We start from the raw sequence: 72,089 nt of genomic DNA, 5'->3' as shown, positions 1-72,089 counted from the left end.
GGAATGATGTTCTTGATGTTAGATGCATTTACCTTGTTTACTAACCCATTGATACTCTTCCGAAGGGCATCCCATGTCATGCGCTGGTATTCCACACTGCTCCTATCTTCCACATCTTTCATCATTTGAGCCAGCTTAAATGGGGGAATGTAAGCACCCCCACTTCTTCCAACACACTTCTCAGCTCCTCTTATAGCACCTTCACCATTCCCATTCTGAGATGGAGTAGACACAACACCAGAAGTTTTCACTTCCACTGCCTCTTTGTCCCTCTTGTTTCCAGAAGCCCCTTTACCACTTAATTTGTGCTTATTTCTGTACATAAACCCATCAAGAAGCATGAGTTTTTGCATATAAGCTCACCCAAAATATTTTACAGTTATTTTTCATCAAGATTCCCTCAGGAGCTAGCAGATCCTACTTCCATACTTTAATTCTATTTTCTCAAAGGACAATCCTAAAAATCCATGCATTGCAAACAACTTTTTACACCTTTGTTGGTTGTGGTGGCATCACAAAGAGTTTACATCAATAAATGAAGAACATGCCAATGCTTTTAATGCAACAGTAGAAGTCTATCTCTTATTCAACATCTCTAGTGAAACCCCCATGATCTTTTGTTGGAGTAGAATTTGTTATATTCTAGAAAGGGTCTTGTCCTTTGTTGATGGGATATTCATCTACCTCAAGAAATAAATGTTCTTTTCTCCAACAAGAAGTGGAACTAAATGAAGATCTAGCACCATGAAATGAATCCTCAAAAGGATTACTTTAGTTAGTTTTGGTAGATAATGATCTGAGTAAAATACTAATGTGGCTTTAGGAAAAATTATGTACTAGCTTAGCATACTCTAACAACTTTGGTGTGACATGCTACATCCAACTAAGTCTCCCTTGGTATCTCTATTGTGTTTATGGATTGGGATTCAATATACTCTTTTTATACACAGATTTTACTTTCAACTGAGGAGGTTTGTATGTACTTACTTGTCTTTCGATTGTATCCTTATTTCAAGAATTTCTTCTATCAACAAATCATTTCTTGTAAGTTGTACAAGTGGAAGCTTGAACATGCCTTCCATGCTAGCCTTGTTGATATGTTCAACACCATCTTGTGCAACAAATCTTTAGAACTCCACTATTTCATTGAAGAGTGAGTAGTAGGGACAATCTAGGACACTTACAGAGGTTTTGCAAGAGAGATAAATAGACCTAAATATTATGGCTTAATAATGATCAATAGGTAAATAGATAAGAAACTCTCAATATCAAAATGACTTTCTCACTTTACTATAAATGGATAGATCAGCTAATAATGGCTTTATGACTGTATGTCCATTGTCAACTTTAGACTCAATACAAGAAGAGCTAGAACTAATATGTGATATCTAGATTTATGATCTCCTAATAATATAACAATCCCATAATTATGTTTCCACGCATCTATACCACAACACAAACATCATGCTAGTGTTCAGCCATAGCAATTGATATCCTAATTATAGAATGTGAAATATGCACATAACTATGAATAAAGATTAAGAAAAACAAAGAAAGATGCTTATTGCAAACATAAATAACTAATGGACAAGAATTGAATTCATTGTAGATAGTTTTGAATATCAAATTCACTTATTTGTATGCCTCCAAGAAATGTGGTTTCCTGGACTGCAATGATTGTCGGATATGCACAAAATGGATTTGTTGAGAAGGCTTTAGAAACTTTCAAGCAAATGCAATCGGCAGGTGTAAAGACAAATTCCACGACCTTTGCTACTATCCTCCCTGCTTGTGCCAAAATGGGAGATTTGGAACAGGGTATGGACATTCATCGAAGCATAAAGGATAGAGAAATTTTGTCAGATGTTGTAGTTGCAACTGCCCTGGTAGACGTGTATGCAAAATGTGGAAGCATAGACAAGGCATGTGAACTATTTGATAGAATGCCTGAAAGAAATGTTGTCTCATGGACTGCAATGATTGCTAGATATGCACAAAATGGCTTTGTCAAAAAGGCTTTAGACACTTTCAAGCAAATGAAATTGGAACGCATAAAGACAAATTCCACAACCCTTGCTAGCATCCTCCCTGCGTGTGCAAAAATGGGAGCTTTGGAACAGGGTATGGACATCCATCAAAGCATAACAGATAGAGGAATTTTGTTAGGTGTTGTACTTGCAAATTCCCTGCTTGACATGAATGCAAAATGTGGAAACATGGACAAGGCTCGTGAATTGTTTGATACGATGTCGTAAAGAGATGTTATCTCATGTGAACAATCAACACGCACATATACGGGAGGAAGGGATTGCTGCTACAAAATTGAACACTCACTCCTCAATCACAGTTCTATGGTTTTATGAGATTAAACTAGGACAATTAACCACCACATCTATATTTTTTGCAACATGAAATTAAAAAATTGTGCAATTTGAATCTACCTCCTGCGTAGGATTGCAAGCAATGCCACAAATGCCTTCAACACGGGTTTGATGTTCTTGGGAGTTGAAGTCGCCACGGACACCTACGCGGGAAATTTGAAATACAAATGAATTCCCCTCTTCTTCTTTTTTAACTTATAATGGTCCTTGTCGTCGGAATTACGACGAACTCGGGCACTTGTTTGGAAAAAAGAAAATTCTCATTGCTAATGCCTTCTTCGTCGAAACCAAATGGGAAATTTTTGTCAAAATTATGACAAATACGGGCATTTTTTCAAAAAAAAATCAAATTTGGCCGCAATATACCTTCTCCGTCAAAAACCTTAGTCGGAAATCTAGTCCAAATGTATTAGTGTCTTAAAGGAAATTTTGAATTTGCACAAGATTAATTTAATTTTAAAAATTAGGGTTTGTTACATAGATCACTTAATTTTAAAAATTTCAATGTTGCAAGGAAGGATAATGAATTTTGAAATTGAAGCAAAGACCCAAATCTGAAAATTAATTCAAGATCTACACTATCCACCAGGTCAATTTTAAAATTAAAAATTAGGGTTTTGTGATTTAACCACTTAATTTTAAAAAATTTTGAAAATTCAAAGTGTAAATGAAATCTTGAATTGCGAAATTAAAATTTCTCAGACCTAAAACAATCAAATCCAATTTAGACAAATGACAAGTTTGATTTTGAATCCAAAAATTAGGGTTTTTGTCAATTCAACCTCTATTTTTAAAAAAATTGCAAGGAAATTAAACTTGTAAATGAAAATTTGAATTTTAAATTGCATACACTCAGATTTGAAAACAAAATCAAAATTAAGGGTGTAAGTGGTCCTATTCACCAAAATGTAAAGTGGAAAATCTAGGCTTAGTAAATTCTCCACTTGGAAATGAGAATTTCACAAAGCTCAATTTTCACTTGGGACAAACATTACTTTCAAAAGAGGGGTTGAATATACTAGATCCAATCCTAAAAGATGTGAGGACTGAATACCAAGTAGATTAGTTGAGATTGGGATGTGTTTGACACTCTTTTGTAAGTTGATTAATTGAATTAAGGAAAAGTGCTAAAAATGAAGATAAAGTATGCGAAAACAACGATCTATAGATTTGTGACTCAATCATGCACCTAGACCTGAGAAGTTTGGGATGATTTGGAGATGCTCTACAAAATCGGGAAAAAGTTGCAAGGACCGTGTGCCCGGACAAAGGCACCATTCACTTGGTCCTCCAAACTTTCTGTGCATCGAAAATGGTTTTTCCACCTCTGTGAATAAATCTTAATTTGAGAAGTACAACTGAACACCTATTTCTTGCACACAGAAAGAAAGGGAAATGTGTTGAAAATAGGGGTTTGCCTTCTGGTCAAACCCCGATTTTGGAATTAACCAAGTGGTTGAAATAATGTAAATGAAATGACTGAAAGTAGAAATCATCCTCTTAAAGGGGATGTTAAATTGCTTGAAAATGAAATGCTTATACCTCCTTGTGAAATTTTGCATTCCTCCATATGGAATTATAATTTCATGGAGTAGAATGATGATCTCCTCTTCATGCTTGAAAGGTTGACTTTATTGTTGCTCCAAAGCTTGAAGGAAGACTGAAAATGTTCAATTTCTCTTGAATGCTTGAATGCTCGATCTCTTGAATGCTTGATGTAATTTCATGATCTTGTGTGTTATCATGTATGTTCAAATGAGATGGGAGATCCCTCTTATATACTTGCTAGTAGGATTAGTATTTTTTGACTTGATCGAACATAGGAGGATTTTCCACTTCAAATTTGAGTTAGGTCTAAGGGAGGGGATCAAGATAGGCTGCAATTAGGGGGTCCAAGAGTGTCATGCCCTGGTCCTAGTGAGGACCAGGGCACCACACCCTGGTCCTACCCTATTTTGGGCCAAGATCAAGGTAGCTCTTGAGTATATTATTTAATTGTAAGTTCTTTTTGATGTGCATGAGAATATTCAAGTCTCCAATTAGGCAAAGGGGCGCAAACACTAAGGTGAAGACCCAAATGTAGGAAAAAATTGTGAGGGATGCAATTTTAGGATGTTACAAGTAGTTAGAGAGAGAAATATTATTGGGAGGGAGGGAGGGAGGGAGGGAGGGAGAGAAAGGGATGGAGAGGTGGGAAGAGAGAGAGTGGAGTGAGAAAAATATTAGTATGGAGGGAAGAAGATAGAGAGTTAGGGGAGATAAAAGTATATAGGAGTTGAAGGAGAGATAGGTAGATGGAGAGGGGAGATAAAAAATAGATAGGGAGGGATTGAGAGAGTGAGAGAGAGGGAGAGAATGAGTGATAATTGTGTAGATGAATAAAGTTACAAAGGGATTGAGGTAGAGGTATGTGGAGAGAGGGAGAATGAAGATAGAAATAATTAGAGGGAACACGTGAGAGAGAGAGAGAGAGAGATCGGGGTGGGGGATGTATGTAGGGAGGGGAGAAGAGATAGAGATAAGTAGAGAGAGGGAAGGAGAGAGAGGTGAGATAGAGAGGAGAGAATGTGTGTGAGATAGGTAGAGAAGAGAGGGGAGATTAAGAAAAGGTTGAGAGAGATAGGTTTAAAGTCTAGGGAGAGAGGAGAGAGTGAGATAGGGAGATGGGGGAGAGATGGGGAGGGGGGGAGTGATAGAAATAGAGATGGGTCTAGGGATTGAGGGAGACAAAGAGAGTGAAATGGAGATGTAGAGAGAATGATAATAGGAGCTTAGTGATAATTGAATTTGACTATCTGAGAAATTATAAGACCTAGAGCCTATGGAGAGGGGAGAGAGTGAGTTAGAGAGAGGTAGAGAGGGAGGATAATGAGAGAAATAGGAAAATAGATAAGTATAGATCTTTAGGGAGACAAATATTGTGAGATATAGAGATAGCAAGAGAATGATGATAGATGCCCATTGACTACTGAAATTTGACCAAGTCTTAAAAAAAATAAGATCTCCCAATATCTAGAATTCGCATTATGACTCCTAGAGATTTGAAACCATTCTCAAACATCTTGCTAATGTATACACAAAATATAATTTAATTTATAAGAAAAATAAAATACAAAGATAAAATATAACTTATACTTTATCAAAAATATAACTTATAATATATACATAAAATATAAGAAAGTATATTTTATGTATATATCTTGATGAAAAACAACTATGAGAAGAAAAAAGCAATTAGCATCGAAGACCATGTTCCTTTTCTAGCTTAATGTCGACAAAAAATGTCTGTATTTTTCTTGTTTACGATAACATGTATGTGTTATAATGTGTATATATTTTTTTCTCATAAAAGTGTGTCCATGTTTTGGCTTGGATTTCTAAGCCTTAACATGTAGGAGACACACATATTTCATCCATTTTGGCCATTGTTTTTGCTAGTGCCCACTTTCTTATTCACCACCTTGTGCACATACCCTTAGCATTATGAAATCCCCCAAGGTTTAGAGCAATAAATGATTCATTTTTAATCTCTTTAATATTTTTTGTTGGGTTCATAAAAATTTTCATATGTCATAAGAATATATAGAGACTAGACTAAGATAGAGACATCTATGATATTCACTAATCTAGTGTTATAAATGCACCTTGCTTGTGTCACTCTAACATGATTGAACACCCTCAAGATAGGAGATCTTTAATATTCGCATGCTCTTAATCAATATTCAACACTTCACTAAGTTTATATGTAAGTTTAGAAAGTGGTGTCACTTCTTTTAATTAATATTTCATCATTTTATTTAGGGAAAGTCATATGAGATTACTAAATGGAGGAGAAATGAAATATTAGCTCAATTATTTAAATAAATATCTTTTATATACCTAATTAGTTAGAAGATACAACCTTTTGCATGTGTTAGAATGGGAAAGAAATAAGGAAACAGAAGATTTGGATGGGTCGGAATCTATATTTGAAAAACTAGTAAGTTATAAGGACTTATGGTTAGTATAAAAATAGCTGTCTAGGATGAAACTTATAAAAAAATGTGTGAAGATGACTTCTATGGTATTAGTCATAACATTTGCATGTGTAACAACGAATTATATGCATTGGGGTTAATAATTTTCACAAATGTTAAATTTATCTAGGACAACTAGAAAACCCAAAATAAATTATATAAAAATTCAATGATGCAAGTGATTTACCACAAGTACAGATCTTTAATAACTTAGATCAAAGTAACGTCATGGTAAAAAACTTGGATTGTGAAATACAAACAAAAAAAATTAACAAAGTGTTCCAAATGACTTATAGATGAGTAAACATTAAGAAGTGGATCTTTAATAAGATTTATAAAGATCAAGTATTTATAAGATGAAGTTGGAAATTTTCAACAATCTAGTCACCAAATGTAGAGAAACTATTTTAACAGGGAGTTTAAAGTGCAGACTATTGTGTGGTTGCTTCTCTATTTCTATTCTATCTGGATTTGGGCCTTTTGGGTGCTACTGCTACTGTTGGCGTCTTCACGGTCTTCTCACCCTTTATGGGTTTTGTCAATTTCTTTGGTTGTGAGGGACGTTGCAGGGTTTTCTGCGGAGGCTCTATTCTATTCATCAACATTGGGATCCCTCACAATATATCTTTGTGGGTGTTGGTGTGTGGGTGGTTTGTGGTCTTTTCACCTAGGGCTATCCTCGATGATGGGGGTGGTTTCATCCTTTTCTGTCCCAATAGTTTCATATTATCTATTTGTGGGTTTTGAGGAAGGGAAGATGGATCAGTTTTGGGGTTTCTAAGTCTCCTCAAGCTTTGTACTTGTGCTTTCATGCCTATCTCGATTTCTTCTCTTTGGTGGTGAATGGGGATTCTAGACAACTGGTTTGTGCTTTTTCTAGTCCTATTGAGGTGGTCCTCTCTCCTATAGAGGTGGAGAGATGGCATTCTGGTGCCTCCCAGCTACTACAGTTGGCCTTGTTGGGTGAGGTTGCCTTTATTTTCCCCTATTTTTTGTTTTCAAGAGGTTCTAGGGTCCTAGTAAATACCTAGATTTCTGGTTTATGGTGGGTGTGCTTTTCTTTTTCAGCTATCATGTTTACACCCCTATTCTATTTTTTTGGCTCACCTTCTTACTTCTTTCCCATAATCCTCTTGTTTCTTTGGGTCTTCCTATTGAGGTGCATGGTGTTGGAGATAACCTTTCTCCTATTGAGGTGGAGTTGGGTGTTGTGGTTGTGGATGAGAGGTGTTGTGGGGACACTGATGATGCCCTATTTTATGGTTACTTGAGAACTGTGGATAATTTGATTATTGGCCTCTCCTCTTTCACTTATGGAGGTGGTGTTCTTGGAGGATCTTCTATGCACAGTCGTGCTCGTTCTAAAGATCAAGTTTATGAGAGCCTTTCAAAAACCCATTGTTTCAGGTTGTGGGAGCCTTGTAAAACCCACTCTCACGATTGAGGGAGCCTATAAAAACCCTACTTCCAGTTGTGGGAGCCATGTAAAACCTAGTTTCAAGGTTGGAGAAGCCTGGAAAAACCCTATGTCTATTGTTTTGGCTAGGGACAAACTAGATGTTGAAAGTTTTCAAGGGCCTAGTTTGGCCAGTTCTTATTTTTGGTTAGGTCCAAGATTTTTTTGTGGATTGGAGAAGTTGTTACAGGCTATGGGAGCTTGGGAAAACCCTTCTTGTTGGCTAAGGGTGCCCGATATAAACTTAATTTATATTTTCTGAGGTCTATTGTTTGTTGTTTTAGGCCATTTGTTCTGTCATCCTGGCTTGTAATTTTGCATTCCTAATGTTTGGTTGGTGCTTGGTGTGTGGTTGTTGTTGTGTTTGTATGTTTCCATCTTTTGTAGCCTTTGTTTTGGGATCTAGATGCCCATAATTCCATAAGGTTTTTCAGAACCTTTCTAAAACCTATGGTTTGCTACAAAGTAGTCCAGTCTATTCTTTGTTGGCAGCTCTTTGTTGTAAAGGGTTTCGAGACCCTTTTAAAACCCATTTTACGCTAATCAAAAACTATTTTAAGAGGGAAATAATTCATGCATAAATGTGGAGATGGAAAAAATATAATTTTTATAAAATATAAGCTCACATGTGGAGGAATTTAATGCTCTTAGATTTTGTAGGAAACCATGTTATGAAAGGATCTCGTGTCCGTGCTAATTGGGGAATTACACCAAAAAGTATGATGTCTTTATGGGGAAATGATGTGTAAATGGAGGAAACATTTAGTAGGTTGACATAATTATGTACAAGGTCTATAACCTTTTAAAGTCTTACAATGTAGAAATGTAGAGATGTAGAAATTCAAAGGAATCGTAGAAATGGGATTGTATATCTTCATGAGAAATCCACAAACCCACAAATTTTATGCATCTAAGCAAAACATGTGCGAATATGCCGAAGTCAAGGAAAGTGCCACATACTCGACAACATCATTATTGTATAAATTACAAAGGAATTGCAAAACTATATGAATGACAAGTTTGCAAGGAAATTATATATGTGGGGAAATTCCTTAATAAGAACTTCCACATGTTCATACATTACTATAGAAGCCATTTACATAAATACAAGGAGAAGGGATCACATCTAAAAGTTTCTCACTATTATGAGAAATCTCCATTTCTACAATATTTTCACAACATAACTTTCTCAACTCATCCCTTTCTCCAAATATCATTAAATGAATTTCTCAATGGTTTAAGGATCATTTTATCATGAGAAAAATATTTTTAATTAATGGATGGGTTGATCCATAGACCACAAGGAATAATATAGGATTGTAGAGTCTTTAGAGCCAACATATGGTTATGTAATAACAAGGATGTATTTATAGGAAATGACTAAAGGCATGAAAAAATCATGGATGAATCAATTATGGCTTTCTATATTTAAAACCTCTACAACTTGATTCAATAATTGTTTATAACTATGTTCATTGAATGGTTTGTATTGTTCACATCTTGTTGACTTGCACCAACATAATTATAATATTTCTAGGAAAGAATTAACTTTTTTCAACCTTTTTAAATTTTCAATCATAAATTATCAGCTTACATCAATGTAATATGACACAATTCTTAAGAATTGTAGGTAACAAAAACAAACTAAAAAAACTCTTAAAAATGTAAAACCACATCATTCTTAAGAATAGTTCTCTTTCTAATTAACTTGAGAATATAAAATCAAAAAGAAAGGGAGAAAGAAACTCTAAAAATAGTAGGTAAAAGAAACTATAAAAATCAACAAATGTACAAATAAAAAATAAAAAGAAGGAAAAAAAAACCAACATTAAAGCAAAAAGAAATAGGAATATAAAACTTGAAAATAAAAATAAGAATGATTGACTTATATTATGATATAAAAGGTCCATGTGATATAAAAATTAAATGAAGTTATATACCCAAAAGAACTCTCGATGTGGGAATGTTGTATGTTTTACTAAGTGTGTCTTTATTAACACGTGTATGTTAGAAGAATTAGTTGATGTTTGACACTTGTATATCAAAAGAAATGTCCATATCTCCATAAAAATCACAAAATATGTATGCAGAGAATAAAAATCACACAGTATATATGCGGAGAATAAAAGTCACACAATATGTATGCAGATGGTAGTGTTAAATGGATGAAGGCACTTTACCTCCTCTACCAACTACACTCGGATTCGACCTATAAATACTGGCTTGGGGTAATGTTTTTCAAGCCCCTGTAGTTGTTATAGAAAGTAGTTTAGTGCCAGAAAAGGAAAATTGGTTTATCTGATTTAGCTCTCTATGAGAAGGAATTCTCCTGATTGTGAATAGTTTAATATTCGGATGACCGAGTTTGTGGAATTCTATTGAATTAGAATCCCATGGCTGGCCATCCGAAGAATATGTGTTCTTGGACTGTATGTTCCTTGACTTATACATGCTGGTAGGCATCCAGTGTAGTTACTAACACCCATCGAGAATAAAATTTGTCAGGGGTCATTTTAGGTATCATTCTCTTAACCAAGCTTGAGCTCTGTAAGCTTCATAACCCTCTTCGCAACTTTATATTGTGAGTCATGACAGTCGATGCCTAGATCATATGGAACTGAGCATATTCATCTTTAGCTAGTTTGTTTTGTTTTGTTTTTTTGGCTACAGAACGACTTTATTGGTTCATTTCTTGATCAATCATCTTCTCCAATGCTTGACATATTGTAGTGAAGAAACGGGTAAGCATGTCGCGGTTAACAAGTGCCGATGTGTTTGTTGCAGTTCATGCAACTAAATTTTTCATTGTTAATGAGAGGCCTCAAGATATGATTGGGATGCTTGATGTGGGTAAGCGTGGAAGGTACCATCAGACAAACTCGGTGATATTTGATATTTGGTATTGTTTGATTTGATGCTAACAAAATTTCAAATTCACCCGCTTTGTATGATGTTTCCTTTCAGACTTCTTGTTAACTGAGAAAATTTTACTATGGAAGCTATTTTATAACTGATCGTCTCTGCAACATGAATGTGAGGAAAAGTATGTTATCCTTTCCACTTGTTCTCATGGGAATTACATTATTCTAGTTTAAGGCTGTATTCAGTTTATGTTTCAGATTGTTAGGAAATCAAATGAGGTTGTCATTTGCAATGATTTTGTGTTTTCTTGAAAGTGGAAAATATGCTACTAAATGAAAGTCAAAAGCAAGATTTAAATAAATAATTAACTTTCTTTGCAAATATTTCTCGTACTATCTTCAATTTACTACTTGGGATTGTGTTTGATCTCTTAAATTGGAAAATCTTGCTGAAAACTAAACAGGTCTTTGCTGAATGCTATTGTGTGGCTTGAAAGCAATCTGTAGGGAAAGCACAAAATTCATGGCATTTTCAGAAATAAATTGAATGGTAAGAAAAATGCTTATAAACAATAGGCTTCCAGTTTTAATATCAAGCCTCAAGGTGCATAAAGACAAGTAAAACAGGGAGATTTTTTAGTTGAAATCTTGAAGCTTGTCCCAAGGTATTTGTGGTCTCTTGGTTTTTAAGATGCAATTAATTTGTACATCCTATTTGATGTTGAGGTGCCTACAACTGTATGTTGACTGTATGTTAACCACTTGATTTAGAGGTTGGAATTTTATTTAAATAATAAAATAAATGCCGACTGTCGAAGATCTTCTACAAATTAGTATAGATTGTTACGCCTCAATAAAACAATGACCAACGTAGTTTATTTAGTTTTATTTTGATTTCAAAGCCCTAATAGGTAATGTGTAAATAACTATTTTAAAATAAAATTATGAACTTAAGACTGATATTTGGTAGTCTATTTCATTACCTTTACCTAAATTGAAAGGGTGTTTCATTTGCATTTAGTTGAATATGTTTAGTTTTATTATATTATTTTTTGTTTAACTAATTTATAGGAGTATATGCAAACAAAATGTCAAAAGAGCAATATTTTTATGAAATTGTGTCAATTTTGTTGTGTTTATGAGCACAACTATGTGTGCTCTCTTTTATGAAAAAAGTTGTAAGTTCAATTCATTGTTGATTATTCTCTAAGCCTAATAATGGTAGTACATTTGATTGAAGTTTCTTAATTTATATATCAATCCATGGTGTTAATAGGATTGTAAATGTTATTGTGAAAAGAGGGTTTAATTAATATTTAACATCTACTTGGTTGCGGGCCATTTAAACTAGTGCTTAAGCTCACATGGAGACTTCCCTTTTTTGTCTCACTTCATGAGTGCTCTACATGTGTCTTTACACTTTTCAAGAGTACACCCACATGCATCACCACTTTTGAATGTTTAATCAATCTTCTATTCCTATCTTTTTTTGTCCTCCTTGTCCTACATACACAAGGAGAATATTGTTTATTTTACACACATTTGTATATGTATTGATATTATTGCCTTTTTGCTTCATCTATTTGTAAAAGGTTAGTTTGATTTTGAAGAGATTCTATGAATCTGTGGGTCTCTTGTTGAATCCAATATATGGTATCATAGTTATAAATTTGCAAGCACCTTCTCTTATAGGGGGATTTTTAATGACCAATTTCATACACTGCATCCTAGAGAAAAACTAATATTACCATTGCATCCGGAAGGCCTAAAAATAAGGGATTGAAAGTCAAATCAAGAAGATTTTCTTACTATCACATACAATTTTTTTAGGAGGGTTTCATGAAAGGTTGTATATGTTGGTGCTTTCCTCCAATTGATTATCCAATTGGCTTTATAGTTATGCTACTTCTAATACTTAAGACTCTCAAGTCAATGCCCCAATTAATAGAGAATTTACTTCAAGTTCCCTCTACACCCTCAGCTCTATAAAACCAAGGTGGGTATCCCTTCACTAGACATTACTTTAAGATACTTAAAGATACAAATGATGTAGCAGTAGATAACAATTTTATATAACAAGATAAGAATTAATTAGATTCAGCTTAATTTCCTCAAAGCCCTCTAGAATCATTTTAGCTTTGGTGTGGAATGCAAAAGAAATAGACATAAAAATAAGATAAAATTTGGTCTTTAATTTTGTTTGATTCCTTCCAGAAATTAATAGAAAACCAAAGTCTTGAATTATGAACAACCTAAACACTAACTATCAATTAAACATCCACTACAACAAATTTTAAATGAATACCTCAATAATGCTTTGATGACTTGTTTGTTTTACTTTCATTGCAATGTCTCCTAATTAGCTGAAAAAAATTTCAACATAGCAGATCATTTGATTCAATATATGATCTTTGCCTATTTTGCCCATGAATATTGAGATCTATGGCTAATGTTTAAGCTTGACAATGACTCAATACAGGTTTGTATTTTAGGTTATGTCCAAGCCAATGTGAGGGTTTGTTGGATGAAACTTTAATATGTATCTTAGGTGACACTATACACATTACTATAAAGGATCTAAATGTCCCTGATTGACATCTCTATAGGATTAAAATGCATGGATCATTATATAAAGAAAATTATATTTTGAGCAGTTGTGTGTTATTGTGTGTATAGCATGCTTGGTATGTAACAAATTGTCCCAAGTCTTCGACGATACTTTCACTAACCTTTCGCGTCTAAACTGATTAAATAATTTTAATTATTTAATTAGTACTAATATTTTTATTCTAATTTCTTATGATTAAATAATTCTTAATTATTTAATTATTGATCTTCTAAACCAATAATTAAATAATCTTTATTATTTAATTAATATTCATCATTATCTCTTTTTTATTTATTTAATTACTATTGGTGGGTGAAATAAATAATTTTTATTTATTTATTTATTTATGACCCCAATTAACTCTTCCAATTTCCAATTTTTATTCCCATGTATCTCTTCAAACTTGCTAATTCACCACTAGTTTTTTCCTCTCTATTTCATTTTGGCATATTTTGTTGAAAATAGATGTTTCCAATATTTATTTTCACTTAGCTCTATTCATTTATATTTCTTCCTCAACATTGGAAATGCAATTTAATTTTTTATCCTCATTGAACAAGTCCTCTGATTTAATCTTGTCCATTCATTTCTTTTAATCTCAAATCAATCTTAGCCATCCAATCAATCTCAATTTCTCTATAAACTAAGCACTTTTCTCATCATTTTCATCCATATTTTGAGTAATTATATGTTGTCAAATTAACTTCAAATATTTGAATCGTCTCACCCTTGTTTTCAACACATTTGCAATTTGGATTTTGAGAGCTGCAAACCATTTGATTAGACAAGCAAGGACACTGGAGGGGATCATTTTGAGAATATGAAGGATCATTTGCATTTACTTATTTATTTGTTTATGCTTTATTTTTGTACCTTCATTGATGTGGGATTTAAGGATTTTATTAAATGCCTAACTTTTCCTCTCACAAATACCAGATGCTTGGAGATTTAATTCATGTGCCAACATAAGAGCTTCAACCTATCATATATGATCTCCATAGCCCTTTTCTCAATGGGGATTGGATCTCATTGGAAAGATTCATCTGACATTAGCAAATGAACATAAATTCATCATAACTGCCTCAAAATACTTCACCAAATGGATTGAGGCTATACCTATGACCTATATTACTGGCACTCAGATTTCCAAGTTCATCTTGAACTATATCATATGTTGGTACAGGGACCCCTTTTGCTATAGTCACAGGTAATGGTCGTCCATTTAAGAACAAAGATGTAAAAGAACTCTTTGAGAAATTTCATATTCAACATCGCTTTTCAACTCCTTATTATCCATAGAGTAATGGCCAAGATGAGACATCCATTAAAATAATCATCAAAATACTAAAAAAGGTTGTCAATCATGTTGGCCGAGATTGTCATGTGCAGTTAAATCTAGCTTTATGGGCCTATTACACTTTTATCCGCACCCTTAATGACACAACACCTTATTCCTTGGTGTATGGTGTGGAGGCTATTTTACCTTTGGAGGTTGAGATTCCATCATTAAGAATGTATTTGCATCATTTGATTGATGATGAAACATAGAGTGTCTAGGCTACATCAGCTTGAAATGTTAGATGAAAGGCATTAGACAACTTTGACTCATCTTTAGGCATATCAAACTACCTCCGTCGCACCTACAACAAGAAGGTCAAAGGGAATCATTTTGATGTTGGAGATTTGGTCCTAAAGGCAAATGCCAAGGATTCATAATCTATCTGAAAGATTATCAAAGGGAAATTTTAGACCAATTAGGTAGGGCCTTTTATCGTCACTACAGCATATGGCTCGGGGGTATATTAGCTAGCAACCTCGAAGGGAGAACGATTATCAAATCTTGTCAACAATATGCATCTCCAGAAGTATTATACATAAGTCTTTTTTTTACAGTTCTTCAATATGATCCTGAAAATATATTAAAAATTTGAAAAATACAAAAAAATTTGAAAAAAAAAATAAAAATATAAAAAAAAATTGATGACAAAAAAGTAAAGAAAAATCATTCACCCTCTAGTGAAAACCTGACAAACAGGCACTTTGGGCAAGTAACGTGGTGAAAAGTTGACAAACAAGTGCCATGTGTATCAATGGTTGTTGCTCTACTATCTATCTTGATTCTATTTTTACATAGCACAAAGCTTTATCATGCCTATCCATTCTGATTTGACCCTTTGTCTTTATCGAGGTCTATGGTTGGTTAGCATCGAATGTCATTTTCCAGCTAGTTGCCAATCTATATATATGTTTTTTTCCTAGTCGTTGTACATACTTGGACCTATAATTGAGGGAAAATCCCTTCTCATGATCAATTGACAGAGTTATCACTATGAATAGCTTGGAAGCGGTGACATGTATATAGCTTTAAAAATCCTAAAAAACAACTAAAAAACAAATAAAATCCTGAAAAAATAACTAAAAATCAAATACGATCCTGAAAAATTAATAAAAAATCCAAAATGTCATGAAATAATTCAAAAAAATTCATAAAACGTCCTGAAATGATCCAAAAACATTTGTAAAATGTCCTAAAAAAAGTACAAAAAAAATTCAAAAATTCAAAAACCCTAAAATTTGAAAACATCAAAATCAAAAAACAATCATTTTCATTTCATTTTGCTAATAAATTGTCCTCTTGTACATAGAAAGATATTTGTGTGGATAACAAACATAATACTTGCCAAACAATGTACTTAATGAATCATGCAACAACAGATGAACTATTCAACCAAACAAGCTTTCAAATTGATTCAAAATTATCATATCAATCACCATCAGCATCGACATTATCATGGGTCTTATACAGGATGTGGTATACTCGAAACCATATTGTGTTTTGTCTTAGACGGGGTATTACATTCCCTAAAACCAGACAACATGATCGTCCTATCAACCACAACGTCGTCCAATCATGAACATTATTCACTTTTGACAACGGAGATCAGAATGGTTGTTTGACTTGTTTAAATTTGCGTGTCTTGTCTTTTATTGATTTATCTTCGATCATTTTCCTATATTTCTCGATGATGTCACTGAGTGATTTAGAGTGGTCGAGATGGCTCATGATCTTTTATTTTTGTCTTATGATTGTGGAGTGTTTCGTAACATTCTAGGGCAAGTATGCTTTGGGTGTCTGTGTTGGCACGTCCACATCATGGTTGTCTCACATCCCTTGCCCTTAGACACACATAATGTCTTAGGATGGTTGAGCCATTCCTTGTCTCTAAACATGTTTGTTTTATGCAAAGGGATTGCATTATCGCCCTGACCTTCATTGTCATGGTGCTCCACATCCATTTTGCTATATCAAATAAAGGTTCTCACCTACTATTGTGAATTTGTGAAAGCAAGTTTTTCTTCATCACTAATTTTTCTTCATTTAATTTTCTCTTACTAGCATTTCGTCCATCAGTCCTTGCAATCCTCTTGGTCTAGTCTTGTCATCGTTGTTGATCAATTTCTTTTTTAGATTTTTCCGGCCAATTCCTTGAGGGGGCACCCACATACCGTGTTGTCATCTGGGGAATATTTTGTTATTGTTCTTTGAAACAACACTCACAATCGCATTGTCTCGTAGAGGGGCAAAATGTAGGCATCTAAAAATGGTCAGCGCTTGTGACATCATACTTTAACATATCCATGTGACCTTATATTGGGGTTTTCACATCTCACTAACATTCTCACTATGTTACACATTTGATATTTTTCATTTGTTGACATCTTGTCATTCTTGTATTTCTTCCCTATTTGATTCTAATTCTCTCGCATTTCAATTAGGTCTTGTCAATATCATTTTTGAATTGCAATCTATGATCATGATCAACTCATCATGTCAATTGGACATCATCAATCCTAATCAGTGTTAAATTAGGGTTTTATCCTAGATCTTTATCATTTTCAATCAGTTATCAATTATCCTTGATCAATTGTCAATCACTTTGGATCATTTTGGATATCTTTCAATTTTCAATTATCGTCATCATCATCGTCAATCCTTAATAAATTTGTGATCGTTTCATCATTGGTCCTTGTCAATCTTTATCAAGTCAACCTTCATCAAATCAACCTTTTGTCAATATTTGATTGATTTGTCATCAATCTCAATCAATCATCAATTCTTGTCAACTTTGGGTCGATTAGTCATTGATCCTTGCCAGTTGTCGTCTATCAAATCAATCTTTTTATCATGCTTGACCAATTTTTTATTGGTCTTTGTTAATCAATATCGGTTCCATGGCATTATCAAATTTTCATCAAATTATCCTCTATCAATGCGATCTCTTTGTCAATCAATGGTATATCATTATCAAACCCTTGTCAGTTATCCTTTTGATCACAATTGCCATCATGTATTTATTGCTTTGATCATATCATGACCTAATCACATGTCTAAGACATGTTCCTTAGGGTTTTATGATTAATGTATTTAATCCTCACTAACACTCCCCCTTAGGTTAAATGCATTTATTCATTTATCCTAAGTGTTCTTTTTTGAGTCACAATTAGATCAATTATTTAACTGGCTAATTTGTTTCCTCTTTTGTGAGCTAATTAATAAATAAAATTTATTATTTAGTGTCACCTAATTTTCTTCAATTTTTCAAATTTATTTTTCCACTAACTATTCCCCCCCTAATTTCTCCTATTTTTAAGGTCAATTAGTCATAAATTGGAAGCATGATTTTTTCAATTTGTCATAAATAAATGACATAGCATTTTGTCATAAGTCTTGCATAGAAATATGTCATATTTATTGACATAGTGAGTTGTCATGCTCTTTGCATAGCAATGTGTCATAATTTTGGCATAGAAGTTTGTCATATTATGTCATAATCCTTCCCTTTTCGAATGAAATTGCTTCTTCCAATTTCTCATTCCATTTTGAGTCTCTTCATCATTTTGCCTATAAATTGAGCTCATTTCTTCATCATTTTACAACCACGCTTCTAGTATCCTTACACTACAAATTTCATATTGCAATCTTTCTTTCACTTGCATTTTCCTTGAAGGTGAGATCCACACATCCAATTTGAAGGAGAAAGAAGGACAATGGAGGCCAATGAAGGGAGACATTTGTGATGGTTTGCTTTTTTATTTTGAATGTCTTGTCTTTCATTCCTTTATTGATTGAATTAGGAGTATTTTCATAGCTTGTTAGTTTTCATGGTTAACTAATTGTATGCTTTTGATGCTTATTCCCAATTTCCTAGTTACAATCTAAAGTTGAAATATTTCGCAAAAGAATAAGAAACCCAGACTCTATTTTAATAATTAATAATCAATGGACCCAAAAAACCCTCAGCCTCTTAGTGGGTAAAATATGTGCATACAAATTCTTAACATTAGACAACATGGGGCCCTAAAGAGATCAAAATTTGATATGAAGATCACATAGAGATTTTTAATGAGCATTTAGCAACATTATCATACACTCCTTTCATACTGTCATGCCCAATTAAGCTGGTGCAAGAAAGCCGATACAAAACACTTCATTCTTGGAAAGCCAAAAAACATAATCTTGAGAGAGAGCATTAACAATCATACTTGGGGTACAATTCAACACCTGAAATCTTAAGTAAAATATTCCATAGAAAATATAAGCACATCTAGAAAGTTGCAAGAGAAAACACATAAATGAAAAAAAATGTGAAGCATTTCCCAAACTGGTCCTGACATAAAACCAAACTATCTGCATACTACAATTACCAGAAATATCTATGGTAGCATTTGTGCCTCACAAAGAGAAAGATACATTGTTCACAATACATACAAGCTAAAGTCCAAACTGCAAGTTCATATCTTCGAATGTAGAGAATTCTCCTTGGCAATCTCTAATACAACTTCCCGCATTCTCATTCCTTCAACAATATACGAAGACTGTAACTTCTTTGTAACATCAGTTCCCTACTTAGGAGAAACAATAGAGAGAAAAAAAAATATTTAACAACATTCTCATGACCATCAACATCATATCCATTTCATTATCATACTTCTAATACTTATCTTAAAATCTCATCATGATAGCCATGATTTTGACCTTTACTAACAATAATCTAACCAAAATATTACCTTTGTTGACATAAATGACCAACATACTATCATATGTTGACATAAATGACAACCATATGCAACAAGGCTAATGAAAGTCATAGATTGGGCTAGTGATATTAATGATTTGAAGTCTACTTTTCACTTTTTGTTTGTCTTGGTTCTAGTTTTATTGTATGGTATTGTAAGAAGAAATCTACTATTGCATCATCATCTACTAAGGCTAAGTATCGAGCAACTATTATTGCTAGCCACAAGGTTTTATAGCTTCATCAATTGTTGACAGGGTTGGGTTTTCCTCTTGATGGTCCCACTATTATTCTTCGATGTGATGATCAAAGTGTTATTCACATTTCTCACAACTGGTGGACTATTAGTGGACTAAGCATATTGAGATCCACATGCACATTCAATAATTGATTCAAGATGGTCTTCTCACTTTGGGTTATATACCTATAGAAGAGCAAGTTGCAGACGTCTTCAAGAAACCTTTGGCATCGCCAACTTACCTTTAGTTACATTTGATGCTTGTGGTGAATATTTTTTTCATAGGAGAGTCTTCTTGAGGCCTTCCTTGTAATAACCTAGTCTACTCAACCCAAAAAATTTGACAGTATTTTTTTTTTTTATTTACTCTTAATTGTGCTTGGTTCATTTGCATATTTTGGGCATCTATCAAACGGAATAGGCATTCATCCATCTGCGATGAGAATCTAGCCATACGGGTTAGGAATTTGTCCATACGGGACAGGATGTTTCATCTATCCAATTCGGGATAGACATCTACCCAAACGGGTAGGCATCTATCCAATTCAGGATAGGAAGTGGTCTGGCCAGAGACTTAGAATCATCAGGACCATCTGGGTCCTGAGTCACTCTCTAAGAACTACACTCCTCTAATAGGAGTGCACTGAGGTCATCATCCTTAGGAGTAAATAAAATAACATAATACAAGCTTGAATTCTGCCTCGGAATTTGGCCTAAAGCCTCGAGAAGTCAAGCGAATCCATACAGGATTCCTTCCGAGTATGAATTGATTTTTTTTTTTAATCTTCCAATTAGTATCGACACCATTGGATTAAAATACCAAGGAGCTTTGAGAACAAACTACTCACCCAAAAATAAATCCTAATCCCCATCCCCGAACGCCTAAGTACAAGGGACAACTCCACCCCTAGACTGCCTACATACCTGTTTCGACATGGGATCAAGGTGTAAAGTATGTAGTCCTGGTTTCTAACTATGGTTTAATGTAAACTATTTAGTGGGTATGCAACCCTTTCTAGGTTCAATGTCCCAGATAGTTTCTCTGCAGTTGCTACCCATGATGGTAGCTCTATAGCAAAAAGGCTCAAGGTGGCCTCATGCTTGTGGCCTAAAACAACTAGATCCTATTTCCTATTAAATACGTTAGCCTTAACCCATTATCATCTGCCAAAATCCATCAAGATAAATAAATTCCAAAACATCACACACAACCAACCCTAATGGGGTTTTCTAAGGTTTAACTGAACGGATGTAAATTCCTTTAAAATTTATCTTTTCAGATTATCGATCCAAGGGGGATTACCTGCCCCTTGGATTTTAACTTCCATATGACCCTTATTTCTCCCTGGCGGTTTATAGGGACAATGCCATAGATGTCGTTGTTGTTGTTTTATTAAGCGTTAAGTGCAGTAGTTCAACACGATGACATTACCCGTAAGCGTGACCCAAAGGCACCATAGATACCGAATGCTGCTAGTTTTTGGTTTCAACTCCACTTATTTAGTTATCTAACTAGGAATGAACCATAAGTTCACGAAAGCTTGAATACACATTACACTAACAATTACGGAACTATTACATAAAAAAAAAAAAAAAAATTATTGCTTGAAATTGAAACTAAGATATAATTAAAAGGAACATTTGACAAGAACGAAAAAAATAAACGAATCAACTACTTTGGGGTAACGTTCTCGTGAAAGAAACCATGATTAAAAAAAAAATTAAAAAATTCTAATCTTGAACTAAATACATGAAAGTTCCAATTTCTTGAAAGCTAGGATTCTCGTAGGAAATAACTTACAAAATTATTTGAATTACTAACTATTACACTTTAAATAAGAACTTAATACATAAAAGATATTGAATTTCTTAGAAGAAGGCTAACGACCAATTTAGTGCTTACTTGCTTGAAGGAAGAATGATCTTGGTAGCCACATTACTCATGTTTGAAAAAAAATGGTTAGGAGAGAGACGAATTTCATGCTAATTAACCAATATGAATATGACTCTCAAATAATCCCAATCAAACTAATTTTAATTAACCAATATGAATGGTTCCTAAATAATTCCAATTAACCAATATACAAAAAGTTCCTAAATAATTCCAATTAACCAATATACCAAAAGTTCCTAAATAATTTCAATTAATCAATATACAAAAAAGTTCCTGAATAATTTCAATTAACCAATATTCAAAAAGTTCCTAAATAATTCCAATTAACCAATATACAAAAAGTTCCTAAATAATTCCAATTAACCAATATACAAAAGTTCCTAAATAATTGTAATCTTTTTTTTTTTCTAGTTGTTCTTGAACCAATGTCAAATCTTTTGTAGATTATAAGGAGATAACTAACTAGCCCTTCCACTTGAAGAAATTTAACCCTTGCAATTTTTTTACAAATAATAACTTTATCAATCTCAAATTCTTAGATGGGAGCTAACGTTTGCTCCTAGATCTTCCTCAATTAAAATTGTTGTTTAATCTTCTAAGTGGTCATGGAATAGGTTTCTCAAAACCCACATTAAGGCAAGAATCCAACAATAACAATTTATAACTCATTCCATCTTAGAAGCTAATTTTCATTAGACATTTACAACAAAAGACGAATACTTGATTTGAGGTTCACGAGCTAAGTCAAGTCTCATGGTAAAATGATTTCAGATTTGATAACTCTCTTTGGTTTCATATAAAGTTTTTGCACTTCCCAGTTAATTTCAATGTTCTAGATTATACCATGTAGATTATATGAAGCTTTACTAGGAGATTCACCCCTACATTTAAATGTAACTTCTCCCTTTTACTATTCTTATGTTTCCTTAAAGTTAGAAGATAAATTTGACTATTATTAGGTTTGACTATACTAATTGCCTTGTTTATTTTGCATCTTGGAATCCAATAAAGAACAATCCAATATCCAACCTACTACTACTACTAAGAGATTTATATTCAAAATGAGAAGGATTATTTTTTCTAGCTTCTTGCAACTTGCATGATAACATCAATTGTGTAGCTTGCATGATAATCATAAATATGTACCTAGTATGATGACAATAATGTGTAACTTGCATGGAAACAACAATTAAGTAACTTACATGATGTAACTTGCATGATAACAATAATAATGTAACTCATATGAAGATTTAAAATGTTCATTTTCTTAAATGAGGACTAGTTAGATTAAATTTGAATCATTTCCTTGAAATAAACAATTGACTAAGGTGGCTATGATTTCTTAGAGAGGAGAACCCTTTACAATCTTAATCAATATAATTTAATAATAATTTAAAATAGGATAAAAATGCCAACCAAATAACCCAATTAAATCTAAAACTATTTAGATGAGTATAAACTATACATATAGTTACAAGTCCATCTACGAATTTAATTCCCTTGATTTAGCAAGATTGAAGAGCCCCAATCCTTTGACAAAAATAACTCTCCAGGTTTATCCCCTTTAATGGTTAAAAAAATTACAAATTTTTATATTAATAAAATTTTATTCATGAACTAGCCAACTCAATTTGCAATTAGTTTTTATTTATAAATCACCCCATACAAATCAAGTTTTTGTATTAAAAAACAAAATTTTATATTAATAATTCTTATTTTCACTAATAAATATGAAGTAGGATTAATGCATTTTTATCTTTTAAAGCAATAATAAATAAATAAAAATGAATTTATATATATAATGCAGTCTTTAATTCTTTCTTTTGAATAAAGGAAAAGTAGGGGAGTGGGGGCACGCAGGCCCCACCACCCCTGCAGCCTCAAAGCATTAAAAACACTAACATAATTAAAATGTCAGAACATAATAAAAATGTTCGAACAACATTGATTTCAATTTTCATTTAAAACAAGGATTGAAGAGATGTTTATAAATTTATTATTATTATATTTTTTTTTTTGTATATATGATTATTTATATATTTTTATCTGAGTTTTATTAAATTTCATAGAGAGGCTAAATAGACATAGAAAGAAAATAAATAAATAACACAGATAAACAAATATATATTCACAAAGAGATAAAACTTATTTGCTAATGTATTTTGGAAGATAAAATTATTGGCAGGGAGAGATTATTTGTTTTCTAAAGATGGTTTTCTTTTTTTTTTTCACAGCGAATAAATTTACAATACATTTGAGGTAGATATGAATCTATAGCAATTTTTCTGAGAGATTATTAAAATTTCTCAATGCATTCTTGGATTAAGTTTCCAAAATAAATTGCTTCACAGAGAAGAATTCCAGAGAAAAATTAACCTATATTTACATGCATGTTTTGAGGAGAGAATAGTCTCAAAGGAAATCAACCACAGAGAAAAGAAAGGGTTTCAAGGAGAGGTAATTTGGAATAAATAAATATTTTGTGGTAGTGTTTTGAATTAAGTAAGAAAAATACATAAACAATTTCCCAGAGGTAGATTTCAAGAGAGATGAAAATGAACATTCACAGATTTCACAAAGAGATGAAGTTGGATTTCCACAGATTTCATAGAGAGATGAACTTGAATTTCCACATATTTCACAGACAGGTGAATGGTTCTACATCATATTGAAAATAATAACAACCAAGTTTGAATTAACACAAAAAAAGGATTTATCAACAACACACACAATAAAAAAAGTTGTTCAATATATATTTTTTTGTTCTATGCACATTTTGAGGAAAAGGAGAAGAAAACTACTCACAGCGAAAATCAAATACAAAGATTTCTCACAGATCTTTTTCCTATATTTTTTTTTTTTTTAAATTGAGAAAAGCAAAAAGTAAAAAGAAATATGATTTTCTTTCTTTTCTCTAAAACAGATTAAATAGATAAAAAGGAATCTGCATATGCATATTTGGAACGAATTTTTATCAATGCAAAAAAATAGATTTTTCCTTTTGATTAATCTTTTTAAATAATTAAGAGATAATTTCTTGAAGCAAAATTTTCATAAAATAAAATAAAAATAAATTAAAAGAAAAATCTAAGAGAGAGAAAATATATTTCTTTTTGAAAATAAAAATTTCACACATGCAAATAAGTGAATGCAAAGAAGGGAACCTGGATTGACGAAGCTTTTGATGTTGAATCCTCTCCAGCCTTCATAGATCCTTCCTTGTAGCTTGGTGAGAATTCTTCAAGAGCAAACTTAATAATTCTACAATGAAATGTGACTACAAACAAAATACTACTACTATTAACAAGAACTTGAGAAATTATTTCACACCAAAAACCATGAACTCCCCTATCAAAATTTTGGCATACAATATATAGAAAGAGTGCACCATATTCCACTTTAGAACGAATTAATTGAAGTGGAGATTCTTTTCTAAAATTGTTTTTCATGCAACATTGATTGTTGACATAGTGAGAGTTACATGCAAGAATAGAAATTTGAAAAGACTCTTGTAGAAACTACCCTTTTTCTCCTACGACGTGTGCTAGAATAGATAATTTATAAATAAATCTTATGACCTCATATGTGTCTTCACTTATTAATTTTTTTTATTTAAAATTCCAATCATATTCAATTTATCTTATCTATCTAACATTAAAATTCCAATCATATTCAATTTATCTTATCTATCTAATATTACTCATAGAATCAATAGTAGTAGTAGTAGTAGTAGTACTAGTAGTTCTTTCCTTCAACATTTCATGTTTTCATGCATTTTTACAGAGGGGTTTTTTCCCACGTGGTTTTTCCCTTTTCTCCAATTATTAGAGATTTTATTTTTTGTATATGGGAACCTAATTATGCCTTTTTATGGGACCAATTCTTGCATGCATTTTAGCTTTTTAGATACTCCCCGAGTTAAAGTTAAGAGGGTTTTGGAGTTAGTAGTAGTAGTAGTAGTAGTAGTACTTTTTGTTGGCAATATAACAAGGATATTGCGAAGCTTGTTGATGATTATGGACATAACTGATTAAAGATGTTTTATTGTCTTGATATTATTATTTTGTCATTGATGTCAAGAAATTGATTTTCTAATTCAATATTATGTTGCCATATCTTAAGAAATATGATATGAAGATTATAAAGAAGTCGGTAAAGACATGGAAAAGAATATGATGAATAAAGGGATAAGTTATTCAATGGGAAACTCTACCGAGTCAGACAATGATGAGATCTTGATGTTTTAGATTGTTTTAACATCATACATATGTTGTAAAATGTAAAGGTTAATACTACACTATGTTATTAGGCAAAGAACCTAGTCGGTAAACCCTAAGGAACCTAGTCAGTAAACCCTAAGGTTATCGCAGTCGGTTAATAAAGACAGATTGTCAACCGAGTAAAGTTTAGTATTCACCAAGTTGTAACCGAGCTATAACAGAATGCATTAAATGTTTACATGTGATATTTAATGCAAGAAGCTAATGAGCTGGAGCGGATCAATGATTGGCAAGCCATGGAAGAAGTTTGTTAACAAATCTAAGGCAATGGAAAGTTGGCAAGAAGATCTACAACTCAGATTGAACCACATTACCCTAACACAAGTTCCAAGATGATTGTGCAAGTTTCGAGGAAGGATAAAATGTTTTTCAGATCGTAAGATACAATGAACCTGGACAAGATTGAAGATCTGATGGCTATGATTGGTCATGGGAAATGTGATCAAGGAGATTAAGTGGTTAGATGATTGTTTATAAATAAGGAACTGTTGATAAACAGTGGATGCGGGCAAGTGTATGCACAGGGATGCTACATAGTGATCACCGAGCACAGAAGCTTGAAGACCTGTTGGAATAATAGAGTATTGATGCCCAGCAGATAGACAAGAATAGTTCTATGTCTAGATTGTGTTGAACAAATAAGAATCTGCTTTAGCATTTTAGATGTAAAGTTGCAGATAGATTGTATTACTGTTAGCTTGTGAAAGTAACAGAAAATCTCTTAACCAAGTGGACTTAACAGTCTTATAAGTAAATCCTCTAACAAGGTGACATTCTAAATGAGTGTTTGAAATCCTTTGACAAGGTCACTTCTAACAAAGTGAAGATCCTAACAGATCTGAGGGAAATCCCTTAACCGAGTCACATCTAGCAATGTGTTTTGTAATCTTTAACAGGATTGGCTTTTAACCGAGCATACTCTAGAAGAGTATATTTCTTAGTGGGTCCGAAATCCCACAGTGGTTTTTCCCTATTTGGGTTTCCACGTTAAATCTGGTGTTATGAGGTTTATATTGTTCATATGCTTTTGAGTTTACATGTTTGACAGTTTTTATTCTATGACTGATATATGTTACCGAGGTTGAATCTGATGTTTTCATTAATGATTAAGTTTGTATGATTCACCCCCCCCGCCCCCCTCCCTCTCATCTTATTAGCTATCGGATCTGTACTTATATTAAGTATCAGAACTATCACTTTCCTTCAACAATTCATGTTTTCATGCATTGCATCTCTTTTTTAGAGAGGGGTTTTTTCCCACATGGTTTTTCCCTTTTCTCCAATTATAAGAGATTTTATTTTTTGCATATGGGAACCTAATTAGGCCTTTTTATGGGACCAATTCTTGCATGCATTTTAGCTTTTTAGCTACTCCCCGAGTTAAAGTTAAGAGGGTTTTGGAGTAATTAGGACATTATCTAATTAATTGTAATTAGGTCCTTATTAATTTATTCACTTAAGCTAAGTTTAGGTGCTTTTTCTTTTTTATTAGATCAAGCCAATAATAGCCTAAGTTGTCTTACTCTTACTCATTAAGACTGACACTTAGCACTAGATGATTTAATTTCTTTAGGATTTTCATCTAGGGTTTAATTTTTATTCTTTTATAAGCATTCTTTCATTAATTTGTATTCATTCTATAATATTTTTCTTGTGAGAAAAATAACATTTATTTCTTGTTTCTATTGTTTAGGGAAGGTGTTCTTTTTTTGTTGCTTAATCTTGCAAGTGCTTGTGTTGTAAACTTCAACAATAGTGATGTTCAAATTGAAGATTTATTTTGATAAGTAATGTGTTTCAAATCACATAATAGAGTGCACATAGTTGTGTTCATAAACACAACAAAATCAATACAATTTCATATAAGTATTGCTCTCCTAGACATATTGTTTTTCATATACTAATTTACAAATTAGTGAAACAAAAAATAATATATTACAAAATGGACATATGTAAATGAAAATGAAACAACCTTTCAATTTGGGTGAAGGATAATGAAATAGACTACCAAATTTCACTCTAAATTCATAATGTATTTCAAAAATAGTTAATTGTCCATTACCTATTAGGGATTTGAAAAAAAAAAAAACTAAATAAACAAGGTGGGTCATTGTCTTAGTGAGGCTTAATGATCTCAATTTCTATCTTTGACCACACATAGGAGTGGAAAGAAAAAATCTATAGGAGTTGAGAAAATACAACACCACAGGAGCCCAAATGATCTCTGCAAGCTAAAAAACATGTTACAAGGAGAAGCAAGGAAGCAAATCACAGAAGGAACAAAAACACAGGAAAAATATGCTCCAAAAGATGAGAGCTCAATAATTTCAAAAATGTATTGTCAATAATAATCCTTCTTCATACAATGAAAAGAAAGAACTCAACCTTTAATAGGTCAAGAAACCCTAAAAGGGAAAACCTAGGTTTGCACATAATAATTAATTATATGCACCTAAAGTTAGCTTAAGTGTAAAAGAGATAAAGGGAACTTAAATAATTAAACAAATAATGTTTAATTAATCAAGTAAATACCCGAATACTCTAACACCCCCCCTTAAGCTATACTTAGGGAGAAGCTAAAACCTAGAACGGCTACTGAAAGCAATAAAGATGGGTCCCGGCAACAAGGCCTGATCAGGTACCCAAATACAATGAAATCTCTATGAACTGGAGAAATAGAGAAAACCACGTGGGAACAAAACTCTACTCCAAACAGAGATGAAAAAAAAACACCACTGAAGCATGAAGAACCTGCAAACTTTGTTGAAGAATAACTGCTGATCTAAAAAACCTCCACTGAAATAGAACATGACCAAGTAGAGAAGACTATAATCTGTATGAGTGCCCCCAAATAACACTACTTGAATTAGAAGGAAAACAAGGCAAACAACTGAAATCAAAGATACAGATGGCATGAAAACACCAAAGCCTAAAGAGCTAATCAATCGAACCATGAAAGCATTAGAACCAACACGATAAACCTCCCCATAATGCAAAAGTGGAAGAGGGACAGGAACACTAAAAAGGACAGCTAAGAAGAACTGCATGACAAAGAACCAGGAACATCAAAGGTGCAGAGACAAGTACATGGTGTCGTGGAAGGAACACTCACTTGACACACATCATGAGGTGAATTTCATGGAAGGAACACTCACTGGACAAAGGCAGATGGCAAACAAGGCAAACATCAACCCCCTCATGGCACTTTATCAATAGTGCATGTACAACAAGGCACAAGATGTGCATGATCCCAAGTAAACAATGCATGATGGCACTTTATCTCAGTGAATTTCCATAAATACAATGCTACAATGATAAGAAGACTTGAAATAGAAACGAGAACCAAAATAGAGACATACTACTCAGAGAAGAGATCCCAGGACCTAAAACAACCACGATATCCACTAGAGTGCTGAGAAGGAAAAAACTGAATAAAATATGCATGGAGTATAATCTAGAAATGAAACACATATGGCTAGAAAGTACACAGCACACGCTTTCTGAAAATATAAATTTTTCAAAAAACGGAGGTCTGATGCTCATTCTATGGATCTCGAAGTGCAAAAACTAGACCTCACTTTGACTGGAAAAAAAAATAGTCAAGCATAAAAATTGAAAAAAATTACCAACATGAAGAGGTCCGTCTTGGAACCAGCTTTTCGACGCCTATTCATTTTTGAAAAAATGACTCCGTATGCCCAAGATATGGCCAAATAACCAAAACCTCCCTGAAAGAGGCAAAAAAGGGAGTCTGGTGGCTGGGCGGTGCTCTGGTGGCCAGTGGATGGCACTCCGGTGGCGGTGGGTGGTGGTCTGGAGGCCGGGAGGAGCTCCGATGGTGGGCTACTGTTTCGGGTGGCCGGGGTGGCGGTCCGGTGGCTGGGAGGAGCTCCAGTGGCAAAGCTAGCCGGAGGTGTTGCAGGCAGTGGTCGGGGTGCTAAGCGCAGGGGTCGGGAGCTGCAGTGGCGGCGGGGTCAAGAGGCGCTGCAGGAAGCGGCGGTGGGGAGGCGGGTCTGGGGCTGAGCGCAGAGGCCGAGAGCTATAGCAGCGACAGCGCCGAGAAGCAGCGGCTGCAGGGAGGCAAGCGTGGGCGCAAGTTGGGCAGGGGCCCAGAGGAAAAAACTGCCGACAGGGGCCGGTGAGCCAGGGTCGGAGGTTGGGGCCAGTGGGGGCCGAGGACCGGTAGGAGGCCGAAGGCCGGTGCCGGAAAGGGGCCAGGAGCCGGAATGACATGTCCAGTCGCCGTACGGCAGCCAGACTGTCAACCCGGTACCCTGCGAAAAAATACAAACCCCCAAAAAAAAAAAAAATTTGCAAAAAAAACAACAATCGCCTTTTTTGAAATTTTTTTTTTTAAAATACCAAAAATCCGGCCTGCATGCCATAAAAAGGCAAACTATTTTTTTTTTTTGAAAATTTTTTTCTCAATCTGCGTGCTAGGGTCGTACGGCCTGGATTTGAGAAAAAAAATACTCCCAAAGGCTCAAGAACCAAAATAGGTCAAATTTTATATGACCATAGGGGTTTTTGGGCCTTCTGAGCATGATGGTGAGGTTCATTTAGGCCCAAAGTTCCCATAAAAAAAGGTCAAACCCTAGGTACATAAAAAAATTCCTGAAACCCCCGATCTGCTTCCAAAGCAAAAATTCTCAAAACAAGAACAAGTAGCTGTAGATCTGAAGCTCTAATACCATATAGGAGTTGAGAAAATACAACACAACAGGAGCCCAAATGATCTCTGCAAGCTGAAAAACCTATTACAAGGAGAAGTAAGGAAGCAAATCACAGAAGGAACAAAAACACAGGAAAAATATGCTCCAAAAGATGAGAGCTCAATAATCTCCAAAATGTATTGTCAATAATAATCCTTCTTCATACAATGAAAAGAAAGAAATCAACCTTTAATAGGTCAAGAAACCCTAAAAGGGAAAACCTAGGTTTGCACATAATAATTAATTATATGCACCTAAAGTTAGCTTAAGTGTAAAAGAGATAAAGCGAACTTAAATAATTAAACAAATAATGTTTAATTAATCAAGTAAATACCCAAATACTCTAACAAAATCTTCTTAAACACTAAACAACAAATAAACAATTAGCAAAATAATACACAACAAATAAAAAATGAAGTATTGTAGCACATAGAATGTCATGCGAACCTTGAAAGTTAGAGTATGTGACCACTATCGAGTCCTCTAAACCCTAAACCACTAAATGAGAAATACACAATATAGAAGAAAGGAGAAAAAGAACAAAGTCCCAATGGGTTATAACCTTGGTGAGATATGACAAACACATCTTCTATTTAGAGTCAAATAGTGGAGTAAAATGAAGAACTTCCTTCTCTTGAACACTAAACAACAAATAAATGGTGGCTAGAATAATATAAGACAATAAAAGATTAATAAATAAATAAAATCTAGGTAGGCCAGTACCTTAGTTACGTATAACAAACTCACCTTCCATTTATAGCCAAATCAAGGAGTGAAATGAAGGAATTCCTTCTGAAATAGTTAACAACAATTAAACAATGATCTAAATAAAATAGGGCGGAGAAGGAAAAAACAAGAAAAACAAAAAGATTAGGTGAATCATTGACTTAGTGAGGTATGCCAACCTTAGCTTCCATTCACAATGAGAGAGGATTGAAATGAATAAATGTCTTCTAAAATAGTAAACAACAAATATAAATTGTCATAAATAATAGACAATAGAAAATAAATAACTAAAATGAAATAACCACTTGTCTTATTGCCTAAGTGAGGTATCACCTCCTATTTCAAGCTAGTTTGATGAGAGCATCAAACACAACCACCAAATAGACCTCTACATGCTTTAGACAATATGTTCATAGATGTCCAAATTCTCTTCATTGGATCCCTTTGAAGCCATGGGAAAATGATGGCAAAAGTGGATAGCTATGGGTAGAAAATACAAGAAATTTTGTGGAAGAAGACAATTGGTAGTAAGGTATCATGGATTTTTCTAATGTTGTGGATTGTACCATTGAAGGTGGCATCTTCCTATCTTTGCATGCCATCCCATCCACACATTCACAAAAGCAAGGTTGCTAAATGCATGTGTGGGAGCCTGAGTATGGAGTAATGAAAGATAAACATGTTGGTGTCTGGTTGAACATGAATTCTACATGGCATGAATGCATTAGTGGGAACATATCATTAATTGATAATCTACTATTGGCAATCCCCATGCACCACATTTGGTAAACTATAATTTTGATGGAAAAAATAAAGGTGTCTATTTGTTAACCTCTTCTACTATGATGAGTCAAAGACCCTTCAAAGTATATATATTTTTAAGTTTCCACCTTAATTAACAAATGATCGATAATTTTTTTCCTTCATAGCACAAATAAGTCCATAACAACCTCAAAAGTTATTAGATGATAGCTACTCAACTTTTATGTGATATAAAAATTGTGTGAAGTTATAAAAATAATTCTCAACATGATAATAATCTGGTTCTGACTTGATATAAGCATGCATGGAAAAGGATATGCACTCGTGAATTCGCAGTTCTTCAGCTTGTGCTCAATTTCATTGAATTTGAAAGAGGTTTTGAGTGTTCAATCTATTTTTGAATAGCAGTCATCCTCATTTTTATGGAAAACTGAGTTTGGAAATGGCCATTCAGATCATCATGCAATAACAGCATTAATGCATTTTAACTGAAGGACTCCAACTCTACAACTTACTTTCTCAGAAGAACTTCAAAGTCCATAACAAAGCATTTCAGGAAGGGCGGATCTAATCTGCAGAAGAACATTAAATTCTTTAATCATTTCAAGGTTTAATCTTCTTTCAATGTTGCCAAGTCTCTAACAAATTCTCTTCTAGCAAGCTTCAAATGTATGTGCTTAAAAATAAAAATTCCACACCAATTAAAATGCTAAATAAAAACTTATGAACACAGAAAGCACGTGTTTACAGAAAAAGGTGCAAGAAGTAAGACGCATTGAGTAGCAAACCAGGCACAATATATGTGTATGCTTGATATTTTCCAAGAAAATATTCATCTGGCTATCTTCTAGAAGCATCTGAAATGTTTTGGAATTTATGAAATTATAATTTTGTTTCAATAGATGGACAATATTACCCATTTCGAACTAAATATTTTCATAACTACGTTAAAATTGAAGAAAAAGTTGTTTTTCTTAATTAATTACTTACCATGACGGAAATGTTGGCATGGCATTCCAAAAAGACTTGAATTTATTTATTTTTACATAGATAGATATAGCTTATTTCAGCAGACCATGACAGCCAAGAAACTTTTTACATATGGAGGGCATAATTTTACCCGTGAGAATCATGATAGAATGTATGGTGATGGAGTTAACATTCTCTTTATTAACCCAACGATCTAGTACTTGTGAAAATCTTTCAGTTCTTCATACATTCTATGGTCTTTTATCCATTTCTGTAAAAACTCATTGTCATAGTTACAATGAGGGTCTAGCAACATTACAATCAACTGGAAAACCTCACTCGTGGCATTGATTTCCTAACCCCATTCTGTATCTCATCAGCCTCTGTTATGCAGTGTGAAATGCCTATATTGTTTATGTTATGTCTTTGATGAGCTTTGGGAGCAAAACCTATTTATCTTATCTTGAGCATTGTGTAGTCCAATTTTTTTCAAAAGCCTCAAAATTCAAATAAGCATTCCCCAGATGTCCATGTCTTATTCACTCCAAAAGATAACATATAAGGATCCTACATTTTCCTACAATCTCATACCATAATATGAACTCTAATTGGTGAAAGAGTGACAGACAATATGATCATTAATTCTATTCGGATCCTATCAATACGAGACCATTCTGTTCGTTAAACAGTAGGAGTGAACTGATGATTTTTGAGCCTCGCACGAGTATGATTTTGTCTTAAAAAGTCACAAGACCCGAGTGTCGCTAAACCAAGGCTAATTGCAGTCCTTTACTCCCTCTCTGCAACATGAAAAGGAGCAATGGCAGACATGTTAAGGCACTGTTTCTTTTGTTTAAAAATCATTTATGACACATGTTTTGAAAAAGGGTGGATACTGTTGCTCACACTCACATGATGAATATGTTTGAAATCGGGAATGAAAGTGCAGAGGATATTCACCCACACGCCCATTTTCTTGCATCATCGTACAAAAGAATGTCAAATGGAGCAGTTTAGCCACTGTAAGGATTCAGGGGGAGGACGAGATAAAATCATGAAAGGGAAATCGTTTAGAAGACTCTGTCTACCCCACGATCAAACTGTTGAAAGCAATAGTATTCATAGAAATTTCTTCTTAATCAACAACACAATAAAAAGAGAGCTGAAATTATTCTGATTTTCAATTACAGTAGCATCACGTGATAAAAATGAAATCTGAAATACATAATTGTTTGTTGAAAACATTGGATTGTTGGAAAATACTGTGACATGAGAATGTCACATCACAAAAGGTTTATCAATCCGGCGATCAGCAGCTTCTTATCAGCCCTCTAACCCTCTCGCTAACCCCTCACAAAAGTTTCCCACAAGAAATATAAGAAACTTACCAACAGTCGAAACCACATGTTTGCTCTGGCTTGCGGGTTGGGATAGGATAGGCTGTGACAGTGCATTATGGCACAATTTATGTCTATATAACTTTCGCAACCTATCTCACATTCATATTTCAATGCCCCTGTTTGTTCGGAGCACCTCAAGCAACGGCAATTTTTCTCGTTAGCATGTAGTCTGAAGCTATGACCAGGATGGTGACTGTGGGTAAGTGTCAGACGCAGCACCATACAGAGAGGGTGTATTTGCAATTCTTTGCAATTCTCCAAAGCCTGAACACAAAACCTAATATTTTGTCTCCGCAGATGTCGCACCGTTGTCCTCGCTTAGGCTTCTTGTGAAATCTGAGCGTGTATCTAGGATACCGGGGATGCACACAATCATCTGGTAGCTCAATACATGATCTGTGGAACGTGACATTCCCACATAAACGATATTTATACCCTGTATTAGCTCCATATGCTTTACACCCCTTGCATCTGTAACGTATCAAACCGTCCGACAAATAGAGCCGGTGTTTATGACGCCCTGAATACAAAACTTCCACATCTGCTGGAGGTGCGGGGATGGAGTGGATTAAAATCATTCAATTTGCATGGTTTTACAGATAAAACTGTCTCTGAAATGAAAAGCCCAATTAACATTTTGGTAAGATATGAAGACCTCTTTCTTCTACACTAAGAGCTCTGAAAGAAGAAATTCCTAGCATTAATTGCTTATGCCATGTGAATACCATCTTGGTTGTAATATGACATATCTATGCTATCAGCTATGCAGATATTTATTTGACTAGTCCCTCCAAATGGGCTCTACTGATGTTGAACTGATTTTAAAATACTTAGATGACCAAAGTTAAGAAAACTTCCTTGGAAACAGGGTGTTTTGATGTTGAACTGATAAAATTCTTAGATGACCACAGAACTCAGGAAACTTCTTTGGAAACGGGGTATTTTCAAAAGCACTACATATAACATGACATCACACATAAGTTAAAATTTTAATAAATCTGCGGCCTTCCATAGAAATGGAGGATTCATTCAAACAAGTAGGTTTGTATTCTAAGGTCTTTATCGAAAAAAAAAGGCTTGTATTCTATATGCATAATATTAATGTTTCTCTGTGCAGGACTCATTTGAATACAAAGCTTGATAACTATACCTCAGAACAGCACAAGAAAGAGAAAACAAACATTCTGTTTTACAATGCAGTGCTTACCTTTTGCCACAGTTAACAAGATACTCAGAAGAAGCTCCGTAACGATTGATATAGCTATAGAGATCTTTGTAAGTATTCCTTGTGTGCTGAATATCTGATGTATATGTAAGCTCCACAATCCCTGCTGACTGGTTAGTATACAAGACCCGAGTGTGCTAACCCAAGACAGTCCTTTACTCCCTCTCTGCAACATGAAGAGGAGCAATGGCAGACATGATAAGGCAATGTGTGTGCATCCCCGGAATCCTAGATACCCGCTTAGATTTCACAAGAAGACTTAGTAGCGAGGGCAACGGTACGACATCTGCCTTACCATTTATTGATAAGGCTCAGTTCAACATACAACATTTAGCGCAAACAATATCCAGTGAGTATGTACAAATTATTCAGTCATATCTCCATGAAGGTATATTTTGCTTGCACAGACTGCATTTAAGTCTTATTTTCTTCTCTCTGATAAGTTTCAGGGAATGGTCGGCAAAAGTGTGTTTGTTAGAGTTAATTTATGGTACGTCAAGACATGACGGGTGAAATTTCAGACCAGGTTTGAAAAAAAATGTCCAAAGAGCTTCGTGTGAGAAGCCTTTAAAGAGATTCTTGCAAGCTTTGCACTTTTGGTGCAAAAACGACGACAACGAGCAGAAATTTAATTTGGCTTAGCAAATATGTCTAAAAGTTTGGCACAAGAAAGATGCAGCACCAAGTCGAAGTTGAAGCGGTCTGGATTTCTGCATTAATAACCAGCATCTGCTCCCATTTCTCCGGAACCGCTGCAATAGAAACATTTTATTCTAGGCATCAGAAAAAGCTTATGCTCGTGGCGGGAGAAAACAAGATCAAGAGGATTGGCAGCCATAATGATGAGTAAATTTGAATTAGAAACACGGGTTGGCTCAGTGTGTTTCAAGGAACAGGGAATGTGAGAGATTGGAACCTGGGCTCCCTAATGGGATATACACAATAACAAAGCAATTAATTACACAAGGCGTTATCTATTTGAAGTTAATCAATATTAATTGATTAACTTCAAATAGGGAACGCCTTGCATAATTGCTTTGTTATTAAGTATATCTCATTAGAGGGTCCGGGGGTCCGGGTTCCAATTTCTCGCGTTCCCTATTCCTTGCAAACAGTGTCCTGGACTCGCACTAACCCAGCCCGCATTTCTAATTCAAATTTACTCAACGTTATGACTGTCAATCCTCTTGATTTTGTTTCCTCCCGCCAGAAGCATTCACTTTTTCTGATGCGTAGAAGAGAGCGTTTCTATTGCAGTGGTTGTGGAGAAGTGGGAGCAGATGCGGTTATCAATGCAGAAATCCAGACCGCATCGACTTTGACTTCGTGCTGCATCGTTCTTGTCCCAAGCTTTCAAACATTTTTGCTAAGCCAAATCTTGCTAATCAAGAGTTAAACTTCTTTTTGCGCGCACTGCAAGAATCTCATCAAAGGCTTCTCATACGAAGCTTCTCGAACAATTTTTGTCAAACCTGGGGGAAATTTCACTCGTCGTGTCTTGACATACCACGAGAATTTAACTGTAACAAACACACACTTGCCGACCATTCCCTGAAACTTATCAGAAAGAAGAAAAGAGAACTTAAATGCAGTCCGTGCAAGCAAAATATACCTTCATGGAGATATGACTGTATAATTTGTATATACTCAATGGATATCATATGCGCTAAACATTGTATGCTGAACTTAGCCTTATCAATACATGATAAGGGAGATGTCCAACCGTTGTCCTCGCTTAGCAGTCTTCTTGGGAAATCTAAACCAGTATCTAGGATACTGGGGATGCACACAATCATCTGGTTAGTCAATACATGATATGTGGAACGTGACATTCCCACATAAATGACATTTATACCCTGTATTAGCTCCATATGCTTTACACCCGTTGCATCTGTAACGTATCAAACCTTCCGACAAATAGAGCCGGTGTTTATGACGCCCTGCATACAAAACTTCCATATTTGCTGGAGGTGCTGAGGGTAGAGTGGAATCAAATCGTTCCATTTGCATGGTTTTACAGATCAAACTGTCTCTGAAATGAAAAGCCCAATTAACTTTTTAGTAAGATATGAAGACCTCTCTCTTCTACACTGAGAGCTCTGAAAGAAGAAACTCCTAGCATTAATTGCTTAAGCCATGTGAATACATCTTGGCTGTAATATGACATATCTATGCTATCAGCTATTCAGATATTTATTTGACTAATCCCTCCAAATGGGCTCTACTGATGTTGAACTGATTTTAAAATACTTAGATGACCAAAGTTAAGAAAACATCCTTGGAAACAGGGTATTTTGATGTAGAACTGATAAAATTCTTAGATGACCACAGAGGTCAGGAAACTTCTTTGGAAACGGGGTATTTTCAAAAGCACTATATGTAACATGACATCACATATAAGTCAAAATCTTAATAAATCCACGGCCTTCCATAAAAAATAAAGGATTCATTCAAACAAGTAGGCAAAACTTGTATTCTACATGCATAATATTAATGTTTCTCTGTGCAGAGCTTGTTTGAATACAAAGCTTGAAAACTATAGCTCAAAGCAACACAAGAAAGATAAAAACAAACATTCTATTTTAAAATGCAGTGCTTACCTTTTGCCACAGTTAACAAGATAATCAGAAGAAGCTCCGTAACGATTGATATAGCTACAGAGATCTCTGTAAGTATTTCTTGTGTGCTGAATATCTGATGTATATGTAAGCTCCACAATCCCTGCTGACTGGTTAGTACTCTGACATACTAAAGATATCTGCAATTGCAGCTTGGTCAGGCACTCTGCAGTAAAATCTTCACCTGAATGATCTTTCTTCAGGTTTTGTTTCCTCGTTGGGTTATTCAGTGTAAAGGAGTAAGAATGGAACAGAAGAACATCTCTGTCGATTTCCCAAAACATATCAGTAGTCGAAGGGATGTTAGGATAAATAAAACCTTTGTATGGTAACTACCTGTTTACTAGTGACACGCTACATTCCTTATTTCATTAGCCCACCAGAATAGCATGATGTCTGTTTTCAGGGCAGTCTCACCTCAAATTCTTTTCCGGCCAGTCTCACACCGAACTTGTGTTGTTGAGGTTGGCATTAACAAATGTACGAATAAATGACAGATGCTATATGACTACAAAAACAAACTCATGCATAAAAAACTCACTGCAACGATAGCGCATTAAAATGATGAACAGATATTTTCATCGTTGCACCGAAATTTTTGTTGAGGCCTCCACCTCTTATAGGCACCACATGCCATGGTGTGTTATAAATGTCGAAGCTGAAAGAGCAGCTTATTTGGCAAGTTTCTTGCTTATAACTAAGGTCTTAGGGTCACATCATCAAATACGGTGCCACATCAACATGTTTTTTGTCAATATGTCCAAACTAACCCCAAAAAAAGGTGAAACCAATAGTCGTGCAAAAGGGTCCCAATATTTGTGCTTCTGATGTGGCATCACATGATTGGTTGCTTTTTACAACTAACAGTATATTTCATTTAGTTATTGGTAGTCATCATCAGCAATAACAACTTTGAAGTCACAACTACTGGTACAATGTTGTCAAAAAAAACTGAATATTAAACAAACAAGTATGAATATCAAATCAACAAGTATGAGTATTAAATAAACAACTATCACAACAATTGAAACATGTTTAACTATTGAGTCCTCTCCCTTAAATAAAAGAAAGCATAGATTAAAATTTATAGTGGATATATAACTGGATTAGAATAAAAATAGCCTTTTGATAGTGATAGCAAAATAAGTAAATCTTTGAATTTGTACATATTTTCTTAAATTCAGCGTGGTGAGTTGAAATTGTGGTGTGATTTGATAAAGAATTTTAGGGTGAATTTTTTTTTATCAAGGATTGGTTTTGAGTCATTGCCTCTTCTGGACGTTCTCGCATATTTGGATAGAGACTTCCTTAAAGAATTTAGCTGTATTCCTTTAAAATTAATGAGTTTTTAAAATCTTATTTTTCCATGACCTAAATTTTATTATGTACATGTTAAGTGACATGTTAAGTTTGAAAATGAGTTTTGTTGTAAAATTATTATAAATTTTGAATACAAATAGTAAAAGATTTCCAAACGAGATTTTTTTGTACGTTTTTTATTCAATTTTATTTTCAATATACTCTTTCTTTTACTATAATTTAATTTTGTTTATTTTTTGTCTTAAATGCATTGTATTTGGGAAAAAAATCTATTAAATATTACAATAAAAAAAATTACTAACAATTCTATTTAATGTAATAATTCAATTATTTCATTAGTTATCTATAATATAAAATATAAATTAAAAATAGACCATTACATTTTATTTTTGTTCAAATTTAGTCTTACATTTTGAATATGATAACAACAACAAAATTAAGGCTATTTAAGCACAATAAAATGAACAAATTAATAGTAAATTATAACAATTTAATTTCAAACAAAAAATTAACCTAGATGTTAATTTTTTTATTACAGTAAAAACAGGTTTGTAAGGGACCCTAAACCCTTTAACAACAAGTCTTATATCAAAATAAGCATTAAACAGTACAATCACATATCAAAAAGTTGATCTAAAGATAACCATGAAAGTGGTAGCCAAAAGACAACAAAAAACCAGAAGACAGCAAAAAACCTAGAAAATAGTAGAGGAGACTAAGCCAAATTCTTCAGAATATCTGCGACCTCCACTTCAAGTTGATTCATATTTAGCACAACCTTCTTAAGGTCCTAAAGGTCTTGAGGAGGCCTTTTAGCCTTTCTCTTCAGATTTGCTCCCATTCTCTTGCTTGGGCCAGATGAATCATCTTGTCCTTTATCTTTTTCCTCCTCTAGCTCCACAACTCGATTGCCTTGAATCTCCTTCTCCAAGTTGAGAACCACAGTGCTCATGCTTTCAGCAATTACTTTCATAACTTTGTGGCTAATCTTCATAATGGTTTGGAGAGAAGCCTTAATATTGTTCAGCTTTTCCTCAAAACCAGAAACTTTCCTTTCATAGTCCTTCAAATTTTCAATTGCCTCAAATTTTCAATTGCCTCAACAATCTTCTTCAATCAATCAACCATCGAGTTTTCCTCTTCTTCTGTCCATCTTGTTGTCACACTAGGATCCTTACTAATGTCTAAGCCAAAATCCTCCATCACCTCTAATTTGCTTCTAGTAGCCCTTTGTTTAACCTGTAAGTCTTTGATTTCATGGAAGACCCATTTGAACAGACTAAAAAAAATCAATATATAGCACTATTTTTCTCCATACCCATAACATCAAATAACTACTCACGATTAATTTTCAAGTGTTGGGAATCAACATTCAACTCTTAACGCAATGAGGATCTACCTTGACCATGAGATGTCAAGTGAGGTAGAATAGAGCCACTCGAAACAGGGGAACCAACATTAATCTTATCCAACTCACAGAGAGGGTCACCCAACTCCTCATCTTTTCCTTTACCTACCCCGGAACTATTATTCCTTCACATAGCTTTTCTTCTGACCTCATCAGGGGAAGGGTCAAAGGAACTCCTAGTTTTCTTCATTTTTCTGGTCTAAACCTTGGGTGGAGCAGTCACCTTCCCCTTCCCCTTACCTTACCCCACAAACATAGATTGTTTTCTTTGGGATTATTTTTTGTCTTCTTAGGGGGCACACAATCATCCTCCTCCAGCTCAATATCCCAGTATTCCTCCTCAAAATCACTAGAATTTGTCTCATCCTCGTCTAAAACAGAAATAACATTGGAGGGAGCAGGTAGAGCCTTAACATGGTCATGAATTAAAAGAAGAAGACCTTCATGAAGAACCATATTTTTTATAGGGTTCTTCCTATGATCCTTAATGCTGGAACTTAGGGATGACAACAAGAAGAACGAGATGGAAGCCCTTACCTAATGCCTGAAATGATTGAGCAGCACAAAATGATGGTCGAAGGCGTTAGTAAACCACCTATCTAAAGTGATGTATTCCTTGAGAACTTTCAAAAGGTCCCTCTAGATTGGCCTAATCTATGACGTATCATAGCTTCCCTAGGGAGACCTAACTAGTTTCTCCCTTTCCTAATCAGATTTAGGAAATTTGTTCACATCTAAATTAGAGTATTTTTTATTTCTTTATAATTTCATGCCCTCCATAGACAAATATGTAACTTTCAATATAAGCTTCTATCAGCCACCACATTTCTACCATATAGAGAAATGTTACTATTTTTCCAACCCTTGGAAAAGAGCACGGTGATACTTGGATCCCACCCATTAAGCTTCTCGACGTATGGAGTGATCCCTCCCCTCTCTGAATGCTGCCACAAAGTTGGATTCTTCCTCAAATTATCACAGTCAACTGGCTCTTCATGGCACTTATCGCCCCCCATTCCGATAGTTACAGTGCAGAATTGCTTGAAACTATAGAAAAGAAAGAAAACCAACCAATCCACCAAAATAACTAGAAAGCGTGTGGGTAAAAAAGACATAATACAACAATAACTCCACCCACATGAACAAAATCATTCGGAATAATGTCATACCACATTAAGGAAATCATGACACAATATAAGAGAGGTGTAATTAAATTATTGGAAAAGGTGCGATTTATTTTCTCTTCCATGAATCCCATCATAGTTAAGCAATGCAAGAACATCCTCTTCTAGCTTGTCATTAAAGTTCCACATCATCCTTTCTCTAGAAACAACCCCTTTATTGGCAAAAAAATCCACCACCATAATAGTTTCCTAGTAGGCATGGCAAATCACACATTTCTCAAAATTTCCAATGATTTCCTTGGATAAATTAATCCATCCCTCTATAGTCCAAGAAGGCTTATAGATACCTTTGAGGCATTGGATGATATTATTGGAGTCTCCTTCAAGCCAAACACATTTGTACTGGAGTTGACAAGACAAATTTAAAACTTGGTAGGCTCCAATGGCTTCAGCGAGGTGGTTGGTCTAGCATCCCAAGGGGAGTGGCATTGCTATAATAAACATGTCGTTCTCATCTCTTAACCTAGATGTTAATGTTATTATATGCAATATATCAAAATTGTTCTAGCCTTATGAAGGTGTTTCATTAGGAAATGCCTAAGCTAATACTGAAACTTCTTTCAAAAATGTGACAAAGATTTATCCTGAATCCTTACAACTCAAACCATTTTTTTTTTAGCTAAACATCTAGGAGCAAACATCAATGAGCTTTCTAGGAAACAAATACAAAGCTCGAGAGGGAAAAGTCAAAGTTTCAGAGGAAGAGGATCACAAAGTGGTAGAGGTCAGTGGTAAGATCAAATAGAAGAAGCCAGTAGTTCACATCACCAGGAACAATCTTCCCAAGGTAATAATTATTTTAGAGGAAAAAGGCCTTATTCAAGAGGTAGAGGTGGAGGCTTTTTTGGAAAATGTTTTAAATGTAATAAATATGATCATAGATCTTATGAGTGTCAAGAGAATTCTACCACAAGCTAGAGGAGTGCACATATTGCTCAAGCTAAGCAGGAGAGTGTGGAATCACCTATTCATGAAGATCATATACCTGAGATTGGAGAAACATTTCTCATGAAGCGAGTCTTTCTAAAACTAAATAAAGAAATCCAAGAGCTAGCACAAAGGAAATCATTATTTAGAACTACTTGCAAGACTAAAGGTAAATGTTGTAAAGTTATTATTGAAAGTGGAGGTACTAACAACCTTGTATCCACAAAGATGGTTGACAAGATAGGCCTGAAGAAAACCAGACACCCAACTCCCTATAAGGTGTTCTGGCTACAAAAAGGACAATAGGTGTTAGTGAATGAACAATGCCTAGTGGAGTTTGTTGGCATGATTGGCATAACTGATGCGGATGAGTTAATGATTGTACCAGTAGAGGAATGATGATGGCATGATCAGTTATTTGTGTTGTCATTGATGGCAACCTATGTCAATTACTGTTTTCAATAATGATTTCGTATTAACTTTGATGTCTGACTTGATGGATAAGTGATTTGGTCTACCGAAGTTAGAATTTGCAAGTATGACAGGGTTTACCGGTAGGACTGAGAATTAGGACCTCAACCAGTAAAAGCAAAGATTTTGATGGAATTGGTAAATTGGTGATGGTTGGAGACTTGTGGTTTGAGACATAAGCTTTTGTGATAGATTTGTGTATGTGACCGAAACCACATCTTGTGATGATTACCGGAAGGCATGTTTTGAATTTCTAGTGGAGTTGTGCCAAGGTTTTAGGACCAGTGATGAATTCACTCAACTAGTAATGATTTTTGACTTGATAGTGATTGGTGGCGAATCTACATGAAGGAAATAACACGAAACAACCCGCGTGAATAATTTAAATTGTGTTTTAGCATAGAAGATGGCAAATTTTCTTGGGAATGTTCTAAGGGTTTGACTTTTGTACAGATCGGATCTTTATGATGGGGTTATGAATAATCAACGGTTGATATTGCATTGTAAATTGTTGTAATGATCTGGATATTGATCCAATATAATTTGTATTGTAAATTCAAGATGTAATTAGGTTTTGTGGCTGACCTAGTTGAGATGGCTATTTATGTTAACACGTGATTGTTGTTTCAGTTGTCAGTGATCTTAAACAATATATTGAGTCATCCAAGTGGAGTGATAAATCTGTCTGAGAGTTGCAGAGTGTTGTGTATAAATGGATCTGATAAAGCAAGAAGAAATGTGCAAAAAAGTGCTAAGTCACATATTATTTTCTTATTGTTGTTCCCTAACAGTTGCAGCGGGTTAAATCCCTTAACTGGATAGGTCCTAATAGGCATGATTCATTTAAGTCCCCTAACAGGGCAGCTCTAAAATAGAGTGGTAAATCCTCTTATGAGGTTGATCCTAACAGGTCACCAAGCTCTTAACCGAGCTACTAGGCAAATCCTTTAACCGGGTGACTTCTAACAGGGTCTGCTCCTAATCGGCATAAGCTCTTAACAGGGCGTACTTCAAAAGAGTACAAATTATTGTGGGTACCAATTCCCACCATGGTTTTTCCCATTTGGGTTTCTGCGTCAAAAATTTTGGTGTTCATGTGTGGAATGTTTCATGCGATGTTCTTATCTTATTTCATATATTATTTTTGATTTCCGATTATGATAAGTTTACTGTTGTTTATCAGAGATCTGAAAGTGGTTACTAGTAATGTTAATGAGTTGATAGGTGAGGCATTTTGATCTGATAATAAGTCAGTATGAGTATGTGTTGATCAGATATTAAGTTGGTAAATATTCTGATTGATAAGAGACCAGAAGTGGATTACAAATGTATGAGATATGTTTCATGTGTTAAATGATTTTTAGATCTGTTGTAAATGGTATTTTGTTTTGAAGTTACATTTTCTTGTTAATACTTATTCACCCCCCCCCCCCCCCTCAGTATTAACCATATCCTCATAAGATTAACAATTGGTATCAAAATTTTGGTCCTCTGTATGCGGAAAGCTTAACCGCTTGAGAAAAATATTTTGAGGCAGTTAAGATGATGATGATGAAGAAAGAAGGTCCTAATTTCAACAAGGACAACTATAAGATTTGGAAGGACATGATGAAGATCTACATTAAAGGCCTTGGTGGACAATATTGGAAACTTGTGGAACATAGATATGTTTCTCCTAATACTACTCCCTTGGCACCAAATGAACTCAAAGAGCAGCAAGAGAACATGAAAGCCGTAGATGATATTGTAAGTACCTTATCTAATTCTGAATACTTTGATGTTCAATGAATAGAGATAGAACATGAGGTTTGGGAAAAGCTAGAGACAATATATGGAGGAGATGAGCATGTACAAAGATCCAAAGAGGAAAGCTTGAGAGGAAAGTTATACGACATGAGAATGCAAGAAGGAGAAAACATTGCACAGTATGGTTAGAGAATCAAAGAAGTTGTTGGTGGCATAAAGAGTGTTGGTGGCAAAATAGAAGATGATGCAATACTGAGTAAGATTCTTAGAACTCTTCAACCTCGGTATGCTACTAGAGTATCTGCAATCCAAGAACTTAGATCTATTTCAAAAGATAAGGTAATTGTTGATTCATTGATTGGTAAGCTTATAGATTTTGAGTTAAATAGTTTTGACAATAGCGTGGCAAAATCAACTAAATCTGCTTTTAAAGCCTTTGTTACCAATTCATCTACTAGAAAAGGAAAGAATGTATGTTTAAATCATGAGTGTAGATCTATTCATGGAACTAACTAGGAAAGTGAAGACACTGAAGATAAAGTGATGGAACTTGAAGCACTGCTAGCTAAAATATTCCCAAGAGGCACTGGTAAGTATAAAGGAAAGCTACCTTTAAAGTGTTTCTCTTGTAGCAAGATTGGTCATATTGCTGCTAACAACCCTAACACCAATAAAAATGATAAATTCAATAAATTCAAAGGGAAAGGTAGAAAACACTGTTATGTTGCAGTGGATGAGGGTGTGACTGATGAAGAATCTGAAGATGAAGATGACAATGAAGAGATTGTGTTTGTAGTTGTAAAGGAGGAATTGTCTGATGAGAAGGCATTGGTTTCTCATGTAGAAAACAGTAATCAATTGATTATAGACAGTTGTTGTTCACATCATATGATTGGAGATAAGAGTAAGTTTTTAACTCTTAAATAATTTGATGGAGGTGTTGTTAGATTTGGGAATGACTCTCCTTGCATGGTTAAAGGTAAAGGTTCTATCTCACTAAATGGGAAGAGTAATGTTGATGATGTATTCTGGGTTGATGGTTTAAAGCATAATCTTTTAAGTGTTGGTCAACTCAATAACAAAGGATATTTGCTTGAGTTTAAAAATGGAATCTGCAAAATTGTTGGAGGAAATGGTGAATTAATTGCTACCGGGAAGCAAACTGGAGGTAACTTATTTCATTTGAATAGTAATATCAATAATTGGTTGCTATAATGGAAGATAGTTGGTTGTGGCACAAAAGATGTTATGTCAATTTTGATAATTTAGTTAAAATAAGTAAGTCAATTATTGTAAGAGGATTGCCATAAATTGTCAAACCGGACAATGTAATATGCAAAGACTGTCAAATGGGTAAAATGACCTCTATTTCTTTCAAGAACAAGAGTTATTCATTTGAGAATGTTTTGGAATTAGTACATACTGATCTTTGTGGTCCTATGAGAACAAAGAGTTATTTTGGAGATAGGTATTTTATGCTTTTCATTGATGATTATTCTAAAATGATGTGGGTGGCATTTCTAAAGGAGAAATCAGAAGCATTCAGTAAATTCAAAATATTCAAATCTCTAGTTGAGAACGAAACTAGTAAAAATTTGAAATTTTTAAGATCAAACCGGGGAGGAGAATTCACATCTGATGAATTTGTTAAGTATTGTGATGAACGGGGTATAAAGAGACAGATGTCTGCTCCAAAGACATCACAACAGAATGGCATACCAAAAAGGATGAACAGAACAATAGTAGAAGCTTCTAGAACCATGTTATTTTAGGGTGATGTATCCAAAATGTTTTGGAGAGAAGCGGTCAGTAGTTGATGTATATAATTTAAACCGAGTGATGGTAAAGAAAGGAAACAACAAGGCACCCTATGAGCTACGGTATGGTAAAACACTTTGTGTAAGTTATTTCAAAAAATTTGGTAGTCAATGTTTTATTAAGAAAGATAACTACACTAAGAAATTCGATGCTAAATCTGATGAAGGAATATTTCTTGGTTACTCTACTAAGAGTAAGGCATATAAATGCTATAATAAGAGAACTAAGAAAATAATTGAAAGTTTTAATGTGAAGGTAGATGATTTATCTGGTAAGTTTGAAATCACAAGCAGTTTTGAACCTGAGAAGAATGATGAGAAACTTGTGATCATTGAACTGGAAGCACAGGACAATGGAGAATCGGCAAATGCAGAATTAGGTGCTCAACCAGTAAGAAATGATAGTGATGAAGAAGATGAAGAAACTAATGCAGAAGATGCAGAACCAACACCTGTATTACCTAGATATGTTAGATTGAATCATTCTCAAGAACATATAATTGGTGATAAGAATGTAGGTGTGCAAACCAGTAGAAAAATCCGAGAAAAGTCATGTTTGATATCTACAATTGAACCCAAGATGGTAAAGGAAGTGTTGAAATATGATGATTGGGTCAAAGCAATGAATGAAGAATTAGATCAAATAGAGAAGAATTAGACATGGTCACTTGTTCCTAGATCGGAGGAAAATAATGTGAATGGATCTAAATGGGTCTTAAGGAATAAGTTAAATGAAGATGGACAAGTTGTGAGAAACAAAGCGAGATTAGTCTACAAAGGATATGCACAAGAAGAAGGTGAAGACTATGATGAAACTTTTGCACTAGTTGCCAGATTGGAAGGAGTAAGGATGTTGTTGGCATTTACTGCATATGAGAGATTCAAAGTTTACCAAATGGATGTCAAGTCAACCTTTTTGAATGGAATTCTTGAAGAGGAAGTATGCATTGAACAACCGGATGGTTTTTCCTTGACCGATGATAAGGACATGGTATGTAAATTGCATAAAGCATTATATGGTTTAAAGCAAGCACCAAGAGCATGGTATGAGAGATTTCATGCACATTTGATCAAGATTGGATTCCAGTGTACCAGTGAGGATAGTAATATTTATCTGAAAACTGGTGGAGAGAAGATGCTAATAGCTGAAGTATTTGTAGATGACATAATTTATGGTGGAGATGATAATATGAGTATGAATTTTGTTGGGGGGATTAAAAAGGAATTCGAGATGTCTCTAATTGGTGAAATAAAATTCTTTATTGGATTACAGGTCCAACAATTGGATGGTGGTATCTTTATTTTTCAAAGCAAGTATATCAAAGTGGTGCTGAAGACTTTTGGCATAGAGGACTGCAAACCAGTAGGTACACCGATGGTAACAAGTTGCAAATTGAATAAGGAAGATGATTCACCTAATGTCAGTGAAAAAGAGTATAGATTTATGATGGGTAAGATACACTGTGTTGTTCATAGCAGGCCGGATATTGCTCATGATGTTGGACTAGCTGCTAGATTTCAAAAAGAGCCCAAAGAAAGTCACATGGTGGTTGTGAAAATAATTTTCAGATATCCCAAAGGCACAATTAACTCTGGTTTATGGTATCCCTGCAAAGGAAATTTTGATTTGGATGTCTTTACTAATGTTGATTAGGTTGGTAACGTGGATGATAGGAAACACACAAGTGGTTGAACTTTTCTACTTGGTGGAAGTTTAGTGGCATGGACGAGCAAGAATCAAAGATGTGTTTCTCAATCTTCAGTTGAAGCACAGTATGTTGTTGCATCCATGAATTGCACGCAGGCTATCTGGGTGAGACATGTGCTAGAAGGATTCAAGATAGATATGTCTGAACTGGTGACTATCTATTATGATAATACAAGTGCAATTAATATTTCTAAGAATCATGTACTTCATGCTAGAACCAAGCACATTGAATTGAAGTGTCATTTCCTAAGGGAAAGAGTTCAAGAAAAATAGGTGAAGATGGAATATGTAAAGAGTAAAGATCAGCTGGCCGATATCTTTACCAAGCCCTTACCAAAGGTTACCTTTGAGTTTCTTAGAGGTAAATTAGGGGTTAGACCCCTACACCAGAAGAACTAAGATCCTGGAGATGCATCAATCATGTGGATTCCTTGTTTATCTTTCACTAGGGATTGATGAAGGTACAGGATACTCCTTAGGGGGAGCAAGTCTGATGTAAAGTTTTGATTTATTATTCTGATATAGTTTTCTGAGCAGCAGTATCAAGTGACACATTTATACCTTTTGGCATTGTTGTCAAAGGGGGAGTAGAAAAGGAAAAATCAAATATGTGAAAATACTGAAGAGAGAAAAGGAATCTATCATAAAGGTGGAGAAGAACAAGATCAATTATGGGAGAAGACAAAAGGAGGACAAATAACAGATGATGTGTTTATCAGCAAAACAAGCTATAGATGATTGGCATATTATATATCTGATTGGTATTGCCATCAATGCCAAGGGAGAGATTGTTGGCATGATTGGCATAACTGATGCAGATCAGTTAATGACTGTACCAGTAGAGGAATGATGATGACATGATTAGTTATTTGTGTTGTCATCGATGGAAACCTATGTCAATTAATATTTGATGATGATTTCATATAGACTTTGATGTCTGACTTGATGGATAAGTGATTTGGTCTACCGGAGTTATATTTTGCAAGTATGACAAGGTTTACCTGCAAGACTGAGAATTAGGACTTCAACCGGTAAAAGCAAAGATTTTGATGGAATCGGTAAATTGGTGATGGCTGGAGACTTGTGGTTTGAGACATAAGATTTTGTGATAGATTTGTGTATGTGATCAGAACCGCATCTTGTGATGATTACCGGAAGGCATGTTTTGAATTTCTGATGGAGTTGTGCCAAGGTTTTAGTAGGGTTTTAGGACCAGCGATGAATTCACTCAACCGATAATGATTTTTTATTTAACAGTGATTGGTGGCGAATCTACATGAAGGAGATAACACGACACAACCCGAGTGAATAATTTAAATTGTGTTTTGGCATGGAAGATGGCGGAATTTCTTTGGAATGTGCAAAGTGCTTAGTGGAATGTTCTAAGGGTTTGACTTCTGTATAGATCGGATTTTTGTGATGGGGCTATGAATAATCAATGGTTGATATTGCATTGTAAATTGTTGTAATGATTTGAATATTGATCTAATATAATTTGTATTATAAATTCAAGATGTAATTAGGTTTTGTGGTCGACCTAGTTGAGATGGTTATTTATGTTAACACGTGATTGTTGTTTCAGTTGGCAGTGATCTTAGAGAATGTATTGAGCCGTCCAAGTGGAGTGAGAAATCTACCTGAGAGTTGGAGAGTGTTGTGCATAACTAGATCTGATCAAGCAAGCTGAAAAGTGCTAAGTTACAGATCATTTTCTTACTGTTGTTCCCTAACAGTTGCAGCAGATTAAATCCCTTAACCGGGTAGCTCCTAACAGGCCTGATTCATTTAAGTCCCCTAACAAGGTAGCTCTAAAATAGAGTGGTAAATCCTCTTAAGAGGTTGATCCTAACAGGACATCAAGCTCTTAACCAGGCTACTAGGAAAATCCTTTAACCAGGTGACTCCTAATAGGGTCTACTCCTAACAGGGCATATTGTAAGCTCCTAATTGGGCTAAGCTCCTAACAGGGTGTACTTCAAAAGAGTACAAATTATTATGGGTACCAATTCCCACCGTGGTTTTTTCCATTTGGGTTTCCACGTCAAAAAATTTGGTGTTCGTGTGTGGAATGTTTCATGTGATGTTCTTATCTTATTTCATATATTATTTATGATTTCTGGTTATGATAAGTTTACTATTGTTTATCATAGATCTGAAAGTGGTTACCGGTAATGTTAATAAGTTGATAGGTGAGGCATTATGATATAATAATAAGTTAGTATAAGTATGTGTTGATCAGATATTAAGTTGGTAAATATTCTGAATGATAAGATTGCAGAAGTGGATTACAAATGTATGAGATTTGTTTCATGTGTTAAATGATTTCTAGATCTGTTGTAAATGGTATTTTATTTTGAAGTTATATGTTTTTGTTAATACTGATTCACCCCCCTCTCAGTATTAATCGGATCCTCATAAGATTAACAGAGTTTTAGATAGGGAGTTATAAAGCCAAGGTAATATGTGACATTATGCAAATGGATGTCTGCCATGTTCTTTTAGGTAGGCCTTGGTTGTTTGATCGGAAGGCAATCCATGATGGGAGAAGTAACATGTATACTTTTGAGATGGATGTGAATAAACACACACTCATACCTCTTAAGAATGAAAATGCAGACGAGGAGGTCAGTCCTAAAGTGTTGATGGTAAGTGGAAAATAATTTTTGCATGAAATTAGAGATGAGGAAGTAAATTTTACACTAATTGGTAATCCAAGGGTAGTCATTACTACCACAAAGTTGATTGATCTTCTTGAAGAAATTTAAAATTTGTTGAATGAATTTGTTGATATTGTTGTGGACGACTTACCCAATGAATTACCTCCAATTAGAAGCATTATCCATCATATAGATCTCATTCCAATAGCCAATTTACCAAATAGAGCAACTTACAGGATGACTCCAAAGGAAAATGAGGAAATCAAGAATCAGGTAAAAGAATTGTTGGACAAAGGGATAGTAACAGAAAGTTTGAGTCCTTGTGTTGTTCCAACAATGTTGAGTTTGAAGAAGGATGGAAGTTGGATAATGTGTACAGATTCCAGAGCTATCAACAAAATCATAATCAGGTATAGATTTCCTTTGCCTCGAATTGATGCTTTGATGGATTGTCAAGGTGGTGTTAAATATTTTTTTAAGATAGATTTAAAAAGTGGATATCATCATATAAGAATTAGAGAGGGTGATGAATGGAAAACAACATTCAAGACAAATGATGGATTTTAAGAATGGTAATTACATTTGGGTTAACAAATGCCCCAAGTACCTTTATGAGACTCATGAATGAGGTATTAAAAGAATTCAAAAGTAAATTTGTTATTTTCTACCTAGATGTTATTTTGGTTTATAGTTAGTCAAAGTAGGAGCACCTTGGACATCTAAGAATAGTTTCGAATAAGTTGCAAAAAGAGAATTTATTGATTAATCTTAAGAAGTGTACTTTCATGAAGATAGAGTTGGTCTACTTGGGATTCATTATGTCACAAGAAGATCTGAAGATGGACAAGGAAAAGGTCAAAGACATAATAGAGTGGCCTACTCCAAGGAATGTTTTTGAGGTAAGAAGTTTCCATGGTCTAGCCAGCTTTTATAGGAAGTTTATAAGAAACTTTAGTGGGATTTGTGCTCTAATTGTGGAAACAATTAAGAGAGATAAGAATAAATTTCAATGGACTAAGGAAGTTGAAAGAAGCTTTCAGTTATTGAAGGACAAGATTACTAGAACAATATATTCTAGGTTTACTTGATTTTAGAAAACTTTTTCAAGTGGAATGTGATGCTAGTGGGACTGTTAAATAGGTGTTGTCCTAAGTCAAGAAGGTAAGCCAATTGCTTACCTCAGTGAGAAACTCAATGATGCTAAAAAGAAGTATTCTTCATATGACAAATAATTTTATGCTCGTGTCCAAGCCTTAAAGAAATGAACACATTATTTAATGTTGAAAGAGTTTGTATTATATACAGATAACCATGCCTTACACTTTATTAGTAACCAAACTAAATTAAATCAAAGGCATGTAAAATGGGTTGAGTTTCTATAGAATTTAACTTTTTTTATCAAGCATACAAGTGGAGAATCTAACAAATTTGCAAATGCATTAAATAGGAGAACTCTTATTGGGTGATCCCATAATATTGGGTTACACTTTTTGGCCAACTTTGACACTAGAATCAGAATTTTGCATCAAATATTTACTTTCTAAAACATATAGCTCAAGTAAACCATTAAGAATTTGAAGAAGAAGTAAACTACTAATTTGTGACATTTTTCATATAGATTCTAAATATATATTTTTAATAATAATTAGAAATTAATTTTTCGTATTGTTATGTAACTTTTGATAACTCAATATTTACAATAATCAACATTTTTAAGAAGTAGTGTTTATTTGGTAATGCTTAAAAAAAATTAGAGCAAGAAAGAAATTCTAATTTTAGAAATATAGAATTGTCACACAAATATCTTGTGAATGGATATTTTTTCATCATTTTTTGTTACATATATATTTTTTAGTTAATTTTTGAAGACAGAGTAACTGTAATTTGGACAAAGGTGTATTCTATAATGCATAATTTTTTTTATATGCATTTGAATTAACTTATTCTTTTTGTGTTGAAATGGGGATATCAATACCTAGGGAAAAGATATTTTTACAAAAAAAATTCTCTATTTTTCAGTTTTTCCACATGTGTGAAACGCAATCCTTATTGTTCAATGAAAAACCTACATTCATAAGAAATAAAACATAAATATATTAATGAAATTAAATATATTAACAATTATATTATTTGGAAAGCTTAAAATAAGGACTAAATGCTTAAAAAAACAAAATTTCTAAATGAATTCATTTGAACTCCCAAAAGCTAATGTAATATTGGTTTTTCATCAACATTTATGATAGGTGTGAAGGAGACTCCATTGTACATATGATTTAAAAGTAGAGAGGTTATATCCAAGAAATTTTGATCTAAGAGCCTTTGATCTAGCTCTCCTCAATTAGTTACTTCAAGTGGGACCTCTTAAAGCTTAAATCATTATATTTTTAAAAAAATGTATGATTTTAGCAAAATCAAGATGTACCAAAAAGTGTAACCCACTATTGTGGAATCACCCTATTATGCAAGAATCCAAGGCGTACATCTTGGGATTTGATGTCTTGAAAAACATGTACAAAGTGGATTCAAATTTTTGAGAGGCTTATGCAGCATGTGAAGATACCATAAGTAAGGATAGGTGTCCATGGAAGGACTATATGATTCAAGAAGGGCTACTACTCAAAGAAAGTAAGCTATGCATTCCCAAATGTTCAATGAGAGAGAATTTGCTAAAACAAAAATATTGTGGCAGCTTAGGAAGACATTTTGGGAAAAACAAGAGACCAAGCCAATTGAGTACACACTATTATTGGCCAGTTATGAGAAATGATGTTAAGAATTTTATAGAGAGGTGTAAAGTATGGCAACATGCCAAAGGGAGCAACCAAAATATGAGTTTGTACCAGCCATTTCCAATTCCCCATGGGCCATGTGATTCAATAAGTATGGACTTTGTACTTCGTCTACCAAGAACTCAAAAAGGGCATGATTTAATCTTTGTGGTAGTTGATAGGTTCTCCAAGATGGTTCATTTCATCCCATGTACAAAAATAAGTGATTCTACTAACATTGCCAATTCGTTCTTCAAGGAGATAGTTAGGCTACATAGACTTCCCAAAACCATTGTCACTAACAAAGGCACTAAATTTGTAGAGCACTTTTGGAGTACTCTATGAAAAAAATTGGGTACTCATTTGAGTTTTGGCTTATCTTACCATCCTCAGACTAATGGTCCAACAGAAGTGTTCAATAGAAGCCTTGGAAATATCCTATGAAGCTTAGTGAGTATGCATCCAAAGTACTGAGCCTTAGTGCTTGCACAAGAAGAATTTGCATACAATGATTCCCCTAATAGAAGTTTAGATATGAGTTCCTTTCAGATCATGTATGGTATGCATCCTAGAGGAGTGTATGAACTAAGGAATATGGGTAAAATGGAGACAAGAAGTGATGATGGTGAAGATTTTTCCAAAGCAATGCAAGATTTGCATGAACAAGTGAAAAGAAATCTTGAGGAAAGAACCATCAACTACAAGAGGAGAGTTGATCAAAAAAGGAAAGAAAACAATTTTAATGTTGGAGATATGGTTCTAGCCCATCTCAGAAAAGAAAGGTTTCCAAGAGGTGAATACAACAAGTTGAAAGCAAAGAAAATTGGTCCTTGTAAGGTTCTCTGGAGCATCTCTAGCAATGCATATGAGATAGAACTTCCAAAGGGCATTGGGATTTCTCCTATCTTCAATGTTTCAAATCTATACCCTTATAAGGGTGAGGAGAAGATAGTTTAGATTCCAAAAATAGGTGAAGAATAGGTCATCGAGTGGAAGCAATAGTTACCCAAGGAGACACCAAAGAAACTTGAGACAATTTTAGAAAAGAAAGTGGTCAAGAAAACTAGAGGCAAGGAATATTTTCAGTACTTGGTCAAGTTGAGAAATCGACCCCTTGAAGATGCCACATGGATGTCAGCTTCAAATATATCCAAGAATGGCACAAGTGTTGAAGACCTCATGGATAGGAGTCCATGAACATGTTGCTTTTGTTCCTTAGGAGTCTGATGTAGGCGCATCATTTTTATTTTTTTCTATTTTTAGTTTTATTTCATGTTTCTAGACACTAATTAGAGGTTGTAACTTATTTACAATCCTCTGAATCATTTTGTTTTAACAAAAACATAGGAGGTTAGAACTATTTTATAAATAAAGGGATCCTGATTGGATTGGTTGAAAGCTTAGATTAGTCTATTTTATGTATAAATAGAGGCAATATTTCAGCCTCATGGATGGGGGAGATTTCACATACAAAAGGGAAAATGATATAATATATCTTTCCTCTCTTATTTCTCTATTGTTTTAATATATGGTATTGGTTTTCACCAGATAATGATTAACTTAAAAGATCAATTGGATTGAGTACACTTGTATACAACTATCGCAATTCAAGAAATGCATAAAATACTACATCATTATGTTCAAGGATATGTAGACCTAGTAATTTTCTCTCTTATCCTCCAAAATATTTTAGGCTTTGTTCCAACGAAGCCAATATTATTGTGAACTTCAACAATATGGAGACTTAATCATCAATTTGTGTGCTATTCAATAAAATGAAAGAACTTATACATAAATAAAAGTAACTTCTTTAAATAAAAACAAATTCCTTTTTTTGAGAGCTATTAAGTAAAATGAAAGGACTTGTACATAAAGAAAACTAACTTCTTTAAATAAAAATAAAGTAATGAATATAAAATACATAATTCTTAGATAAATAAAATAATATATCATTTTTTAGCTAGATGTTTCAAAATATTATTTAGAGAAATCTAAAAAAAAAATTTAAAAATAAAATTTTAAATAATTTCAAAGCAAAATAGAATTGTTTTGTATGTAAATAGAGAATCTTTAGTATTTTGATTTCAATTTATTATAATTTTCTCTTACATTAAATTTCACATTTTACATCTTAATTTATGTTATCTATTTCTCAAGTTAAGCAACTACTTTATATTAAGTTGTATGTCTTCAATTAAAAGAAGTATGTTTTCAACTCAATTTTATTTTCAATATACTCTATATTTTACTAAAAATTTATTTTGTTATTTTTTTATCTTAAATTTATTATATTTGAAAAAAAATATTTAATATTACAATAAGAAAATAAAAATTATTGACAGTTCTATTTAATGTAATAATTTTATTCTTTCATTAGTTATCTATATTATAAAATATAAATTAAAAATATCACATTACTCTCCTACTTTTCTCCTCTAAGAATTTGACATTTGGAAGGCCACACTCTGCTTTCCTTACATAACTTCTATATGTAAGAAGCAGACAAATTACAATATCATAATATAATAATAATTTTTTTATTATAATATAATAATATAACTTTTTAAGTGGAATAATGAACAATATTTTTCGGCATACTTTACCTATATTCTTCTAAAGATAGGTAAGCTAATTTTACAAAGACTAAAAGACACAAAACCAAACTATAGATATATAATTTTATACACATAATTATATTAAAAAATATATAATTTATTTATAAAATTGAAGTTTATAAAAATATTATTGTATTCAATATTATTTTTCTAATTTAATTGTTAATTACACCAAAGGCGTATTATACTCGTGCATATTTTTTAATTATGTCAAATGCCTATTATACTCACATATGGATGCAAAAATGTTCATCAATAAAAACTAGAAATATTTAGTTTGATGTGTTTGTAACACTTAAATACATGAAAAAAAAATAAAAAATTATTATAAGTTTTAGATTTAAATTTATTTATTTTCTCCTCCCATGCACTCAACTAACTAATTTTTAATTATTTAATGCTAATTAATTCACTTCCACCTCTCAATGATGAATCAATTTGTCTATCTCCATCATGCAACAATTAACTTCATAATTATCTCAATCTAATATTATTAATTATGATGATTAAAAGTGTCTTAACATAAAATCTATTTTTTTCTGAAGAATAAGGACAAAACATATATATATATAAAATAAAAATATAATAATAAGAATAATCTAGTAATATAGATATAATAATATAATAATATTTTAATAATAATTTAATATTAATTATAATATTATAATAAAATAATAGGGAAACATTAAACTACTTGTAAAACTATGAGTGCATTACAAAATTGACAATTAAGAAGCCATATGAAAAACACCCCCCACCAAAAAAACATTAAAAAAAATTGTAACCCCACTCAAAAAGAATATAATCATTAATTTTTATATTAAAAAAATTGAATTCATTGGCTCGGGTCAAAATTGAATACAAATATTCCTTATGCAAACCTACATCCAAACATATTAGGGGTGTGTGCACCAAGATGGTGTGCAAAAAAGTGGACACACCCAAAAACACTTGAAAAAACAGCAACTGCATTCGTGGATTTAAAGTTTTAAAATACCCCCTACGCGGTTAGGTTCATTGTGGCCAAGCCTAAAGGGCCAAAACCGCGTACGAGGTCCTTTAGGAAATAAGACCGCACATGTGGTGCTTTAGGAACTAGGACCCCGTACACGGTCTTAGTTCCTAAAGGACCACGTACATGGTCCTAGTTCCTAAAGGACCACGTACGCGGTCCTTGCTAATTAATTTTTTTTTTAGCTGTCGACTGTAACTTTTTTACCCCAGGAACAAGAACGAGTTTGAGCGTGTTTTACCCTCAAAACCGCACACGATCTCCATTTCTTCACACCCAATCGCCATGGAAAGAGGTTAGTTATGCATTTTTTTATTTTTCTTGCACATTTAATAAATTTTATTTATGTTTTCAATTTAGATTCATTGATTTTGATTAGTTTTTTTTTGTTATCAATATCATATTCTAAAAATCTAGAACCACAACAAGACACACCTCAAACCCTGCAGTAAAACCCTCAAGATACACCTCCAACTCCTCCTTTAGACCATATAGCAGCTACACAGGAGGAATTTCTTAATCAATTAGGGAAAAACACTTCTAAAATAACTATACTGATTAATAGATTGAAACCATCTAAGCTTGACCATCATTTATCCCTTTCCACTAGCCTAGAAACATTGGCTAGTGGTGACACTACAGTTTCAAGTTAGATTATGAAATGGGGAAACTAGATAGGGATAGGTATCGCACTTATTATGTTGATGGGTTATCATATGATGCAGTGAAAAATAAAAATATAAGTAAAGCACAAATATGTGCTCTTTTTGTTGATCCTAGAACTAGTGAATCCTTACCTCTTAATGCAAAGAGGTTTCTCATACATTGGTGTACGAATGTGCAGATGATGAATCTTAGAATAGGTGGCAGATGGTCTTTGACGAACCACCTTGTAATAATTTTGAGGTTCCATTATATTTTTTGAGGAAACTATATTGTGAGTTTATCCTCAATGGGTCGCCTAATTATTTTGATATGAGAGAGTTCCATGGTAGAGATGGCGGCTCTACCCAAGATATACCTGGAGCCTATAGGGTATTAGACCTGCAGAGTTGTTGCCCCCTAGCACCCAAACCCAAGGTGCATGCAACGGTCCTAGTAGCCCTTAAAGAGTTGATGGAGCTACAGACTCTTCAGGCAGCCACAACATTGACTGATGTGATCATCCAGCATGGGACACAGTTAGCACACCCTCTTGACCCGAACGATCCATTAGATGAGGCAGTTGGCGTTGGTCAGCCCATTGAGCATGTGTGTCCTACTTTCTTAGGCATATGCACAGGTATGGATGTTGAGTCTAGTGCATATGGTTCCACGTCCCATCTATGCACAATTTGAAGGAGCAAATGTCAGACCCGCACAACTGAGAATATGGCATTGACGAATGAATTGATGGACACGTTGTTTGCTAGTCAACCGCAGACACGGGTGTGTTGATTTGAATTCATAACATTCGATTTATCAGGCACTTAAAATTTGTAATTGTAAATGAATTTTCATTTATAGATCGATTTAAATTGATACAAACAATATGCATTTCAGGATGCAGCAGTGGGTGTTAATACACAATCTGATATTCCTCTCGTAGTTATTGTAGCTACAACTTCGACATCTGGGGTATAAATTTTGTAACATATTAAAATAGAATAGTACTTTGAATTCAAAAAATATATATAAGATATACTAACTCTTTTTAATGCTTGACATTTTTTTGTTTTGTAGGTGTTGACAGGGGACCAAATGTCCCACATTGATGATGCCACTCTCTCAACGATCAATTTTGGCCTACAAAGCTATGCGGTATCATATTTTGTACACCTTATTTTATGTATTCTTTTGATGGAATATGCAAGTCATTTAATTTTAGATTTGTTAAATTATGTTTAATATTATCTGCTAATATCTCTTGTGTTAATTTTGTTTATTTTAGGGTACCCCCTTCGTGTCTAGGCCTCTTCCTCAGCGAAAGAAATCCTCGACGACGCCTAAATATGGGAAGAAGGTAATTGAACATATTTTTAATTGTACAATTGTTTGAAAAGGTTAAAATTGTCTTAGTTGGAATTTGTAGATTGATTAGTATTTTTTGTCTGTTTTATATATAGCGACCATTGGGATTTGTAGATTTATTGAATGCACCTAATACGCCTGAGGATCAAGAGAGGCAAGAGGTATGTATCTCTACTTTATTTTCTTTATTTTATGATTATATGCACGTGTACATGTGAACTTGTGATAAATTATAATCTTATCATTTTTCATACAGGAAATATCCATAGTCACTTCATTAATGGTGAGCCCTCCTCTGTGTACTGGAGAAGCATCTCAGGCTCTGATACACTTGTTTTATAAATTGCATTAATTGTATTTAACCTACAATACTTATCATTATATTAATTATATTAATCTTTAATCATTTTTTCGTATAGGTAATAACAACAGTTGCTCCATCAATGGCGAGCACTCCTCAAACTATTGGAGAACGATCTCAGGCTTCGGTACACTTTTGTTCTTTATATTGTATATTTGTAGTGTTTTTTATCTATATATATTAGTACATTGTATTAATTATATTTAATCTACAATAGGCCCTTATGCGGTTTGGCTATAACTTGGATCCTTTCAAGTTTGTGTTCAAGAAAAATCCTAAAACTGACAAGGAGAAGAGAAAGAAGACATAGATCCTAGATCAGCAGATGAGGTAATATACATTTCAATTTCAAATAAATTATGGTTAAATGAATAGTTATGTTGATAATTTTGAACTATTTTCTACAAAAGGATTCTAACTTGGCTTTTGAACTATGGTTGTGCAACCATCTATAGAGCCGCGTACTGCATCAAACAGGCTCGATTTTGATAATCCACCACAAGTATAGGATCACATAGTGTTAGTTGTGGTCATTGAATGACCAATACATATAGATATATTTTACATTATTATTGTATATCGATTTTGACATGGCATATGCCACATTTTTGTAAAACTTGTATTGACTTGGCATATATGCCTTTTTTGATATATATAAATGTTGATATTCAATCCAATAAATGTGTATTGTGTTCATTATTGTGCATTTCATTGATATTGATAGGCATATTCAATACATATATAATTTTTTCATTGTGTTACTTACTGTGCATTTTGATATATATAAATGATTATTTATAAAGAATTTGTTCGGTGTATTTGGTGGCTGCCCTTTTATAAAGTTAAATGAATATTTGTCTATGTAATCAACAATATGAATATAAACAACAAAAATCTATGATATAAAGCATTGCGATTGTGGAATATGATTTGATAAGCTTTGTAAAATATTGAATTAACCCTACAAAACTTATTGTCTCAATTAAAATGAAATTCAATGGTAATGGTCAAATTTGATCTGTGGTAATGATCACTGGATGCTTTTGATTCCTTTCATCAAATTTTGGTTTTTGTCTTGTTTTCCATTTGTTTTATCTAAATAAGGTGATTCGGGACCGTTAATGATCATTTGAAGTCATTTGTGAAATTTTGGGGTCATTTGCATAAAAAATGTAGAAGTTGCTCAATTGTTGTCAAAGTTACTCAGTTGTTGTCAAAGTTATCAAAGTTGTCAATGTTGTCAAAGTTTCATCGTGGGCACAAAACAACATCATGAGCGTGTTTGGGTGGGTAGTTTTACACTAGGTATTCTCCTGTTATGCCTCCCAATGCATCAGAATGTCGATAGCCATACCCTACCGGTGCAATCTCTCAAGTGCCCTAAATCCAAAAATTGTCAAACTTTGATGGATAGTTTCTTTGAATCCAGGATGTATATGATCGATCTATTTGAACCTAAAGGGTCACATGAGGCTCATCTACAATGACCTATCTTTATTTTTCATGACTCGAAGCTATTTTCAAATGGTAGCGGTTTTTCACCTGCTACAAAAATCGTCAATGGGATGCAATGCAAAGTTGCAAGATAGTCTAGATTGATTTCGTTCATCATGGGCACAAACCAACATCGCGATAACATCTGAGCGGGTAGATTTACACTAGGCATGCTCCTGTTATACCTCCTAATGCGTTGAAACATCGAGAGCCATACCCTACTGGTGTGATCTCTCAAGTGCCCTGAGTCCAAAAAATTGTCAAATTTTGACATATAGTTTCTCGCAATCCAGGATGCATATGATCGATCTGTTTGAACCTATAGGGTCACATGAGGCTCGTTTACAATGACCTATCTTATTTTCTGATAACTCAGAGCCATTTTTAAATGGTAGCATTTTTCACCTACTGCAAAAATCGTCAGTGGAATGCAATGCAAAGTTGCAAGACAAGCTGCATTTAATTTTGTTCATCGTGGGCACAAACCAACATAATGAGTGTGTTTTGGGTGGCCATATTGATTCTATTAATTATTCTATTGTGCCTCCCAATGTGTCGGAATGTCAAGAGCCATACCCTACCGATGCGATCTCTCAAGTGCCCTGAGTCCAAAAAATTGTCAAACTTTGACGGACTGTTTCTCGCAATCCAAGATGCATATGATAGATCTGTTTGAACCTGTAGGGTCATGTGAGGCTCATATGCAATGATCTACCTTGATTTTTGACGACTCAGAGCCATTTTCAAATGGTAGCATTTTTTCACCTACTACAAAAATCGTCAACGGCATACAATGCAAAATTGCAAGATAGGCTAGATTTGATTTTGTTCGTCGTGGGCACAAACTAACATCACAAGCACATCTGGGTGGGTTGTTTTACGCTAGGCATGCTCTTCTTATGCCTCCCAATGCACCAAAATGTTGAGATCCATACCCTACCGATGCGATCTCTCAAGTGCCCTAAGTCCAAAAAATTATCAAACTTTGATGGATAGTTTCTCGCAATCTAGGACACATATGATTGATCTATTTGAACCTATAGGGTCATGTGAGGCTCATCCCTATCTCAGTTTTTGATGACTCATAGCCATTTTCAACTAGTAGCATTTTTTTACCTACTGCAAAAACTGTCAGTGGCATATAATGCAAAGTTGCAAGATAGGCTAGATTTGATTTTGTTAATCATGGGCACAAACCAACATCACAAGGGCATCTAGGTGGGCAGGTTTACGCTAGGAATTCTCCTGTTGTGCCTCCCAATGTGTCGAAACATCAAGAGTCATACCCTACCAGTGTGATCATCTCATGGACTTTTATATAAAATTTGACATTTAAATATATGTGAATCAGCTCATCATTGTTTAAATATATAAAATTTGGCATTTAAATATGTGTGAATCATCTCATCGCCATTTAAATATACAAAATTTGACATCTAAATATGCACAAATCAGCTCATGGTCATTTAAATATACAAAATTATGCTCCTAAATATGTACAAATCAGCCAATGGCCATTTAAATATACAAAATTATGCCCCTAAATATGTACAAATCAGCTCATGGCCATTTATATATACAAACGTATGCCCCTAAATATGTACAAATCATCTCATGGGCATTTATATATACAAAAAATGAACATAGAACAATTCGTCGATGATATATACAAAATTCTGAAAATCATTCTACCCTGAACCATAGAATCAATCAAGTGAGCCTTTTGGATCGGCTCTAACCTGTATTGTGTCAAGTATTGCCTCGTGGTCAGATTCATGAACTTTCCATAAAATCTTGTTATGAGGTCTCCCATGATACTTAATCAGATGAATATTTGTTGCAACAACAAGGTTGGAGAAATTAAGAATATGTCTGTGTTTTTCAAAGTCCTCGAACAACCAAACATCAAAATTCTTGATAGGGTATTTCTTAAGCCATGTGCCTGTCATGACAACAGACCCTACTGGATACTCGATATCCTCTCCATTAATGATTGTGGTTGTCAATTTTCTCTTAGGCTCAATACAACGACACAAAAAGTAATGTGTTCCTTCTTCATTGTTCTGCTCTACAACAACTATGTACACATGACCTGCATATTATAGAATGATAATTAATACCAAAAATAATGTTTGATGTAACAAAATGAGCCAAAAAAATTCCTAGAATAAACTTTACCCAAAAAATCACCTAGCTCTACTAGGTTGGATACATGATTGAAATCAATTGATGCTTCCATTTGGTTCAACTGTAGTGCTCTAGGAAATTGATAGGTATCAATGGGAAGCAATTGTCTACAAGACCATTAGTCAACCCACTCTTGTGATTTACATTATTCTCACAAAAAATACATACATGAAGAGCAAAAACATACAATCTGTCTAGTATAAATTACCACTGAACTTGCATTTGAACTTTGAAATGAGTGCAAGTCACTAGATCCTGCAACTGTACAACAATCTTGATAGTTTTCAATGTCAGATTTAGTGATCAACCAAAAATATCTATGAACCATTGACGTACCTGTATTACCTGGTCCCATTGTAGAGTAACACCATCGCATAATTTTTGTTGCATCTGTCAACTCAGCACCACCTTCGTACTTCAATTCTTCTCTAGCTAGGGCTCTTTTTACGCATGCTCTTACACCATTACGCTCTCCATTTCCATGTCCAACCTCGGTGAAATTCCAAAAAAATTGTACACCACTTGTCACATGCATCCTACTCAACCAATAGAACATCCTTGCATTTTTTAATTGCGAGGTGCAATTATCTGACCATATTATGTGTTGCTTGTATCGTATGTTCCTTTCCCTTAAACTATCATAGAAAACTTTAAAACATCCTTGCACAAACTCTGGCGAATGTGTACGATCGTCACTTATGTAGAATAGATACTCTCTTACAACCTTTCTATCCTCTGTGCTATCATTTGCATGCATGAATGCTATGTGTACAAAAATAGAAACTTGTGTAGAATGGTAGTACATAGATTGCACTTCATTTTGAGGTTGTAGTGTATAATTTTCTTAAATTAATCATCTAACCATTGAGCTCTATGTGTTTGTAATATGTACTCATAAACTAGTTTCTCATTCTCATAATGGTTCATCTTGCCACCTTATGACACCATAATTGCATCTTTCCATCTTGAGCCCTTAGGACATCATATGCACCTAAAGGGTCATGTGGTGTTATGTGTGTAAAGTGGAAAAATGAACCCTAGTGATTCCCCACCTAGGAGAGAGAAAGGAAATCACTAGGATGATTTTCACTTGGGAGATACTTTACATTCAAAAGAGGGTTTGAATTCATTAGATCCAAGCCCTAGAGTGAATAAGGATCTAAATACTAAGTGAATTGAAAGGGTGCAATGCAATTTACCCTCTTTTGTAAGTGGAAGAGTTGACTTGTTGACTATTCAGAAAATGAAGACAAAATGAGTGAAATAAGGAGCTATTGATTCAGGATCGCACTGTAACTTTGGAACTGAGATATTTAGACTAATATAGATCTGCCCTACAAATTTGGAGAAAATTCATTGGGATCGGGTTGAAGTTGTACCCGATCCTCCGAAAAAATCCACACGCCGAAAAGGGTTTTGCTGTCTCTGAAAATGAAGTTTAAATCTACAATTACAGTTGCACACCTACAACCTACACCACACACAGAAAAGAAGGGAAGAAGGGTTGTGGATAGGGGTTTGCCTTAGTCAAACCCTGGTTGAGGAATCAACCTTGAAAGAAAGTGATTGCAAATGCTTAAATGTAAATAATGAAAATGTATACCTTGTAGATCTACAATTTGTTGATGTTTGCTTATTGAATGTAATCACAAGTGTTGAATGAAATGGCATGTAACATGACAAAACCTTAACACGCACACATGATTGAAAATGAATGTTGTAATGTTGCTCCAATGAATGGATGAAGAAGACACGTGAAGAAGAAGAAGACTTGATGAATGCTTGAAGACTTGAATGCTTGATGACGATAATGGAGACCTTCCACTTGTTTACCTAATTTTTGCTTATCTTCGCTTATTCTTACATAATTTCTTCTTATCCAAATGAGAGGACTAAATCCCTTTTTATACTTACCTAGGAGAATTGATTTTCATCTCACCAAAGGCCAACATAGGGGAAATTTAAATTCCGAAGAGCAAATTAGGGTCAAGGATCATATGGACCCATTTTAGAGACACCCAAAGAGGGAGGATAGAGATGCCACGCCCCTTTCCTGCCCTATTTTGGGGCTTGTACAAGGTCACAAGGTGGCGCAAGAGTTAAAATAGGAGATTTGGAGGGATGATTCAAAGAGGGGTCCCAATTGAGTAGGGAGATGCAGTCGCAAAGGTAACGACCTAAAATGCGATCAAAATTGCAAGGGTCACAATTTTATGATGCTACATTTAGCTCCCATTTTAGCAGGAGTATGGCTTACACCAATACTATGAGTATAGTAGAAGAAATAGAGATGAAGATGAGAGATGCGGAGCAAGATCACAAGGACTATAAGATGTCACTAATCTTGAGGAACCAAGCCTCGAATCTTAGGATCTTAAATCACTCAAACATATGCAAGTGCACACAAAAAAAAAAGAACAAGATAAAGCACAAGAGACACACAACAAAAACCAAAACACAAGACCACAAATCAACTAGCCGAAGAGACCTCGATACTCAAATGTCTCAAACAACTAATTAAAACACAAAGACAAATGGCATCACATAAACACCAATAATCACATAAAAGAGAAAACCTGACATCATCCATGAACCATCAATATTAAAACTATGAGTTCATGAGAGGAAGAAGAGAGAGACCATGAATACACACTTTGGTGATCCATGAGAAGAAAGGAGAACAAAAGGAACCATGGACATCTCACCCCTAGAACTAGGTGATCCATGGAGAAAAAGGACATGGAAAACCAGCCCCTAGATTTTGTCTAGGTAATCCATGTAAGGGAGGAGAGTGAGAACACCATTAGTTCCACTCAACCTCATGCACGTGTGTACAAGTGAGGTTTGAAGCACCTCATAGGAGTTTATGAAAGAGTATGCTACAACCTGTATAAGATGTATAGTAAAAATGTCAAGAAAGTGACGACATCTCGCTCTAAGAGGCTGTCCTCTGGTTTCGAGAATGACCCACTGTATAAGAGAAAAGTGGCAACATCTCGTTCTAAGAATGACCCACTTTATAAGGGAAAAGTGGAAAAATATTCTTCTGAGAATGACCCACTGTATAGGGGAAAAGTGGCGACATCTCATTCTGAGAGTGACCCACTGTATAAGATAAAAGTGGTGACATCTCATTCTGAGAATGACCCACTGTATAAGGGAAAAGTGATGACATCTTGTTTTGAGAATGACCCACTGTATAAGGGATACAATGCGCTAGAGAAATATAATACAAAAGGAGTGGTGTGGGTGCCCCCCCCCTTAAGATGTCAACGTAGTTTAATGTTGATATCTTAAGCATAAGTGCACCAAGTTGTGGTACCAAAAAGGTGCCAATTTTTATCTTTTCATAAAAATGGGTCATTGGCATGAAAAGGTCGTCCAAACCTACGGGTTGGATGCCCAAGGAAAATCCAACCCAAAGGGTTGGTATTCTCCCAAGCAAACCATTTGGTGAGCGCCAAATTCGGCGCACGTCAAATGTTCTGCATTGTCTAGTGTGAAGGTTTTGTAAGTGTGTATATTTTCCAATCTGGGCACAAGCACAAGTTATATCCACCCCTGAAGGAGAATATATACATGTAATATAACATCTAAGTATAGCCCTATAGGAATTATAATGTAGATTCTAGTTTTTAGAGGATCATATAAAATTTTAGACAGTCAAATTTCAATAATTAGCATGTCAAATTTCAGTAATCATCATGCTCCTATTAGCATTCTTTAGCTATGTATCGCACTCTCTTTATCTTCCCCAAACTCTAGACCTAACTCTCTCCCTCTCTTGTCTCTCTCACTTATCTATCCTTGACTCTCTTCCTCTCTCATCTCTCTCACTCTCTTATTGTTTCTCTCCCCTCCCACTCCTTTCTCTTGGTCACTACCTATCCCTTTTATCCTCTCTCTCCCTATATCTAGGGATGTCCCTCCCTCCCTATTCACCCCACTACCTCTCCCTCCCTATATTATTACCCACCTTTCTCTCCCACTCTAGGTTTCTCACTTATCTAATTGTCCACCCTCTAGTTCTCTCCCTCCCTCTCCACCTTTCTCTCCCTACTCCTTACCTCTATCTATTTATAAACTCTCTCCCTCTCTTCTCTCTCTCTCTCTCCAAAGCTATCTATCTCCTCATTATCTAGGTCTCTCACTCCCTCCATGTCTACCTCTTTATACATCTCCTCTTACTCATCTCTTTTTTCTTCTATCTCTTCTATTCTCCCTACCTCCCCTCTCTAGGTCTCTACCTTCCTTTCTTCCTCTCTCCCTCTCTATCTCCCTCTCCCACTCTCTCATCTTCTCTCTTCCTCTCTTATTCTCTATCTTCATTTTCTAGGTCATTACCTCTCCATCCCACCCTCTCTCCCCTCTCTAGGTTTCTCCCTCCCTTCCTCTCTACCTATCTACCTCTTCATATAGGTCACGTTACCCACCTCTCTTTATCCCCCTCTATCTATCTCACTCCTCTCTGGCCATCTAGGTCTCTCACCTATCTATATGTCCCCTCTATAGTTCTCTTTGTCCCCTCTATAGTTCTCTTTGTCCCTCTCTACCTCTCTCTCCCTCCTCCTTAACCCTATCCCTTTATGAACTCGCTCCTTTTCTCTTCCTCCCCTAACCTCTTTATCTCCTCCTTCCATAGGTCTCTCACTCCCTCCATGTCTACCTCTCCATCCATCCCCTCTTACTCCTATCTTTATTCTTCTATCTCTTCTCTTCTCCCTCCCTCCCCTCTCTAGGTCTCTCCCTTCCTTTCTTCCCCTCTCCCTCTCTACCTCCCCATCCATACATACCCTCATATATATCTCACTCCCCCACTTTTTTATTCTCTCTTCCTCTTTTATTCTCTCTCTCTCTATACATTCTAGGTCATGAACCCCCTCTCACTCTCTAAGTTTATCACTTCCTTCTTCTCCATCTATCTACCTCTTCATCATGTCTCATTACTCACCTCTCTCTCCCCCCCTCTATCTATCTCATTCCTCTCTCTTGTCATCTAGGTCTCTCATCTCTCTTTCCCAATATAGTTATCTCACCTATCTATTTGTCCCCTCTCTATTTCTCTCCCTCTCTCTTCCCCTCTATCTCCCTCCCCCTTTACCCCTATTTATTTTTGAACTCTCTCCTCCTCTTCTCTCTTTCCCCCCACCTCTCTATCTTCTCCTTCCCTAGGTCTTGTAGTCCCTCCATGTCTACCTCTCCCTCAATCCCCTCATACTCTTCTCTCTCTTTATTCTTTTATCTCTCTTCTGACTCAAAGAGTTCTTTGGAAATAGCAGTATTTGTCTCCATTAGGCTTGCATTTTCAAAGATGGCTATGTTCAGTTCATCTTGTACTCCTTCTTTTTCCATTCTTCTCTCATGAAGGCAAGCAGTCAGTGCACTAATCTCTTGTTTCAACTTGGAGATCTCATGATCTTTGTCCTTCACTAGATCTTCAGCTTTCCTCCGATGCTCAAGCTCTTGACTAAACCAGATAGTCAGTCCTTCCAACTCCTTTCTCAGATTGGAGTTTGAATCATTCAACTTATTTACTTCTGCTATCATGGCTTGCATATCTGCTTCATCTGCAGAACTATTTTTAGATAGCTCCATCATCTTTTCTGCATGTTCTCTCATTTTTGCTTGAGATGCCTTGTGATGTCATGGAAATGGGGACAAGGCAACAACAAAGTTCAATGTTAATAAGTTAGTTTCAACCATAAAAACAAAACAAAGAACTAAAAACCATTCCAAACATATCAAAAGAGATTTCAAAAAGCATGAAAGAAGTTTAACAAAATAAAAGAAAGGAGAAGAGCCTCCCTAAGATGCTTTCATGATGCCTTTTGATGCTTCTCCCTTGTTTCTACCCTCTCCAAGTCCCAAATGAGTGTAGCTCTCAGCTTTTAGCACTATCCATGGATGCCATATCGAGATTCAAGATGGTTGAATATGATAACCAAATGCTATGCAAGTGTAGATAGTGATGCTATGAAAAAGCTCTATGCTAATACCAGTATAACAACAATACTCTAATGCTTCTCTTTGCTTGAGGAGAAGGGTTCTATTTATAGAAGAAATGGGGAAATGAAGGGTTAAGATTGAGTAATCTTAACAAGGGTTAGGATTGAAAGATATTCAATCCATGTGAGACTTTCAACCCAATCCCATGTTGACAAGTGTCACCATGAGGAGGCTTGAGAGGAGAGATAAGGAGCATTAAATGCTTGAGGGGACATGATGGTTACCCTAGTCAAAGAAATAAATGCTTTGAAGAGACACATGGGTTACATGAGGGTTAAGTTAGGGGTCAAAGTCCTTAACCATGGGTGCAAGTGGAATTAACCATTAATGGTCATGTAAGAGCCATAAGTGGTTTGGAAGACTTTAGAGGTTAATATGTTGAACACACAAATCATTAATTGCTTTTCAAAGACTTTGGAGTCTTTGAGAAGTGACTCCAATTTTCTTAGGAATGTGACAATATTTAGGGGATGGATTAGGTTAATTAGGAAAGGTTTAGAAGAATCTAGAAGGGGTTTAGGCATGCAAGTGGATTTTGTAGGAAAATGCAAGTGGGAGAAATTTTGGTATTTTCAATTAAAATAAAATCATTTATTTCAATTAAATGGTGTAATTTGCATTTGGGTAAATATTCAAATAAATATGAATTTATTTAAATGAGAAAAAAGAAGATAAAGCATTGAATGCTTGAAGACTTCAAGGGAAACCATTAAAGGTTTGAGAAGACTCTAGAAGGAAGCCATTAAGTTTGAAGACTTTAAGGGAAACCATTAAAGGTTTCAAGTGGGTGAGGATAAATAGGATTTTAAATAAATAATTTATTTAAAATAGTTGTGCAACTTGCATTTGTAGGAAAATGCAAGTGGGTGGAGGATAAAGGTGATTTAAATAAATGTTAATTTATTTAAATGTGAGAGGTGGGATTTTGGGGGATTTAAATAAATATTAATTTATTTAAATGTGAGAGAATATTTAATTAAATAAATATGATTTATTTATTTAATTAATGGTGTGAATTTGTTAAGTGAATTAAATCAAATAAATTGAATAATTTATTTAATTAATAGGAGAAGAGGGTTAAGATGAATTAATTAAATATATTAATTTAATTAATTATTAATTGATGGTTAAATAATCAAATAAATACTAAATATTCATTTAATTAAGTGGACATATTTATGTGACTACACCTTGTATTTGACCATAAGATCATCATAGGCTTGCTCAGACTGAGTGAGTCGTTGAGTAAGTTCCCTCAAGGTGTATTCCCCCATATCTCTTTCCAAGTGGTTAAACTTATAGAAAGGTAGGCTCTGGTACCAATTCATGAATACTAAGAGGGGGGGTGAATTAGTATGCCAAAATACACTGCACTAAAACACTTAAACAATCCGAAGATAAACCGGTACAATAGTTTAACAGACAGATCGGTTATCACACATGCAAACGAAAATGCAAATAAAGCGTTCACCCACAAAAGCAATACAACCATAACATAAGATATTTGATGTGGAAACCCAAATGGGAAAAACCATGGTGAGATGGAACTCACAAGTCACAATCTGCATAATAGAAACCAGACCGGTTAAGGTCAGACTGGTTAAGATCTTACAATGTTCTTCACCAGAATAGATCCTGTTAGGAATCTCAATCTCTATTAGGAGATAAGTCCGATTAAAGACTACCTTGCTAGAGGATTTTAGATTCACAGAGGTGAACCACCTCGTTAGAGGATTTTACAAAAGGCTTTTGGGCCTACCCGGTTAAGGGCTATAGACTTGTCAAAGATGTGAGTAATCAACAAGTGTTTGATCTATCTAATAGCACAGACTACTTGGTTAGATCCTTGATAGCTCATTCTTAATGCACTCTTGCATTACTTCAGTCTTCTACACATTCATATTCTTTTCAACTCCTCAACCACCTTAAACCCTAGTCACAACATAAACCCTTTCAGCAACAACCTAAAACCCTAGACATGATGTCCTTTTAAAGGAGTCTGATTTCATGTCGGTCCAATAGGATTACATTTCAATTTCCTAGGTTCAATGAATCTAGACATACTTAGTAACACGACACAAGAAGCACCGCCAGTGTGTCAGCACCGTCAAACAATCGGTGGATTGATAACTCATCACAAAATGTTGGTTGGTAACTCATCACAGAATATTACCG

General features: G+C 34.5%; 1 protein-coding gene and 2 long non-coding RNA genes across 6 annotated transcripts; 1 reads left to right on the top strand and 2 right to left on the bottom strand.

The window, feature by feature from the left end:
* Nucleotides 1-10,056: 10,056 nt before the first annotated feature.
* On the top strand, nucleotides 10,057-15,633 carry LOC131042575 (uncharacterized). 4 transcript variants are annotated; one of them, XR_009105275.2, is made up of 3 exons: nucleotides 10,087-10,896; nucleotides 11,179-11,264; nucleotides 14,259-15,633. It is a non-coding gene; the product is annotated as an uncharacterized LOC131042575 (long non-coding RNA). The 4 variants fall into 4 exon arrangements; XR_009105276.2 differs by lacking the exon at nucleotides 14,259-15,633 and adding an exon at nucleotides 13,207-13,367; XR_009105274.2 differs by lacking the exon at nucleotides 14,259-15,633 and having other exon boundaries at nucleotides 10,087-10,716; nucleotides 10,818-10,896; nucleotides 11,179-12,292.
* Nucleotides 15,634-34,096: 18,463 nt separating this feature from the next.
* On the bottom strand, nucleotides 34,097-36,888 carry LOC131042564 (uncharacterized). Its single transcript, XR_009358931.1, has 2 exons — nucleotides 35,588-36,888; nucleotides 34,097-34,991 (listed from the first exon to the last, which is right to left on the bottom strand). It is a non-coding gene; the product is annotated as an uncharacterized LOC131042564 (long non-coding RNA).
* A 219-nt stretch (nucleotides 36,889-37,107) lies between these two features.
* On the bottom strand, nucleotides 37,108-38,563 carry LOC131855779 (uncharacterized). The gene is made up of 2 exons (XM_059211239.1): nucleotides 38,206-38,563; nucleotides 37,108-37,637 (listed from the first exon to the last, which is right to left on the bottom strand). The coding sequence occupies exons 1-2, from the start codon at nucleotides 38,505-38,507 to the stop codon at nucleotides 37,406-37,408; spliced, it is 534 nt and encodes a 177-aa protein (XP_059067222.1). The 5' UTR covers nucleotides 38,508-38,563; the 3' UTR covers nucleotides 37,108-37,405.
* Nucleotides 38,564-72,089: the final 33,526 nt, after the last annotated feature.

This window comes from Cryptomeria japonica, chromosome 9 (genome assembly GCF_030272615.1).
Source record: "Cryptomeria japonica chromosome 9, Sugi_1.0, whole genome shotgun sequence".
Taxonomy (NCBI): Eukaryota; Viridiplantae; Streptophyta; class Pinopsida; order Cupressales; family Cupressaceae; genus Cryptomeria; species Cryptomeria japonica.
The sequence above is the reverse complement of the archived record's forward strand: the minus strand, read 5'-3'. Positions and strand labels throughout refer to the sequence as shown.

Bases quoted from the DNA above. Each gene is read 5' to 3' on its own strand.
- LOC131855779 (XM_059211239.1), bottom strand. From the start codon at position 38,507: ATGTTTTGGGAAATCGACAGAGATGTTCTTCTGTTCCATTCTTACTCC. The intron at 37,638-38,205 runs GTAAGCACTGCA...TTTTCATTTCAG, and splicing joins CTTGTTAACTGTGGCAAAAG to AGACAGTTTGATCTGTAAAA.